Below are 61,577 nucleotides of genomic sequence, written 5' to 3' on the forward strand. Positions count from 1 at the left end.
AAGGGCGCCAGTATCTGCCAGATGACGTCACCTTGATTTGGTCTATTGTAAACCACAAGCTCCATTAAAGGAAAACGGACATCCCAATCTGTTTTAAAGAATGTGTAAAATATAGAGATTTTCAACATAAATTGATATTTTTTAGGCTTAATCGAAAGTTACTCGTATTGTAAGTGACATCGGTTGCGTTTTTAGCGATACCAGTTTAAAATAATTCGTGGAAGAAAACTACTCAAGTACTAACTGGCCCACTAATGGTTAATTTACCCTATTTCCCCTTAAACGATCTTAGCTATCAATCACTTTCGCTCACACCGGTAGTCTAAATTTAGGCGCGCAGTTTGATCCTCAGTGATCGCAACCTCCGAGCTTTCGCCTCAAGCAGCGTAAGCTTACTTAACAGCTGAGCTGCCAAGGGTAATGCCAAAGTGTACGCGACGTACGATGCGATGGGACTTTATTGGTTGTAGGCTGTCGCCTTGTCGACTTGTAGCCTAACGTTAGGCAAAGAAGTGTTGCATATTTCAGTTCAGATGTATTATCTACTGAAGTCTAGATTTGCATGATTAGATTATTAGCAATGGCCATTTTCATAAAAGAAAGTATTAGTATGTACGTGCGTAGATTTTAAAACTATTTATTAAACCCGTCAAAATTCGTTCCATAAACAATTTGAGCTTTATTCGGTGCTAACACAGTTTTCCACTGCTTGCTGTTTTCCTGCAGCTTTGTTCGATATTGTAGTTGCAGTGTCATACATCATCACCACCTTCAAGGAAACATTGCAACGAACAGGATGATGTATAATTAGCATACATTTTTATTCTATTAGCCATCTTAACAAGCTTTTCATTCTGAAGTTTAAATTAGAACGACTAGGGAAACCCAACGGCTTTTCGACATCTGGCTTCGCTCAGCAGTAGGATTGCCCCGTGGTGTCACTTTCCTCATCAAGCAACGATATGTTTGCTTTGTTACAGCTTAATTAGAGACTTAGTTGAAGCATAAGCCCCTCCAGGCGGCGTTCCCTTCCGTTATTGTGGGTGGGGGCGTGCGTAAACCAGCCAGCTGCTGCTACGCGGACGCCGTTCAAGTCCGCCGATGTTTACCCACCAAGAGTAATTGAATTTCAATATCTCCTCCTCCGGCAACGATGCACGACTGTAGGTACGTGTATGTTGGCAGGTAAATGTGGGAGGTTCGGGTGGATGGACGTGCTTTCTGGCCACTGCTGCTCCGCTGCGCTGGAAATTCGAAACCCATCTCTGCCACGTAATTACGGACACTGCCGCTGAAAGTCTAATAGACGATGAAGATGGGAAACAGATCGGTGTAAGTACTGTGGAGAAAAGGCCCTCCTGGCTAGGCTTTGTCGTAGCATTAGTGGAGTCGTAGAGAATCAAAACCGGTAATTATGTTAATGTAAATCACTTGATTGTCGGTTTGTACTGATTGTTGCGAGAAATGTTTCGCGATGATGATGATCATGATGATGGTGGTGGTGGTGGGATACACCACGATGCCAGACAGGATTCGACCAGGCATGACGGTTTTGCTTGGTTTTCGTAACAATTCATACAAACAAAGCAATTTGTAAGTATGATTGCGCTTGATATCTTGCCGAAAATACTTTGTCTTAATCAAAAAGTTTGATACAGGAAAGTATGGCTTTCATTGTAAATTTGGCACAAATTTCAGAAATAATTTTATTTGGCTTGATTAAAAATTTAACTCAAAATTCATGTTGATTCATTTAACAAAAATAATCAATGATTGAAAGGTAACAGATAATGTCAGCAGTACTAGCAGAATACATAAAACTTTAATTTTCGATCACAATCAGGTTCGCGATGTGGATGTTCAAAGTCCCCAATTTCAATCTTTGCTAATATGCAATTGACAACTCGCTGTCTGATTCAAGAAACCGAATGACAGTTACTGGCACACCCGAATGACAATTACTGCACAACAGAAAACGATCGGCCATATTAGGTCGAGCATTCCCGGCGAATAACCCACTTGCTCGGAATGCTCCTGCCAAGCCAATCGCAATGGCAGCGGGCCAATGCGAACGGCATGCCACGACGGCAATCCAATTCCTCGCTTTCACTCGATTACTGCTGGCTTTCCGCTTGATTGACCAAAATGCCGATATAGCCGCTTTTCCATTCATTTTTAATTTCCGTTTTATAATTAGTTTTCCACTTCGAAGCTCCGGCACCGGGAAAGTTCGGCAAACAGTTAGGCCAACAGAGACTACTGGCTCATCCTTTGATCAAATCCCTTCATTCGACGTGACACGGAATTCCAACCGCCCGGTGCCGGGACTCTTTGTCCTCACACAGTTGCCGCAACCGCGGAAAACAACCACAGAAGTGTCTCGTTTCGGTTGTGCAGTTAATGGTTTCGGCGTTATTTTGAGACACTTAATGAAGAAAGTCAGTTTTATGGCTTCCCTGCTCGATCCGTGAGTGAAACACTAAGCGTTTCTTCAAATTATTCAAATAGTTTCAAGCATTACCATCACCACAGCTGCCGATTGCATTCAGCAAAGCAGATCGAATCTCAAAATGTAATACCTATCGTCCTGCGGTTTGTGCTTTCCAAGCACATTGGATTCCGTTCACGTCCGAAACATTCCCCCTAATGACCCCCAAGGACGAGACGCGCTCTGCATGCTGCTCGCTCAGCTTATCAGGTGAATTATTCAACTATCTGTACTCCATCGGCGGCTAATTGTGCCTTCGTCGATGAAGAAAGTAAGCACCAAGCACCGGATATTCCTACCCACCATCCTTGGCTTGGTTCCATTTTTTGCTCTCTCTAGTTGGTAAACTGAAACTCAGGATGGGCTTGCCAATTTCTAATCCACATTCCGAAACGAGTGCGAAGCTTCTTCTATTAGTGAGAAAAAAAAACTTTGGCTGATCCACTTAACAGTAGGGTGATTTTCAGTTTTCAAGGAATTGTTCTTCAAGCGATTAAAATCGATCGAAGTAATGTGAATTGTACAACTAACCGAATGAATAACAACTATTCGATGGCTTACCCGGGATAATTGATCAGTTTCCTTGTTTCTTTCTTTCTTTCTTGTGTATGGCTCTATACGTATATGTATGGTGCGACAGTCTCAACGACAAGAAAACAAACAATAAGTTTATGATAAACTGTAATAACCGGAGGATTTGATACACGAAAACAAAATGGAACCGAAATACTAGCTTCTTTTCGTTTCCTTTTTGCGGAACACAAGATTTTAACGCTTTCAAATATCATAAAAGAAAAAAAAACAAGAAACAAACCCTCATAGTGACAAAACAATGTCTTACAGTCTGTCAGCATTCGCTTTCCTTTTGTGCCACAAAACTAAACTTTATTTTTCCTACCTCAAGAACCTTCGTCATCGCTAGATCAATCGAAAAACAAAGACTTTACTTTAAAAAATACATCGAAGGTAAAAATTGGCAGGATCGCCAATGTAATATCTTGCGTTTTGGTCTTATTTCCTGTGAGTTGTCATCCGCTAGGAGCTAAATCATAGCAACTGGTTACTGGCTACAGTGCAACAAATCGTTAGAATTGATTTCACATATACAGCTTTCGGTTTGCTTGACAGAGCATTGTTGCACTCGGATTGATTTTAAATAATTTTGAGCCGACGCTTCGAAGGAGTAACTGTTCATATTCCAGACAGCCTAGAATTACGGAAATTTTGAATAAGATTATTGGTATTTAACAACGTTTGCAATGAAATACAAACAAACTATTCAAAAAGTTTTCATAATATTATATACGATTCGAAACAAACAAGTGAGCGTCTTTTGTCCCAGAGCCTAAAAACCTTAATGAATCGACCTTGCTTGTAATTATCGTTTCAATCTACGATGTTTCGAAATTTAACTTTTATGACGGACACTGTGAAATACCCGTGACAAAAGCAAAACTGTTCACTAAGAAGAATAAAATAGTCATCAAAATAAAGCAGAGTAATAGGCCGATTGTTTAAATCTTTTACTGAATTTTTATTCTGCACCAAATACGCAATAACTTTAGCATTTTCCGTGTTCTCCTAAAAACTTTATAACTTTACTTACCACCACAGTGGTGATCTTACAACAAATTATATGTTTTCTTTGGCTTCAAATATATATATATATATATATATATATATATATATATATATATATATATATATATATATATATATATATATATATATATATATATATATATATATATATATATATATATATATATATTTTGAAGTGAATGCTAATAATCGTAATTTAAGCTAATTTTAACTAATTTTAAGCAGTACTTCAAAGCAAACCGCATTAAAAATTGATAGACAATTAGACAAGGATTGTATACAGCGTTGTATATATTTAAACTCCACAAAAGATAAGACACCAACAGGCAACTAAAACTATTTATTCTTCCTTCATCTGCTTTTGTTTGATAAACTCTTTAACTTAAAATTGAAGTAACCTCAAACCGTTATTTTCACCCATTTTCAAAACATTTCTTAACCGGAGAAAGATGCAACCACCATTCACGGCTCGGTGTGCATTGTGGCCCACACCAGCAGCTAGTTGACATTAAATGCAACGATCTTTTTGCAAAACTAGGACCGGCGTGGAGCGGCCGCCTCCTCTTTAATGCAGCCATAAAATGCACTCTCCGTCCTTCACACAACCAGCCAGCATGCCGCAGCAGCGCAGCGCAGCGGCGGGCACGGATGGTGGAGGTCGTTCATGAGTTTTACTTTTTTTTCCGGGAATGGAAATAGTCGTTACCTGTGCTAGTAGGAACAAATATTATTGTTTTTCTTTTAGGGGAAATTGACGGTTCGTAAGCACCTTGAAAAGTTTTTTTTTCTTTCCTCCTCAATAGCGTACCGGGTTTAGAATGGTTGATTCATTGCGATGCCAGGAATTAAACGATTGCTGTGCAAAAATAACAATCACAGGACCAATTGTTTTACCCTATTTCAGAATGTTTTGTTTATTTCCTAAGAGAATCCGTTCAAGCTACTGGTATGAGTTCATCTCGTTATCGATTCTGTTTATGTATAAACTTCATCTCTATACGTGTCTATTATAGAGCTGGTCGCGTATTACTAGAAGGAATCATTAAAATCGCTTCCCGTGTTTCTGGGCCAAGGACGCAACCGCAGCTTGTGATTCCGTAATACCCGGATAGTATAGTATAGTGACGGATACGGAGCTGCAAGAAAGTACATCCTGCTTTGGAAATATTATCATTATTATAACAATAAACAAGAGTCAATATCACCCTTTGCGAGCGTCGTAGGTTCAGAGAAAGAAGCAGAGGGAAAACCCTCCAGTGATGGGAAATTCTCTGTGAAAAGCTGGTCGAGTACGGAAGCGAGCAGATGTTGAAATCGATTGCTATAGCTGGAATGCATTTGCATCATGGTACAACGATGACAGAATTGAATCGTTTGTCGTTGTTATAAGTACATAGTACACACTGGCGTATCTAGGCTGAGGCACACAGGGCTACACCCAGCAAACATTTTCGTACGTATATCAAAGTAACAAATATGATATATGTACCGATATGTATCTAGAAAAATCGCATTCGATGCACGAAACCAGCATATGCGTACTGTTTTGGAGCCGATATACGTACTTCAAATTATATGAAAACATTTCATATTCATAAGTATTTGTATACGATGAAATCCGACTCAACATGATTATTTCCATAATGCTATACAATTCTGTGACGACAATCGTATGTGTATCAGTTACTATCATTTTGTACGAATAAATGTAAACTAGGGTGCGCTTTATTAAGCTTTATGTACGATTTCGAGTTTGTTTAGCGATGTTTTAGATGATTTCCACACATTATTATACGATTTGTGGTTTGCTGGGCATAGCTCACCTTCTGTTTAAAGGTTTGATGTCGTAGGGGGAAATCCTCCATGTGTTCGGCCATGGCTGGGATTTCTCAGAAACAAAAATTGACAAAAATATTCGGAAAGCATGGAACAATAGTAAATTGCAATATTCCATGGCGTCCCAATTATGATGTCTTTGTTTCAAAAGGTAAACAAATGAGAACTGTTGAACGGTTCAACCATTAAAACAAAGAGAATCGAGTAAATTTCATAAAAGTGCGGTTGCAAATGTTTGTATTAAATTCATGAAGATCTTGCTACATGTTTCTTTACATTACAACTTTCAGATACATAAAAATGTGTATCTTGTTATCCGAGCATTTATTTTTCGCTTTTGTATATATTATTTTCAATGACTAGGACTACTCAGAATAGTTAATATTTCGGAATTAATTGGCCCGTTCCCCAATCGATTAACTTTTCCGAGAGTCCACTGTACCAAGAAATATTGCCAAAGACACCATATGCGAAAAATTTAGCGTTTCGGCGTAATCTCAGACGATCACGTATTTCGCTGTTTGGATCACTGACATATAAAGGGTTAAAACGCCTGAAATACTCATTTGGCTGTTCATATGACCTTAAATAAATCATTAAATAACTTCAAAGGAACAAACAAGAGTGTAAAATAAAAAATAAAAATTCGTGAAAGTGGAACCGCAAAAGAAATAGCAGAACGCAATTGGATTCCAAAAAGATAAACAATTATACTCATACTACTCTCAAAGATAAAAAATTATACAAAAAAAGCATAAAATACAAAAATTACAGAAAAACCATAAAAATCATAAAAGCAAAAAAGAGCAAAATAAAACTGATACAGAAAAAATTAAAATTGACAGGTAAATGAGTCGAAGCCGGCCTCCAAAAAAATCAATACAATATTAAAATTTAAGTCACTTTTAATATGATACAAAATTAAAACAATAATGAAACCAAAAAAAGCATAGCAAACTAACATAGAAATAAAAAGAACTGTGATGGTAAAGATTCAAAAATGGTTCCAAAATAATATGAAAATGATAAAAAACAACAGTTTAATGCAAAACCAAATCATACGACAAAAACGTACAAAAAAGATTAAAAAGTATTCAAAAATACAATATACAAAATACGACAAAACATAAATAAAAAGATAGGGGAGTGTCGTCGTGGTTGGGCCACGTTTTGGAGTTCGCCCATAACTTTCGTTTCAAAAGGAATTTTGGAAATCTAAATACATCGTTACACAGGTCTAAGAATAAGGTATATTTTCGGAAAGTTTTGAACTGAAGACAAAAAATGTTGTCATAGTCGGGCCATGTTGTACAGGTTGGGCCAGCGCAGAAAATCTAAGACATACGTATTGAAATTCTTTATAAAGACATAAAAAGTATGAATTCCGTAAACAACGGCTCATATAGGTACTAATACCCTATTTTTATTTGCATTTTTGCGAAATTTTGGCGATCTTGTAAAATTAATATTGCTACATCTACGCCTTTTCCAAAGTGTACATCTACAATGAAAAAAACAACAAAAATCTAGGTTTTTATCGTATTAATTTGGCTTTATTTCATCACATTTTACGTGACTGACATTCTCTAGCGATTATTGCGTGTCTGCGCTTAAAATTATGGTGGCCCAACCATGACTACTCAAGTGGCCCGACCTTTACAAATAGCGCTTTTCTAATATTTCACCTTAGCCTTCGCAAACACCTTACTGAGGGGGATTTTTCTATAGTCTTCGTGTGCAGCACAACACACGTAATATATTTTTAAAATTTATCTCGATAATTGCATTTCATGAATCATTTCTTGGAGAAAAGTTCTTTGCGCCTGGAAAACTTTTTTTGTAAGATTTAGTCACTGAATTTAGTACGGGTGTTTTAAATACACGATTGAAACTCACAATATTGCGAAAAATTTGCTATCTCAATAAGAAGTTTTACAATGGTTGTATCATAGATATCATGAGTTACTAAAACTGTAAAATCGTGATGGCCGACCATAACAGTGGCCCGACGATAACGGCAATGCCCTACCATAAATTAAAATTAAAGGCCCAACAACAACAACAAAAAACCGCAATACAGGGATGCCTCGTTACAACATATCTGATGTATTATTTCAAAAAGATGTTTTATATCGAAATTGTCTTATATCGAAACATGATTTTTCAAGATATTTTTGCACTAGCGATCGCCAATTAGATCTGTGTTGTGTGTTTACGTTTTTTGAATCATTTATCATTGTTTGAGCTATTAGTTTTTTACAATTTATAGAATCACTAGCTGACCCGACAAACTTCGTATTGCCACAAATTAAACTGTGTTGTGCATAAATCGTGAATCTCGGATGACCTTTGTCATAATCTTGAGTTTTGCAAGTTTCTGGGGAGTTCATGGGTGTTTTAATGTACAAATTTTTCTCACAGTAAAGTAGAAAACAACTCCCCCCATTGCTTAGCCTGATAAAATAAAGCGGATAGCATTTAAATATTCGCCATCATTATAAACCATTTCGCCGAATACCATTTTGCGGAACACCAATTCTCGGTTGACCATAACGCAGAATATAGAATTTCGCGGAATACCATTTCGCGAAAAACCTTACGCGGGATGTACCATTTCACGGAAAATCTTTTCGTAGAAAGTATCATTTCGCAGGAGTGACCCAACTGAAGGAAAGTAATAGAGGTCAGTAGATCTAGGAAAAGAAATAAACCTAGATAGAGGCAGCCACGCAGCCAGAGGTGGGGGCCAGGAGCCCTATCTTGGCTCCTAATACATTATATGCATATCTTACTGCTTATAAATATAATACATTACAATACATTTAATGTATTGTAGTGCTAAACGAAAAAATATGCATATAAAACAGTTAAAATCAAAATTGGGCCCCCTGGCCCCCCCTTCTGACTACGTGGCTGGATAGAGGTGATCTCTACGGGGGGCTGCTCCCCGCAGTGGCCGGCGCTTCCGGCTGCAGGTCGCCGGCTTGTGGCCGTCTCGCGCTAAATTATCTAATGTTTCTATTGATGGTTTTTGATGGTCTTGTAATTGATTAATGTTTTATGAAAGAGCCTATAATTTCTCGAATTCGATTAGTTTTTGAGTTACGCAAAAATTTCTGTTTTATTTGTATGAGAGTCCTTATCGCCCTACCACAAAGGTGAGGGGTCTCAAGCCATCATTAAAAAAATTCCTGCTACCAAAACCCCCCACATGCCAAATTTGGTTCCATTGGCTTGATTACTTCTCGAGTTATGAGGAAATTCGAATTTCATTTGTATGGGAGCCCCCCCTCCTAAAGTAGGGAAAGGTCTCAATTCACTAAAGAAAAATTCTTGTCTTCAAAAACACCCACATGTCAAATTTGGTTCCATTTGCTTGATTAGTTCTCGAGTTATGAGGAAATTTGTATTTCATTTGTATGGGAGCCCCCCCCCTCCTAAAAAGGTAAGGGGTCCTAATTCATCATAGAAAAAATTAATGCCTCCAAAAACACCCACATGCCAAATAAGGTTCCATTTGATTAATTAGTTTTCGAGTTATGAGGAAATTTGTATTTCATTTGTATAGGAGCCCCCCCTCTTAAAGTGGGGAGGGGTCTCAATTCATCATAGAAAAAATTCTTGTCTCCAAAAACACACACATGTAAGATTTTGTTACATTTGCTTGATTAATTCTCTAGTTATGCAGAAATTTGTGTTTCATTTGTATGGGAGCCCCCCCTCTTAGGGAGGAGGGGTCTCTAACCAACATAAGAACCTTCCCTGGTCCCAAAAACCCCTATATGAAAATTTTCACGCCGATCGGTTCAGTAGTTTTCGATTCTATATGGAACATTCGGGCAGACAGACAGAAATTCATTTTTATAGGTATAGGTTGGTATGGGAACCCCCCCCCTCTTTGTGGGGGGAGGGATCTCTAACCATCATAAGAACCTTCCCTGGTACCAAAAACCCCTACATGCAAATTTTCACTCCGTTCGGTTCAATAGTTTTCGATTCTATAAGGAACATAGAGCAGACAGAAATCCATTTTATAGGCATAGATTTGTATGGGAACCCCCCCCCCCCCTCTTAGCGGGGGAAGGGGTCTTTTGCCATCGAGAGAACCTTCCGTAGCCTCAAAAACCCCTACATGCAAATTTTCACGCCGATCGGTTCAGTAGTTTTCGATTCTAAAAGGAACATGGGGACAAACAGACTGACAGACAGGCAGACAGACAGAAATCCTTTTTTATAGGTATAGATTTAAATAGGGTAGACGCACCATTAGTGCTGGTAGTACCAGTAGTGGTGGAAACTTGAATTATTCCATTATTTTTGCATATTTTGGTACAAGTTTGATAAGTATCGAACTACCAGTAACAGTATTATTTGATAAGTATCTAACTTGTACCAAAATCTGCAAAAATAATGGAATAATTCGAGTTTCCACCACTACTGGTACTACCACCACTAATGGTGCGTTTACCCTAATGAACACCTTCATGGCGCTTTTCTTGGAATGCAAAATTAGCTCTGGTGTCGTTACCAACTATGTCAAAGAAATTTGTCTTATGTCGAGATAAAAATTGTCTTATATCAAATTGCCTTATATCAAATTGTCTTATATCGAGATTGTTTTATAACGATGTTGTCTTATACCGAGGTATCCCTGTGATGAAAATGGATGGAAAAGAAAGAAAAATTAAGTCACAAAAAGAGTCCGGTAAAGACATAAACATAACACAATATATTAAGAAATGAAAAATTATACCCGAAAATTCCAAAATGATACAAATGATAAATGAAGACCAGAAAAAGACCCAAGAAAAGAAAACAGACACCTTGATAATAAAAAAATAAAGGCAAAAACGTAATTTTATGATCGAAATGACACAGCAACGGCACCGACTAAAAAATGACTCCAAAATGACATAAATATGACAATAATATGATACTAAAATTAGACAAAATTAAATGTGACACAAAAATGACACAGGAAATACACAGAACGAACAGATGAAAAACACAAACATATACCCAAGTGACAAAATATAAACATGTATGACACAAATATTGAGCAAAATGTGAGTTTTAGAGGAAAATTGAATGAGGTAAATTCTGCCATAGAAATTAATTATATAAAAGTGAACGTGTGCATGTTTGTTGTAAAACAGCTGCATAAGTGGCTACATCAACCGCCAGTTTCGAGGTACGATGCTGGTCTAACAAGCTAGTCGTTGTATGTTTGAATCTCGGCTAGGCGGTGTAGGATTTTGGCACTAGCCCCGTAACTGTCCTGTACTCTAACAGCCGGCCGTAAAGTCTGATGATAAAGAAGGGTCAAGTCTTAGCAAGACGTTAATTAGTCCAAGGTTGATTAAGTAGCTACATGACGGAAGGAAAGAGCTGACTCGGTGGAACCAACAGGGGGGACGAGAAACGTGAGTATGCATATATGTTCTGCCAAAACTCCGGAACGCCTGGACGGTTCTTCGTCAAGCTTAGCACTTTGACATACAAGAATCAGTGCAGAGGGGTTGACAAAAGAGGATGATCTCTAGCATGGCGGAGGGGTTTCAAATGATTGAAGGGGATGCGTCTCTCATGAGCCTCTCAGTTAGCTTCGAGGTATGATGCTGGCCTAATAAGCCAGTCATCGTATGTTTGAATCTTGACAGGGAGAGGCTGTTAGAGTCAGTAGGATCGTAGTAACTGGCCCTGCAATTGTCCTGTACTCTAACAGCTGGCTATGAAATCTGTCGTATAAAAACAGAAGGTCAAATTTCGATAACAGAATGTAGCACCTAGGCTTTGCTATGCTTTTTTTACTCGGGGCCCCTTTATCTCTCAGCCACTACATCTGTTATAGTACCGAAAATTCTCATAGCAAGAAACAAAACCCTTTTTGTTCATTTGAATGTATTTACTGCCTTTGTCAGTTGCCCTCCTGTTCTCCCAGCCTTACAAATCTGTCTTCTTTTCGGTGATCCCTATAAAGTGAGAAAAAGTTCTCAGTGCTGATTCCCTGTCAAGGAACTTGCTTACCAAGTTTGATAGAAAACGGTCTAGGCGTTCTGGAGTCTAGGCGGAACATACAAATATACAAACATACAAACTCACATTCATTTTTTTATGTATAGATTGTATCCAGTAGAGAGAGCTCAAGAAAATAAATTGAGTTAAATAGTCAAAAAAGTAAACGATATCATGACGATTGAGTAAACCAAATAAAAAAAAACACTTGAGAATATGTTTAAGTACATTAATCTAGGATAACCAACTTATTCTGGACCCCACGTACAGCTGTACATAATTTGGACAATTTCTTTTGATTTCATACAGTAAACACCCGAGCGATATCACAATAGATCAACAATACTGGTCGCAGTGATGAGGCCACACATGGGAAAAAAGGTCCAAAATAAGTTCGTCACCCGAAGTCCAAATTAAAGCTTGCCATATTAAATGTTACAATTAGCAAAACCGGAATTCCGGACTGCATATTGCAAAAGTTTGGTACCCCACCTTCTACCAGGGTCTCGGCACGCTAGTGATAGTACGTAGTATCAAAGTATCGACGGCAGATCTGTGGAAGGCTTGCGGCTCAGCCTTTCCCAGCACCACCGACCGCAGCCGGAACCAGGCCTGCCGGATTACAGCAGCACGTGAAACCGGGATTGGGCAAGACGTAAAGAGCGTTTGTGAGTTCTGACATGTACTTCAAACTGTCTGCTGTAAGTGGAATAGATGATGAGTTTGCCGTCTTTGTATTTATTGAATTGAAACCCACCTGCAGGATGCAATGAACCTGAGTGGGGTTATCAATCAGATTGAAACCTACTACTGTCGAATACTGCTGTAATAAAGTATGGCAGAGTAAGTATAGTAAGTGTAGTGTTTGGATTTCGATACTCAAGTGCTGCCAGGGGCAGCAGGTGTATTCTCAAGCAGGAGTACTATGCGTGTTGCTTAAATACTGTTGTTTGTTTGCTGTTAATTTACATAGGTACTGTGAAGAGTTTGTTTTGAAATTTTCAACGCTTCTTCAAGCGGTAATTAATTCGAAATGTTTGATTAAGCTCTTCATGGCAGTATCAATTTTGCGAGGTGAAGAAACACGCAAACCTTCATTTTAGTTGCTCGTCTTTTGCGCTTGTGACACACATTGATAAAAATATTGTTCCGCATATATTTCAGCAGCCTTATTTTTCATTTGTGCTTAAGTTTTGTTATAACCTTATTCTTGATTCATCTACAGTTTATTGCAGAACTTCTTTAAATCGATAGATATTTTTTTGGACTAACATTGCACTCAAAACATTTTGTTGATTCAATATTTTCTTACTATTATTTTTTGAAATTTCTTTAAGGTTTTTTTGTTAAAAAAAAGTCTTCTTAACCGCAGCTTGTAAATAGATCGATTTGCAAGCCTGTCAACAGTTCCGCTTATTGATGATATCCGGGACAGTTCGCCTTCCTGCTCTTCAAGCAGCGAGAACGTATTGGAACAATGGATCGTGAATCCATTAGTATGTTTTTGTTTATGTTAGAAAAGGCTAGCTGTTTATTCTGATAGTTGTAAACGACTCCAGAACAAATCGCAAATCATTACCTACTGACACTGAGACTGAGAGTTCACAAGTTAAACATTGCCAGCTTCCGATTTGCATGACCAGTTCGCAGTAAATATCGTCATCGCGTGAATATCGACATCGAGGATGTCAACAAAATAGCCAAACACCTACATTTGTTTTAGGTATGAAGGCATCTTTGGTATGGTCATGTTTCAAACCAAACAAGTCTTGCCTCACTGTATACATTTGGTTAATTAAAAAAAACTGTCTGCTTTACGTCTGGCCATCTCATGAAAGCTTTTTGTAATTTTTCTGTTGACAAGAGAAACTGAATTATTCCTCTCAGAAAATATATATATCGGAAAAAATTATGGCAAGACAATCGCTTCGGCATCACTAGTCGTAGGATGTTGGCATTGTTTAATCACAACTGTAAAATACCTTTGATTCTATGAATAATAGTTTAATTTATTTGCTCCTTGATCAAGTTGATTATCTATAGAACCAATGGAGGTCATTAAATAGTTTGGAATTCAATTGAAATTCCACCGACTCATTGTATTTAGTTTAGAATGATATCAATATTTTCCTAACTTTACTATCATTAACAATTGTGAAATAAATATGACTTCTAATAATTTAGAATTTCCCCAGTATAACTACCATTTCCATGGCGATCCCATTGCGGTATTTGATGGGATCAATGTCCACGTGCGAGCGGTCTTGGCTGAGGCGTCAGTAAAATTGACCGCACCCGAGCATTACCCCGGTGGAATAAATAATGGTTTCAAACGAGGCGCGCGGCGCGGCTGGTTCGGCATCATTTTTACTCCCACAACAGGCACAGGACACAGTGGTTTGCAGCTTGGTAGGCGAATGTAACAGGTAACAGGACTAAGCGGTTGGTAGTCAGCCAGCGGCATCAATTGAATTTGTTTGTAATTAGTGGCATGCATTTGGAATTTTCCCAGCAACGACGAAATTGACTTCACGGCAGGTTAATGGTATGACATTGGAAATAATGAGTTCGGTTGGTTTAAAGGGATTGCTTGACCACCATCGCACTGACAAATTTTGGTTCCACCACTAGGGCAAATGTATTTGAAATGCAATTAAATACAGTCGATATTTGTATAACGCGGGTAATTGGGACCGCGTTATAAGAAGCGCGTTATACAAGTACACGTAGCATATGGAAATTGAGTTAATTGGGGCTATACCTGAATTTTATGAAATTTTGAATCAACACGACCATGGTTCCTTTGGGAAAGTTGTCAAGTATATATTTTTAAATCTTACAGATGCTTGGTGAGACAGAAAAAATCGCCTCTTGGTCTTCCAGAGCTTCCGGAACATCCGGTAAATTTTCATTTCTGTGAAGTCTTCTCATAGCTTCCAAATCCTTTTTAAAGTCCCTATGGCTTATTATTTGGCGTAAAATAAGTAAAGTAAACAATCCGTGCTATTGAGAAGCCAACATACGATTCTCCGACAAATACGGAACATCCGTAAAAGTGGTCAACGAGCGATAATTGTTCTTTGAGTTCAGAATTATGGTCATTCAACCACGAACAATGAACAATGACCATTGAAACCATTGAACAATGTGAAATAGGAATATAAATTCAGCGGTTTGTGACTCAACCTGGCCATTATGAAATGCATCAAAAGATCCGATATTAAATGATTAAATTTCATGATCAAGGGCATCGAACTGCTTATCGCGTTGACGAAAGCAACAAAGTTTTCGGTGCCTGTACGCTCTTACAAGAAGCCCCATTCTGAATTGTCCAGGAAAAGATGAAAACAAAAGCAATAACACTTCTCTCTCACTTTTTCTCAAACAAAACCCATAAAAATATTAGATACCGTCAACGCGGATTTCGGAATGGCCACGGCTAACTACGATGGTTAGATTTATGTTAAAATTTTCCCAGAAGAGCACAATACCTGGTGAAGAGCTTATACAAAATTGATATATTTGCCATTAGATTTGTAAGTATAGTAAATGTTACCGGTAGTTCAGTTTACTATACCACATCTATCAAATTACACTAGCAAAATTGGTAATTTCAACAAACTTGCGAAATAACCTTGTTTATTTGTCAGCGAACATTTGCAGTATTTGCATCATTTCTGTTTCTAAATCCGAAATGGTTTATATCAAACCTTTATCAAATTGTAACGCGGACTTCAACATGAATTTTCACTTATTGTTCACTTTGACGACAAATCCTAATTTTCCAGTGAACGTTTTGGCGGCCATGTCGGGTTGTGAGCGGCCTATTTAGTTGAGGATTGCTGATATTCCGTTTCATTTTGATATGTTACAAATTAAAAACATTTGCATTTCCAGTGACCAATTTCAGGTAAGCTTTGAATTTTCTCCCAGTAAACCATCCAATGACCAAATTGAATCACAAATAGTCGAAATATACTTCTAGTGTAGTCAAATTACACTCAAAATATTCACGATATGTTCCGAATTTTCCGGAGGACCACCTTATGGCTTTCTAAGGTCGTTTATTTATTACTTTTTTTTTAATTCGTATCAATTACCCGACTTTAGTTACTTCAAAAATATTTCACCAATTTTAACCAACTTTACCAATACGAAAATTTTGACGAATATTCCGGAACCTCCAGCAGGCCAACCCGTAACTTTGTGGTTTCCGTATATCACTTAGAGAATCAACTGTTATGTGTCCTACAACTTCTTAAAAGACACCACGGTCATATCATGGTACCCGCGCTATAGAAATCCGCGTTCTACAAATCCGCGTTATACAAATCTCTACTGTACTATCGAGTTGCAAAACGCGTTAGGTATTATTATGCAATGAACACAGCGGTAATTAGAGTGTGTGATTATCTTAAACATAAATTGCAATTTTTATTGGAAGCTCTGCTAGTTTATGCTCAATGTTCCATGAATTTTGAAGCCGAGGCTTATCCATGGGATCGGCGATGGAATAATCGGAATTAGTTTTGCACACAATGCTCAAATGTGTAACCGACACTTTCAAACTAACCCGCGGCAGATAGTGCTGGTATACTGGTTTGATCTAAAATCTAAGATATCACAAATAGTTCTAAATCCGAGTTATCTGATATGTGCTTTTCATATTAAATATCAAATGAATAGAAGGATCAATACAGCGTAGGGATTAAATCTGAAGCCAAGCTGGAAGTTGCCTATCTGAATCGCTGAAGGACACTAACCAGTCAAATCGGAGGGCAATAATATCAAAGAGTTACAGAAGAGTTTGTTCTTAAACGATCTTATTCCATATGTGAAATCAATACTCTAAATGACCGATTTAGTCCTCTCCTGTAGCTTCATTCTGTAAAAGTTAAAATCAACAATTCTGCATGTAAATAGGATGTTTAAGCAAAGCTTGCACATGCTGATATAACGATGAAATCAAAACCTTGATGATAATAATAAGGAAAAATCTTTTTCGATTATTAAACGAATTTTGTTTCTCAATATGTTAAACTAGCGTCGTATCTCGAGACTAACTGAGCCTCCCAGTCTGATTTATAGACAGTCGCATAGCTCTGTGGAAAGGGTGGTTTTCGAGAAAATTCAGCTTACTAACCTCTAGCAGCATGGAGCCAGGGTGGCTCTTGCCGCATCAAGAATTCCTCACAGCTGTACTTGACCATGGGCTACTAGTTGCCGATTAATTGAGCGTCTCGACACACGCAAATGGGCTTCAACCGTTTCGAGATATCCAGCACGTTGGGTCTCTCGATTCCTGGTGTCTTGAAGAGAACGGATTTCACTACACAGTCGTCCGGCGACATTGCGACGTGGTCGACCCACCGTAGTCTCTCAACTTTCACCAGGTGTATGATGGAAATCTCCCTAAGTAGGGCCTGCAAATCGTGGTTCATATGCCTACGCCACTCTCCGCTATCCGTTTGTACCCGCCAAAAATAGTCAGCAACATTTTTCGCTCAAATACGGAAAATGAACGTATATCTTCCGTAGGCAAAGTCGCTGTCTCAAGTCCGTAGAGAACTACAGGTCTGATTAGCATTTTGTATATCGTCAGTTTTGTGCGACAGCGTATGCTCCTTGCGGAGTGATCGATTTCCAGGTTGAATCTCTTTATTCGTATTACTGTCGGTGGTGACCAGAGATCCCAAATCTACCAACTCATCAACCACTTGCAGTTCATCGCCGTCAATAGTAATTGTCCGCGGGAGGCAAACGTTGTTTTCTCCGGAGCTTTTTCCTACCATATGTTTGGTTTTCGACGCATAGAGCCAATGCTCTTAGCCTCTATTTTTAGTCTGGTGCAGATTACCTCCGTCTTCCCAAGGTGTCTAGTGATGATGTAGAGCCTGTGAAGGTTAGGAGTTGGCTACTCTTGCTGAGGATCGTTCCTCTCGTTTCGATGTCCGCTCATCGGATCACACCTTCTATAGCGATATTGAATAACGTATAAGACGGACTATCCCCCTGCCGCAACCCTTTCTCGATTCGAAAGGACTCGAGAGTGTCCCCGAAACGCACACGTGGCACATCACTCGCTCCAGGGTAGCTTTAATCAGCCATGTCAGTTTGTCTGGAACACCATACTCGTGCATTATCTGCCATAACTGTTTGCGTTCAACTGTATCGTATGCTGCTCTGAAATCCACGAAAATATGATGTATGGGGACGTTTCTGTAGGTTTTGTAGGAGAGTAAAATTATTATCCGTAGTAGCACGGGTGCCCATAAAGCCTGCCTGATGCTGCCCTACGAATTCTCTTGCTATTGGGGATAGATGACGCAACAAAATCTGGGAAAACACCTTGTTGACTAACGTTGACCAACGTGATGCCGCGGTAATTACAGCAATCTAGCCGGTCGCCCTTTTTGTAGATGGGACAAACCACACCTTCCATCCACTCTTCCGGTAATTTCTCCCCCTCCCAAATTCTAGAAATTATCTTAAGAGGTGCGGTTGCTAGCGGTTCTAGGCCATTTTTGTAGATTTCTACTGAGAGTCGGTCCTTTCCGGCGATTCTGTTATTCTTCAGTTGACGAATTTCTCGCCGGATTTCTTTGAGATCTAAAGCCGGCACGCTATTGTCTTTTGTAGGCACTTCGGGGTTGACTTCCGTTGCGTCTCCTTCTGCTATATCGCCGTTGAGGAGCTCATCGAAGTACTGCTTCCACCTGTCGACCACCTTGCGCTCGTTTGTGATTAGATTCCCTCCCTCGTTCCTGTACACATCAGGTTCAGGTGTGCAGCCCTTACGAGTTTGGTTCACTTTCTCGTAAAACTTGCACGTGTCATTAGCCCGAAATAGTTGTTCCAGTTCTTTATGATCTCTGTCCTCCTTCTGGCGCTTTTTCCTCCTCAGGATCGTGGTCAACTCATTCCGCGCTCATCGATACTTGTCCAAAATCTCCCTCGTAGCAATGCTTAAGATTGTGTTTCCAAGCTTTTACGCTCTCCATTGTTTGTTGGCATTCCCAGTCAAACCAATCATTTCGTGGACGCGAGATTTCTGCACCTATCTCCGCGGTTATGGCCTCATTGAGGCCGAGCGTATCCTCCTCCACCCATCTTCGTGGATCGAAGCACCTTGCTCCACAGAGGAAAGTAGAGCTTCATCCAGTACGCGAGTTCTCGGCAACTCGCCGATTGTCCAATTGCCGAATGTTTACTCAAGTAGCACACTTTTGTCATTTCTGGTTGCTGCAACCAGAATTGACATCTCTGATCCAAGCCATTATGTCCAAGTAAAGAATAAAAGCATACAAAAACTCACTAACAACACTAACACCAACAACAGCAGAACTAAAGAGAGTGGCAGTAAAATACGACAAAAACATAACACGTTTACACCAGCCGAAACAACTAGCTCAAAAGTAAGTTTGGATCAACTAAAGATCCGATTAAGGTAAAATTAGTGATCATTAAGATATCATCATTTTATATTTGTATTGTTTTGCGAATAGAATAGAAGCTGTAAGCGACAAATAACCAAACGCATGGTGTGTGTACATGCAGTTTGACGAGCAATGTTATTAAAAAACGGAAGTATTGTATACCGCATGATGAACATTTCAGCTAAAGTCACGCGAGAGCATAACATAAAATTCGCTGGTATTCTTTACCCAACGTAACGTTGCCATATCTTCCGTTAGATTTCTTTATTACATGACGAAAAAGCCACAAACTTAGTATTTTGTCTGGCACCACTGGCTTACTACGAGCAAGAAATAAAAGAAAGAATACGAGAATTCCCCTGCCGCATGAAATAGATGCACTCTGAAAAATCGATGCGTTCATTTACCGGAATAACTTTGGAAACATCTGGTTTGCAGTCGGCATGCATTTCATCTTATGTTTAAGAATAATGTAAATAAAACTCGCAAAATTTTTAGATGGAATGGCTTATATGAGTAAAAGTCGCTGAAACGCAAATTTTAAGTGAAAAGTTCGGTGGATGAAAACTGCGCAAGTTTTTACGCCATTTGTACATACATATTTTTCATAATGCATCCAGAGTGTCTTTTGCATGCGCAAATGTCACAAATGTAGATTAGGTGCAATGTGATATATACAGGTGTGACAATGTTGGTTAAGTGGTGTTAGTGCAATGAAGAAATTTCATCATGGTGTGGGTGGAATCGGAAGCGGACCAATCACGATCAAGCGTGACGTCAAACTCCAAAAACAAACCCCATTGTCCGACGCGGTTTGTTTTTGTAGTTTGACGTCGTTTTCTGATTTTTCGCTACTAATACCATCAAATGTCTTCATCTGCCACACCTTTTTAAACCTCATTGGATTAGGTGCTCGTGTGCTTTCATATTTTGTAAATTTCTACCAACTGCGAAGATATATTGACGGAAAGTGAGCCAGATATTGATGTGCTACAATTAAATGTTTCTAACTACTGCATTTCAAGTAAAGTGAAGGGCCGGTTTTGTTTAAAATAATCAGGTAAAATGCGATACGCGATGAGGTTAGTATTGTGTGTGCGTGCTTTATGCTTTATGTTTTATGCTGATATGATTTTGAAGTACATGTGCTCATAAGTAGTTTTCTCGTTAGAAAAACATCTTTGTCGATGGAACTGAGTTGCATATTGAAGATTACCTATATTGTAAGACAAATAAACATTTACCCTAGCGAATCTACTGTCCTACATTTAAAAAAATGCAACTAAAGAGCCATTAAAACCGATTTACTAACACACTCAAAGCAAAGGGCTAATTTCGCGTTAAAGAACATAGAAAATCAGGGATCTACGAAATCAGCACAGATAACACAACATCGTATTAGAAAGTGCACATTGAGTCGTATGTTTATCAATTTGACATTGGAGTTGCATAATGATTAGAGTATGTCAAAACAGTAATTTTTTTGACGTAGGACTACGTCTTTGTTTACTATACTAGAACTGGGTAGCACTTTATGAAAACGAAAATAGAAGTGTAACGTTTAAATGAAAGATTTCAAATGCTAATAACTACTAAACTACTGAACGAAACTGAACAATTTATATGTCGTTGGATAGATAAAATGACCAGCAATTTTATAGGGGGGTAAGAGAGCAATTTTAAGGAGGGCGTAAGAGGGGGGTTCCTATACAAATGAAACACAAATTTCATCAAAACACGAGAGCTCAAGAACAAGCAAATGGGACCAAATTTGGCATGTGGGGGTTTCAGAAGGCAGGATTTTTTTCTACGGTGTACTGAGACCTCTTCCCATTCTAAGAGGGGGGGGGGGCTCCCATACAAATGAAATACAAATTTCCTCAAAATTCTAGAACTAATCAAGCAAATGGAACCAAATTTGGCATGTGGGGGTTTTAGAACGCAGGATTTTTTATTAAGGTATAATGAGATCTATCTGTCATTTAACAGGGAGGAGGGGATTTTTTTCTATGGTGAATTAGAACTTTGGTTTCTTTAAGAAGGGGAGACCCCATACAAATGAAATTGGTTTCAAAGTCACCATTGCATTAAATGAAGAATTGAATCTGAATATTTCGCTCTTCTCTCTTAAACATTCACTTAAACAATGGCACTCACAGATTATTATAAACATACATATGCCAGAAATGCAGTTTACATTAGTTTTTGATCTGATGATCTGATATAGTCCTACGTCACCCTTTCGTACAAACCTTAGGGCTGTATACCTTGTAGTTTTTTACAGTCGTGCATGTTCTCATATACAATATATGGTGATGAATTATAAGCGTACAAGCGATTGCAATATTTATTTATATCTAAATCGTACATAGAGGAGTATTAAGTTACGTCTTCTAAAAACCGATATGTGGAGTGCAAAACAGAATTACAATTGTCCGTCAAAATTGTTGCACGTATTTTGCTCTCCTTTGGTACTTATATGTTCGTATGTGGTGTGGAATATAACTTTTTCGTGTGGTTTAGGAAAGGTTTACAATCTTTAAGATTATTTTGAACCAATGAAAATCTTTAAGTTACCACTTTGGAAGCTGGTGTCGTTGTCAACTATGTCTAGGAAACATATCTTACATCAAAGTAACAATTGTTTAATATCGAGTTGTTTTATGTCGAGGTTGTCTTATGTCGAGGTATCCCTGTATGTAATGAATAGTGAAAATCTATATATATAAAAGTGAGCGTGAGTATGTTTGTATGTTTGTATGTTTGTAAGTTTGTATGTTTGTATGTTCCACCATAACTCCAGAACACCTTGACCGATCTCCACCATACTTGGCACACATGTTCCTTGATATAAAAGAATCAGCACTGGGGTTTGACAAAAGAGGGGGAGTCCCTAATAGGAATGGGGGGAGCCCTAAACTCCGAAATGCCTTGACCGTTCTTCATCAAACTTGCCACACATGTTCCTTGACATAAGAGAATCAGAACTGGGGGGTCAACAAAAAAAGAGGGTGGTACCTAATAGGTGGGGGAGGGTCTCTAATAAGGGGGAGGCCATAACTCCGAAACGGCTTTACCGTTTTTCATCAAACTTGGCACACATGTTCCTCGACATAAGAGAATTAGCACTGCGGAGTCAACAAAAAAGAGGGGAGGTTCCCTAATAGGTGGGGGAGGGTTCTTAATAGGACTGGTGAGGCCATAACTCCGAAACGCATTGACCGTTCTTCATCAAACTTGGCACACATGTTCCAAGGAGATGTCAAGTCATAAGAGAATCAGCACTGGTGGATCAACAAAAAGGAGGATGAGGTTCCCTAATAGGGGGAGGGTTTCTAATAAGGGGGAGGCCATACCTCCGAAACGGCTCGACCGTTCATCATCAAACTTGGCACATATGTTCCTTGACATAAGGGAATCAGAACTGAAGGGGTTGACAACAGGGGGACCGAAATGTTTGGACTGTTCTCCCATAAGTGACGGTAGGACAAAAGGAGGAACTGATGACCAGAGGTTGCTGACGAGAGGGGAGGAGCAACGCCCATATGACTGTAACAATTATCCGTACAACAGAAAAAATCAGAATACGAAACACTAAACTGCAATGCTCGCAGCTGTAGATTTGTCAAGTGTCATTAGGCCATTACAAATATTTTATAAAGTTTTTGTCCTTTCGGTGTTCGGCCACTGAAGGGGGGTGGCGAAAAAAAAACAAAGTAAATTTTTTAACCGAGCAAAAAAAACATGGATTTTAAGAATTTTTATTTAAGGTTTAAACGTGAAGATCTATTCTTGCTTATAATATATACGTTATTATTTTCTATGCAAAAATATACGAAAAAAGACAAAAACGAAGGAAATTTTTTTTTGGACGATTTTCGAAAATTCCATTGTTCGAATTTCTATTTCTGTTTCGTGCTAGAAGCGTTAATTCAACTCGGAGACTCATTTTTTGAGTTTTTCAGACTGTAGAGCCCACAGACAATTGATTTTATAAAACGAAATTTGACTCATATCCTACAAATTATTTTTTTGCCCCCCGATTTTTCAAGCCAATTTCCAAGGGGGGGGGGGGAGGGTGACAAAAACTTTAAATATGATTTGCAATGGCCTTATGCACCAAATCAAAGTGTTGTTGGCCGACTCTGTTTGAGTCATAGGGGCAATCATTCAAACAGCGTGGAGTTCATCTGAGAACACCATGTTTTTTCCCATGGTAAACTTTATGTGGTATGCTCCAGAGTGGACTCAGCCAATAATTTGTGCATACTTTCTCCTGGTGGTGACACTAAAAACATTGTTTACAAACAAGTTCTGTCTTGAAGTGAGATGAAAGGAATGACAGATTTGTTGTATCCATGGAAGACACACTGTTGCACCTTCAACTTTTTTTGTTAGGATAGCATGTAATACCAAACTAATAAATAAATAAAAAACTGTGTTTAGAAAAGTATAATAACAAAACTATTTTTTTTCCTATGGGTGGGATGGCCATTGTTAAAAGCGGAAGGTGCAAATAGGAAAAATGGCTTTGTTTTTCTTTCTTTATAGGGTTTTATAGGGATTCCCGTAAAGAAAACAGATGTGCAGATGGCCGGGTAGATAAAAGAGGGGGAGCTGACAAATGGGGAGGAACGTCCGAAAGAGGAACAAGCGTTGCATTTTTGCATTACAAGCATTTCGGTTACAATAATCGATGTACAAGTGGCTGTGAGACAAAGGCTCCCCGAGTAAGATCGGGCACTCAGCTAGTTAAGTTATAAAGCAAGAGTATAGATAGATAACCATTGTTGTATTGAAAGGAAGGAAAAGAACATGAATATTTCCTACGTATAAAGAACACACTTGACTGGCAACTGAAAATTGTGAGTTTAACTACCATCATAAAATTTATATTTTTCGAGATTTACTGTGCTATATTTTCCAGCTCATTCTGTTTTTAATTTTTTTAAATTACACCCACTCTTCTGAAAATTAGATATTGTAGATAATGTTTTTTTTATCGAGAAACAATCCATCAGAGACCATCTTCATATTTTCTTTCCTCATTAATAAATACTACAGTTACAGAATTTAAATTTATTTACTTATCCGCTATATAATACAATTAACAAACTAACGGTTGGCTGTAACTTAATCGCTACACCAAAATTGTAGCGTGAAATTATGTTAAAATACTATTGCGAAACTCGCTTCAGGCTGGCTCAGAGCCCACTGCTCTTCTACCCCATTCATTTGCACCGTACACACCTTTTGACCTTTTTCCTATACACACTAATTGGACAATCGTCACTGCTGCGTCCCCAACGGTTGTGAATGGAACGCTAGGCGGTGTCAACAGTTTCGGCAAACATTACCTACCATTACTTTACCTAACCTACATTAGAAATACGCTGTCAAGTAATACAAAAACTCGTCACCTTGGTCCATATGGCGAAGTGCCGATTTGTTGAGTACTCTTGCTTTCGGCCGTATACGAGCGATTGCGCAATGTATGTATTCTACTTTTTCCCAAGGTTACCCGACCATGGAACTTTTTTTTTCGTATGTGACCAACAGAAACGGACCGTTTGCATAGCACACCGCATAAAAGAAAAAATAACTTAAAGCTAATGGACAGTCGTTGAGAGTTATGTGGAGCTGGTGATGGAATGGCATATCTTCACAGACATCATAATGCAATTGTTAGCTGTGCATAGCGCGGTCGTCCTTCATCTTCGACCGCAGCGCCGGCTAGCAGAATCATTACCTCTATCCTTTTGATGATGTGTACTTGAATTTTTCAGTCATTATGCACACCACACTTCAATCTCTACAATGATTTTTCCTTCACCTGCGCCGCGAGCCAATGGCCAAAAATGAAGTTGAAGAAATGCCGCATGGCATAGAAGACAAGGGCAAGCACCGCAACGCTGGCAGCCAACAGTGTGGCCACCACATCATAGTAGTGGTACTGCCAGAGCGGCATCTGAGCGGCCTTGTAGCGGTAGTGAGATGCACCCTGATGACGGATGACATATTCCGTCCACCAAACTGCTTTCTCAACCGGGCGCATCGGTTGATCGCGCACCAATTTGCCGAGTCGTTCAATGTTTCGTTTGTATCTGTTGGCATGAATGGGATAAAATTGATAGATAGATGAGGGGCTATAAAAATTTCGAAGAAAATATGGCTCACTTCTTATTGCTGATGACTTCCAGGATCGTGTCCCGAAGCTTCTCGGTCGTCAGCCGTTCCATCCAGATCGTCTTGCCGATTCCACGTTCGACCACTTTGTCTCCGTTACCAAATTGGTCGAAGTTGAACGGGATTACCACCATCGGCACGTGTCGATCTACAGCTTCTTCCATCGATTGCTGGCCGCCCTGGGTCACGAACAATTTCACGTTCGGGTGGGCTGCGAAGGAAATGCGAGAGAAAATGAAAACGATTAAATTGATTTCCAATTTAGTTTTGAATCTGTTTGAATCTAGCTAACAACACCGGCAAATGTGTTGATGATAGTACCCTTTAAACGCCGAAACGTGCAAGACCGGGTCAAGGTAAAAGCTCACTTAAGTGCTATTCGAGTCAATTGTAAATACAATGGAGATTTAAAAGCTTGGACCCAAACGCACATGGATGGGGGTGATGTTTGGCGGTTTGTCTACCGTACGCAAAGCCGGTTGAACGGTAACGTAGCGGAACAGTTACGGTACCCTACAGGTACACATTGCCACAGGTTAATAAATCTAACATGTGCTATGGGCAAAACTGAGACATAAAATCGAATAAAATTAATGTCAATTTATATTATAAATGCATTAGATGTAATGGTATGAGGGTCAATCGAAAACGGTTGACTTGGCGGGCAGGTCAAACATTAAATTGATTTTATTATTTTTTTGAGTTCAAGTTCGGAAAAACTGTCCTTCATTCAGGACAACATTCTTCTAACATTAGTTACAAGATTATTTTAAGCTTTTCTACAAATAAAAGAGCTACTTTTAGTTATTTATACCGGAAAATCGACTGTTTTGAAGAATACGACACATCCTCACACGAATCAAAACACTCCGAGGAACGTGTCTTTGGCCATCAGTCTGAAGTTGGTCACGCTTGGCAGGTAATGCCCATCCTTTAACGGCGGTAAAATTCACCTCCAACTTGCAGCCGCAGCCCTCGGAGAGAAAACCAAACACAAAAAAAACACACAAACAAACAACAGCTCTATGACTCTAAGCGTTAGACCTCGTCCCCGCACCACCGACCATACCAAATGCAATTCGCTGCAATTGAATTTTGATGACTTTGGCCGTCTAATCTCCATTGCTCCCAGGTCGAATCGCATCGTTTACGTAATTGGTCGACGTTAACTAGTCCACCCTAATTGCAAAGTAGCGAGCAGCTTAGGGTGTCTAGCAGAGCGGCACATATGTGGCAACAACTTTGGGTTTTACATCGCTGTTATGTTCGATCACACAGTTTTCCAATGCTAGTGAAACCAAATAGGTTCCATTGCCTGTTAGTTTGCCACACTGTTTGTCTGCTTCCTGTCAGATTTTTAATCGAAACGCGTGAAATTTGGTGCATCCTCAACTCTCGCATGATGGAGTAAGATTCAACTTAATTGAATGAAGGTGAAAAGTATTTCTTCAAAGTCAGCCAGAGAATTAATTGGATTTATTAAGGATATGAACCGTTTAGAAAAAGTTTGCTTAATCAGTTAAGCTTCTCGTTATTTTCGTGAATTTGTTGTTTTCAACATTTTATGTGCCCTATTTGGACTTAGATTACTCTTTCAATATTTCGATTTTCCTCACCACAGACGTTTCGCTTATATCCATAAATTTTATATCCCCGGACGATGACGATTTTTTTCACAAATCAACTCCCATTGAAAAATAAAAAAATCGAATCATAGGTCTCTCTGGGGTAAACCGCCCGCCAGTTCTTTTGGAAACCAGTTTAAACTAAAATGTAAACTAACAAACCAGTTTGATGTTTATCACATATGGCAACAAAAACAAATTGCCACTCTCGCCAAAACAAAACAACAAAACAAAGCGCGAAAACAACAATGTCATCTACGCCGGATGCAGTTTAATCAACTGGTGATTATAATATATAATTAAGAGAGCCACGGAAACCGTGTATCGCGAACATCTATTAATTCCGGAGCATTGCCAGTCGGAACTAAGGGTTCAATGTCGTTTAAGGGCCGTTTGGAAATTTCATTCCGAAATGAATCACTTCTGGCTTCTAATGCAGGTTGTGAAGCCGGCCAATAGCCTCTAATTAATATTCAAATTCACAACATTAATCTCTAAACTCAGCCGCGGATTATTTGAAAACATTATGAATGGTATCATTGATTGATCCGTGCTAAGCTTATGATGCATAAATAAATAATAAAACTGATAGGTAGCAGGCAATAAAATATTTAATTAGCCGACCGGTCCATGATCCAATCGAGAGGTACTCGACTGATATCATAAATCAACTATTTTAAGAGTGGGCAGAGAACATAATAGGCATATTTTTGTTTTAGGATTTAATGCTGATTCAACCATAATTCGTACTAAAACTCATTAACAGTAATTACCAAAAAAACGGCGTCGCTTCCTGAAAGCTTCCTGAATTCTTGAGTTTTCTCAATGAGATCGAAATGTATCTTTGAGACTCATTTCCATTTTTGACGTCACGGACATGAGTGCTGCTATCGCGCCCTTTTGGAGTTTCTAACAATATAAATGTCATAAACTTGGCAAGTCATGCTCTTCTGTTGAGTAAATTCTTACTGAAACAACCCTTTGGATATTATCCAATTAAGATCTACTTCATTATTGTACTTCCTAAGAGGAAACTGAACAACATCCTGGACCACACGTTGACTTGATATTTCCTGTAGCAGATGTCTGGCTTCTTAATTTCCATATTACTTTACACAAAATATGATACGTCATAACTCCACACACCGTTTTTTTTTAAATCTAGATTTCAACTTCGTTTGAGCAACTTCAACAAATTGAAAATTTTGCCTGTTTGTGAGAAAATACTGCAAAATATCGATCAACATATAAGTGAAACTTTCGTTGGATCTTTCGCTCATGCAAACAGAAAAATGTTTAGAACTGCATTTATTTAGCGCATTTTGAAATTTGAAACTTGAACCTTTTATTTTTTGTCAAAATGTTACGTCCACTCTGTTGCTCCGTACAGATGGTTATTTAAATAGTAGGGATCAGATGTCAGATTTTTTTATTTGTTTTCTTTTTCACATACCGCAAATTAAAAAATCCTGTTTTGTCAGTCATTGTAATTGGAATGTAGACTAGAATGGATCGTTTGCACAAGCACGCGTTAGTTTTTTTTTATCATGAAATGAAGATATCAAAAACAAGTTTAATCACGCTTTATTCAAATGTTAATATATTCAAAAGCATGAATATATTTTTAAAACTTTAGATTATCATAATAGTAACACGCCTTGCTAAGAGAGGGTGCCAAAGTAACCCTAGCATAAAGTTTTCATTATATGTTGTCTTGTTTTCAAAGATTGATTACTTTGATTTTGTATAACTGTCCGACTTTTGCGTATTACGTATGAACACAACAACAAATCTGAAAACTGCTAGAGCTGTGATAAACGGCTAGAGCTCAGGAGGTTCGTTTTGCAATATCGATTTTTTGGCAATAACGTAGGGGACGGTAGAAGAAGGTAATGAAACAAAGATGTTGATAGGATCCAACAGTGTAGGACCAGGCGTGAAGGGGAAAGAGCGAAAAACTACGTAAGATTAGGTACTTCAATGTCCCTTCCTTACCTAATTTTCCGCTCTTTTCCCTTCACGCCTAGTCCCATTCTGTTGGATCCTATCAACATCTTTGTTTCAATACTTTCTTCTACCGTCACCTACGTTAATTGTAAAAATACTTCCGTTATAAAAAAATAGTTAATTATAGCTTTTAGTGTAAACCTAAGACAAATCTATACCTATAAAAATGGACTTCTGTCTGTTTGTCTGTCGGGATGTTCCTTATAGAATCGAAAACTACTGAACCAATCGGCGGGAAAATTTGCATGTAGCGATTTTTGGGGCCAGGGAAGGTTCTTATGATGGTTAGAGACCCCTCCCCCCACTACGAAGGGGGGCTCCCATACAAATGAAACACAAATTTCTGCATAACTCGAGAACTAATCAAGCAAGTGGAACAAAATATGGCATGTGGGTGTTTTTGGAGACAAAATTTTTTTCTATGGTGAATTGAGACCCCTCCCCTCTTTAGAAGAGGAATTATGACTCCTCTCCCTTTTAAGAGGGGGGCTTCCATACAAATGAAATACAAATTTCCTCATAACTCGAGAACTAATCAAGTAAATTTCTATTGTGTTTCTATTGTGTTCTTGATTCTTGCCTCCAAAAACCCTTACATGCCAAATTTGGTTCCATTTGCTGGATTAGTTCTAGAGTTGTGAGGAAACTTGCATGTCATTGGAATGGGAGCCCCCTTCTCTTAGAAGGCGAAGGGATCTCAGTACACCATGAAAAAAAATCTTGCCTTCTGAAACCCCCACATGCCAAATTTGGTTCCATTTGCTTGATTAGTTCTCGACTTTTGAGGAAATTTGTGTTCCTTTTGTATTGGAGCCCCCCGCCCTCCTCTTACGCCCTCCTTAAAATTGCCTTACCCCCAGAAAATTGCTGTTCATTTTATCTGTCCAATGACATATAAATTGTTCAGTTTCGTTCAGTAGTTTAGTACTTATTACCATTTGAAATCTTTCATTCAAACGTTACACTTCTATTTTCGTTTTCACAAAGTGCTACTCAGTCCCAGTATAGTAAACAAAGACGTAGTCCTACGTCAAAACAGAGGGTCAAGTTTCGATAACGAAACTTTTGCTTTTCTTCGCTTTTATAGAATGAAAAATTGCGAAAAGTGAGTTAAGTTTTTGCTCGGAGTGTTCCGAAGTAAGAAATTCCTTCTCTCAATGCTTTGACCGCATTATAAAGCAAGAAAAAAAATCCCGAAGTTTCTTCCTCTTCTTTAAAAATAATCCCACGTTGCTTATTAGTGCTGGAGATAATGTCGTGCATACGAAAGGATAGTGCGCTATCAAGAACATGAATATGATAAACATATTGTAAAAAATGTCACACCATGTCGTAGCTAAAAGTGATAGGTCTATTTTTGGGTACTGAAGAAAAGCATGTTGCTGGAGCACCAATCTTTAAATTTGTCCATTAGGCGTTGCAATTCATTGCAGTCGGAGTCAATTCAAATTATTTAAAAAAAATCATCGTTATCGGGCATATAGCCCCTCATCCGAGTGGCAAGAAAGCTAACGGTTCAATTAAACAAGAGAAAAGAGCAGTGGTCCAAGGCGGTTCCCCTGTGGCATGTCTGGGATAAATACATCGGAAAACTCGAACCCGATCTTCTAACTCACCCTATAGTGTGGTAGGTACGAGTGTAGTCACCTACAGAACGGAGAGGAAACTCCAAGTTACTCAAATCTTGTCAAGAAGATATCGTGATTAACCCGAGCAAACGCTGCTTTCAGATTTGTTGATATTGCATCTGTTTGCACTCGTTCATTCATATTTTGTAGGCAGCAAGAGATGAAATCAACGAGATGTGTATAGACTGAGACCTTTGGGAAAAACCTTATGCCTGATCTGAAAAGATCAATCGACCTGCGCTAATGCTGTGGCTTAGCCATGAAAATCTGTTCTATGGAACTTTTTCGAATACGACAACTTGTTAGCATTTTCATATCTACAGGGTGCGTAACAAATTTTTGCAGTAAATTTCAAATAGCAATTTATCATGCTTGCGAATTTTATTCTGATTAACAATATTCAGATATATCTGGCAGCACTGAATAGCTTATACTGTTGGGTGTCAGATGTAAACAAACAGTGTTGAGTAAACTGAAAGATGTCGAAACAAGAAAATAATCGGTCAACCGTCGTCATTTTATTGCGTACCGGAGCAATTGTAAAGTAGATATACTCAAGTCGCTTTTTACGCGAAGGATACGTCCCGCGTAAATCAAAACCGCGTAAATTACGAAATTCGCGTAAAAAACCCGCGTAATCTCCGAAATTCGCGTAAAAAACCGCGTAAATTCCGAAATTCGCGTAAAAAAACCGCGTAAATTCCGAAATTCGCGTAAAAACAACCGCGTAAATTCCGAAATTCGCGTAAAAAAACCGCGTGAATTCCAAAATTCGCGTAAAAAAAAACAAAATTTCGCGTAAAAAAAACTTTGTAGATTTCAACACTACGCGAAAAAATAAACGTTTTGAGCACATCCGCATAAATTCCGAAAATCGCGTTAAAAGACCGCGTAAATTCCGAAATTCGCGTAAAAAAACCGCGTAAATTTCAAAATTCGCGCAAAAAAAAAACGAAATTTCGCGTAAAAAAAACTTTGTGGATTTCAACACTACGCGAAAAAATAGACGTTTTGAGCACATCCGCATAAATTCCGAAAATCGCGTAAAAAAACCTGTAAATTCCGAAAATCGCGTAAAAAACCGCGTGAATTCCGAAAATCGCGTAAAAACCCGCGTGAATTGCGAAATTCGCGTAAAAACCGCGTAAATTCCGAAATTCGCGTAAAAAAACTACGCGGAAAAATAGACGTTTTGAGCACATCCGCATAAATTCCTAAAATCGCGTAAAAAAACCGCGTAAATTCCGAAATTCGCGTAAAAAACCGCGTAAATTCCGAAATTCGCGTAAAAAAACCCGCGTAAATTGCGAAATTTGTGTAAAAAAACCGCGTAAATTCCGAAAATCGCGTTAAAAAACCGCGTAAATTCCGAAATTCGCGTAAAAATAGTCGCGTAAAAAACCGCGTAAAAGCGACTTCAGTGTAGTTCGGTCGGTAAAAGTGTGCTATACAGGGTGTTATGTAGTTTAGTGCAGATATTTCAGGGGGTGATAGAGGATCATATTTGACGAAAAAAATCCTTCTGCGCATATGGCCAAATCTTAATCGTTACAGAGTTATCGAACATTTTTAGTTTTCGGTTCTTTTTACCTTAAATTAGTTCTGGTACAAAACCTATGCTTTGCTAGCGCAATTCTGATACTTTCATTCGAAATCTGAGAAAATTTTGGATTGAAAATTGGTCTTAAACTTACTGCTTCATGAGATTTAGTAACTTTTTAGAAGCAAAAAGCATTGAAATAAGTGTTTCTCAAGGCATTTTTATCGAATTTCTCCTAAAAATGTGTGATAAAACTGATCACTGTTATAGGGTAAATGATTTTGAAATGGACCTAGTCGAATTCTGATCTTGAATGGACCTATTTTTAAATAAGAATTTTAGGATATAATTATCAAGTCTTTGTACTGTATTTAGCTTTTATGTTTATCTTTAATCATTTCTGAACGTAAATATACTAAAATTAAATTAAAATTATAGCCAAAACCACTTTATTGCCGCGTATTTAAAAGTAGCTGTTTTTCAGCGTTTTGGCAGTCACCATAGAGTATTTTCAAACTGTTACTACCCGGAACCCTTCTGGTTTGAAATAAAACAATACTCTTAAAATGATGCTAAAATATGTGTAATTTCAATTTAGGTATTTAAAAGTTCAGTAAAACCAGTAAAATCTTCAAATTCCTTAAAAATGTTAACCCCCTTTTTTGATCTTGAATGGACCTAGTATTGATTTTAGAATGGACCTAGTTTTGCGCTCCGAGACATCACTGGCGGTAGCTATCATTGCCTACCACTAACGAACACGCCGTTGTATATTCCATAAAACTGCTTGTTGTCACTATAATATCTCCGTTTATAATTAATCTATAAGCGCGGGATATTGAAAGTAGGCTTGATTTATAGCCTAAATAAAAACTTAATTATATTGATAAAACTAACTATCACTCATCCTTTTTCGTAGTTGCTTCATAGTGTTTGTACATTGTAGCCTCTAGTTTTGAAACTAAAAAGTCTTCCTAATTAGTTAGCTAACATATGTCATTTTATGCTTAAAACAATATAAACTTAATTTATTCTCAGTATTGTACAAAATTTTTAACCATCATTGATTAAAAGATAAGATGGATCAAAAGATAAGATGGATACTAACTGCCTTCTGTTAAGGGGGCAACCTAAATTTTTTTATTGATTATTTCGAAAGATTAACATTTTGACCATATGTGCTTGAAGTCGTTTGCATGAATTCCAAATATTGACAAAGTTACAGCTATTTGTACCGCGCATGTCTGGAGCGATTAAACAACGAGTAAAAACTTCAACGTCGTTTTTCTCGAAACCAGGTTTTGAAAGTCGGTACCATAAGTATCTCAAGAACGGCTCAAGCAATTCTTATGATTCTTTTTTTGTTTGAAAGCCAACAAAATTATCTAGTGTTTGACCCATCCTTTTCTTGATAGTGTAATTTTTGAATTTTTTAGAAATGTTTAAAGTCAATTTTTTCGCTTAAAAACCATACTTTTATGTTTCAATGTCCGCCATTCTGTTATGTGTTCGAATTCTAAAAAAGAATGGATCAAACACGAGATAATTTAATGTTCTTTCATGTCGTTTTGGAATTTTTCAATTCGGATAAGCCCCCCAGCGCCAATCCATGGTACCGCAATTCATGGTTTTTTTGAACGACTATCTTCAAGGAGCCGTAGGGGCAAGGGGAAGAGGTTCCCTTATGAAAACAAAATTGCAAATATTAGTATAAAATGGAATTCGGAAACTCCGAATTCGAATTTCCATTTCTGTTTCGTGCTAGAAGTGTTAAGTACACTCATTTTTCGAGTTTTTCAGGCTGTAGAGCCCACGGACAATTGATTTTATACTCATATCCTACAAATTTTTTTTAGCCCCCCGAATTTTCAAACCAATTTCCAAAGGGGGGGGGGGGGGGGGTTTGACAAAAACTTAAAAAATATTTTGCAAAGGCCTTATATTCCGCCGATAAGTAAGCAGGTTGACTTCACATCACCTTTTGGTCGATTGACAGATAGATTAAAAAAGTAAAATATTCAAAATCATGCAACCGGACTAACGTTGTACTACGTCAACCGTGGTCGTATCTTATACACAACCCCTCTGATTTTTTTCTTGGGGGATGTAAAGTTTTCTTTAAGCACCTCTTCCCTCTGACTTGTGACAAAATTAATACCTCCTTGTCCACCGAAATTGAGTGACTCTGAGATCTAAAATATTCATTTTTGAATCTTCCTATTTTCTATCTGGTACAGTTCTTCATCGACTATCATTTAAAATTAAAACCTAGTATCTAAGCTTACCTTTAAACCTAGTAGAATTACCAAGTCTAATTTTTTCAAGCACCATTTACAGTATGATTTCGAATTTGACGACAAATGCGTGTCGCCTATGTTGCCAAAATCGAAACCTTGGCAAAATCTAGACCATTTTTCAACTGAAAAAAATTGCATATAAATGTGTCAAAAATTGAATAATTACCACTAATTAACGAATTTTTCACGATTGCAACGGTTTTATATTCAAAATGTTCGACAGGGGCTGTCGCAAACCTTTAGATGCATTGCAGTAAGACGTAGTCCTACGTCAGTAAAAGTCTGACCTTTCGAAATATGTAGTCACTAAATAAAAACTCGAACCCAGCTGTACTTGATAAACTACGTTTAATACAAGTTATATTACATATTTTTAATGAATGGTTTAAATTTTTGAAACTAATAGGCGACATAATTTTTTTATGACGTGGAAATCGTTTCAACCATATCTGAACAACAGGTAATAATAAATTCCCAATATACAAATGCCACACACAGATACATACACAACGCATATCAAGTCACTGAAACATCGTTCAATTGTTGGGCTGACATAAAAACAAGACCCTCGGTGACTGTGACCGATTTCAAATTTTTCAACCGACTTTCATACCTTTCTAACAGAGTATAAGAAAGGTAAAAGCTGTTCAACCTTGTGTCCTATTAATAAATAACAGTAGTATAGTTGTACTATTAAAAAAAAAATCTTTGTTATTATTTTGTTCATTTACATGGAAGAAACTATGACGATCCTAATTTAGGTCCATTTCAAAATCAAAAATAGGTCCAATTCAAGATCATGTTGAGTCCATTCAAGATCAAAAAAAGGCTTTGGCAAAAAACGATATATTTAATAAAAGTTTCATCAATTATACATTTTTAAAGTACTGATAATGTAGAAAAAAGGTGGTACTTTCCAACAAATAGTAACATCACCACATATTATTTATAAATGACGAGTAAATTGAGCAGGAGTGCGAGTGGTGGTGTTAAAAAGCGCTAAATAGGTCCATTCAAGATCAATTACCCTACACTAATTTAAAGCTCTAGTAGGGTATTGTCGTTATCGTTGAGCCACTGTTGCGCTATCTGTAAAGGTCGGACAACTTGAGTTGTCATGGTTGGGGCACCATAATTTTAAGCGCAGAAGCGCAATAATCGCTAGAGAATGTCAGTCACGTAAAATTTGATAAAATAAAGCAAAATTAATACGATAAAAACCTAGATTTTTGTTGTTTTTTTCATCGTAGTTGTACACTTCGGAAAAGGCGATTGTAGCAATATCGATTTTACCAGATCGCCAAAATTTCGCAAAAATGCAATTAAAAATATAGTATTTGTACCTATATGAGCCGTTGTTCACGGAATTCATTCTTTTCATGTGTCTATATAAAATTTGAATACGTATGTCTTAGATTTTCTGCGGTGGCCCAACCTGTACAACATGGCCCGACTAAGACAACATTTTTTGTCTTCACGTAAATGGCTATAAGTTTTTTATTTGTCAAGCAATCAGTTCAAAACTTTCCGGAAATATACCTTATTCTTAGACCTTTGCAACGATGTATTTATATTTCCAAAATTCCTTTTGAAACGAAAGTTTGGGACATTTCCAAAACGTGGCCCAACCACGACGACACTCCCGTACCATTCTATAATTCGTTCTTCTTCTTCTCTTTTAGTTTCGTTACAATTTCATTTTAAACGTATGGTTTTGGGTGTTGAGTTAGTATCTGAAAACTGCAAGAATTCAAACATCACGCATAGCACACTAGATTACCGCGTGCGATGAACACATTCTGACACGTATGAAAAAAACTTCAATTTTTTTTATTATTTCTATATTTGAGAACACAAGGGACTGTGCCGCAATTTACCTTGTGCTTGTCTTGAAATCATTTCCCACGATTCGCAAAATTTTTTGGTGAATCGCTGACGCCACTTGCTGATGAGGCTGAGTCTTCTCTCCAGGCCTCGTTGAAAACAACCTTCCTTATCGGAAGTGACGGTGCGTTGTCATAGACGTCCCTGAATTAAAATGTTTGTGCAACAAAACGAACACTTCTGGATTTGTGTTCACTTACTTGCATTAGGAAGCTGACGATCAGAAAATCTACAATCATACTCCTGCTGGGCTGTCGTTGCTACACAATTAGCGAAGCCTTAACAAAGGTGAATGTCCACGAGTCCTTCCGGAGAATACAATTCAATGCAGCAATCGTTTTCAGAAACGTCCCAGAGAGCACCGAGAAGTCAGTTTCGAAACTGTTTTCCATATGCGTTTATTCGTGTCCGTCGCACGCGTCGATCTAATGTGCTATGCGTGATGTATGAATTCTTGAAGTTTTCAGATACTAATTTAACACCCAAAACCATACGTTTAAAATGATATTGCAACGAAACTAAAAAAGATAGAGTTTTACGAACTCGAACGAATTGTAGAACGGTACTAGAGCTTTAAAATGGTGAATAACAGTAATCAGTTTTATCACACATTTTTAGGAGAAATTCGATAAAAATGCCTTGAGAAACATTTATTTCAAAGCTTTTTCCTTCTAAAAAGTTATTAAAGCTCAAGAAGTGGAGGTTTAGGACCAATTTTCAGCATAAAATTTTCTCAGCTTTCGAATAAAAGTAACAGAATTGAGCTAGCAAGTATAGGTTTTTGTACCAGAGCCAATTTAAGGTAAGCAGAACTGAAAACTAAAAAAGGTTAATAATAACTCTGTAACGATTGAGATTTGGCCAAATGCGTAGAAGGATTTTTTTCGTCAAATATGATCCTCTATCACTCCCTGAAACATCTGCACTAAGCTACCTAACATCCTGTATAAAGAAAGTTTGCGAGAGTGATAAGCTAGCCTACACACCTACCCGGAAGGCATATAAGTTCCGTTCCATTACCGCTGAAGTGAACACGGTCAAAAAAGTGGAAAGAATGATTAAAAAAAAATCCAGCAAGGTAAATGAGTTCCATGGCTCGGGAAATCGGGTGTTCTCAATCCGGCGAGTATGAACCTAATGGCCAAAAACCTTGGTAATAAGTCGTGTGCGCAGAGGTCACTTTATGAATACTGCGACTAACTCACGACGACTGGAGAAAGCTTAATAATTCTGTCACCTCCTTCTCTAATGAAAAAAACTTTGAAAATCAGCATCAGTGAATCGAAAGAATGTCCGGTGGTTTGCAGTCAGGTTTTCTATCGTCATGTCAACAAAGTGTCCGACCCATCTGATGGTTCTAGCTATAGTCTTTGGCGAGGGGAATGTAATGCCTCCGTATTTCTTTGAACAAGAGCTAAAGGCAACAGCCGATCCCAAGCAACAATGTTAGTTTTATTGTACTATTATGGCGGTTTTCATAACCAATTTTGGTCTTAAATGCCATCATAAGAGTGTAATAAAACCCAAATTGTTACTTGGGAATTATTACTGTATCGTGTGCTGCCTTGAAATCCACGAAAATATGATGCTCCGACACTCGGATTGAATTTGTCGGAGAATAAGAATGTAGTAGCACGGGCCCCCATACAAGCCGTCTAGTACTGCCATACGAATTCTCTCGCTATTAGGGACAGACAACGTAACAAAATCTGGGAAAGCACTTTGTAGGCGGTGCTGACCAGCGTAGAGATTGTATATCAGGAATATTAGTAAGTATCATCGTTAGCAAGCGCTGTTGAACACCAGTTTAATTTGTGCCAAGTCGTAGAAATAGAAACCGTCCAAAATCGCGCTACAAGTCGTGAAAGCGTGTGGCGTCGATAATCGATACTGTGGCAACCGTCTGCAGGAACTTTCCAGACTTCCAAATATTTGTTATAGGTAAATCTTATTGTCAAGCAAAGTTTCTGTTAAAAACAATTATATCGAAGTTCGACTCTGTTATAGCAATAAAAAAGTCATCGATTTTGCTTTGAAGTCCGTGCACGTTCTGATATTAAGTCAGCAGCGGATTGGAGGAGTTCAGTTGCGGATCAGGCGCAGAACTGGAAAAGCAAGTCAGTACGAGGACTAGGGAAAACTTAGTATACTTAGAGCTTAGAGCTTAGTATACTTAGAAAAACGAATAAATCATTAGTTCTGCGGGGATCTGGATGAAAAATAATTTTCAAAATTGAAGCAAAAGTCATAAAAAAATTGACTGAAAATATAAACCAAATTAAAAGAAACCAAAGCTAATTTAATGCTCCATTTCATTTCAGTTTTCTCACAATAACTATTTTGATTTTCTTTTCGGGAAGGTTAAATGTTTAATGCGACAAATCAAAAATAAGATAAATTTAAAATCTCAAAATTAAATTTTATGTATCATTTTGAACAAATTTTCTCATTTCAACTTTTTTCTTAAACCCAGTCGTTCTCAATGGCATATTATAAAGATCTAAAAATTATGTAAGTGATTCGTGACGAAAATATATGTGTAGAGGATGTGGACATAGGTAGAGTCCGTTTGGTTTAAATCTGATTATAATCCGGTCCAAGCATGTAGATAGCCTAGTTTGACGAAATGTAACGTACTACAAACCTAAAATTGTTCTTCATATGACCCCTGCTATTATCTTCATACCTTTTCTGAGCACCTTTTTCTATCATTTCATTCAACTATTGTAAAAAGACTATCGGTATAAAAAATACCCGACTTCATTAACAAGTCAAGACAAATACACGGTATTTAGTCCACAGATTAATGTTCTTTACAGAATCTCATTGTAATCAGCATTTAATGTATATGATTTTCCACTTTGCCAAATTTGTTTGTATTTAGTACAACCCATTCATGCATCGTAATGATTCTTTCGTTAACTTTCAGCTCAGAGTTAAGAAGAATGTTTACTTTCAAGATTTTTTGAGTAAGTCGTTGCTTGTTGACACCTTGTTCAGCTTACAGCTCTGATCTAGCTGTCCAACGTTGTTATATATTTGTGAAAAGTTGACTGACTTATTCCAGCGATTAATGAAACCGTCTCAACTCATAGCTAAAATTATAACGACACTCAGCGCATCTATTGGTAGGTTAAAAAAAATCAATTATGTTTTTCTAAGAATGTTTCTACTTCGGTTAATTTTACCGAGTGGGTTTTCACAGAAAAAAAAATCAAAGAATAGGCCAGTGCTTCACTTCAAGTGAGTTCTTCAGCTGTATTGTTTCTCCTTCCTGGTTATATCTATCTCAAACCTTTGTTTTTGCTATTACTGAGAAGTATTTCAGTTTTCCACTGGGTTTTTATGTGCATAGTTTCAACTAACTGCTAATAGGCTTGTTTGCACAAGATATTGCAGTATTGACATCGCTACTGGTACAAGTACACAGTTTATCACATCTCCCGTGCTCACAACAACGTGACAACACCAGACAAAACGCTACGTGTGCATTATGTTGATTTGCGTCAATCATACGGAGTTTTCCCATTTTTGTCTCGACACTGAAGTAAATAATTTACACATCCTTCATAGTTTTGTAACGACCGATGATAGATACGTGGCACTCGATAGACTTGGCAAGTCACGCTCTTAATACCTACCGAGCAAATCCTGCTGAGGCAGCCATTGTGCTATTCGTATATTGCTGGTACCATTAAGATCCACTTCACTGTCACATTTCCAGAGCACATCATATTTGAGCGATTTAAAGGTATCAACAAATATCTTCAAGTTTCGGGCATTGATTGAGTTGCTTCGGATCAATGTTCCCAAGCTAAAATAAATCACTCCATGTTGCGATTGATCCAGAAACCGCTTCAGCTCCGTTGGTAGCGGCTTGGGCGGTTCGATATGGAGAAAACCCAGCTGGATCGCTTGTGGCACGTTCGGTCGCACAAATCCGAGCGCTGGTTCAACGTTGCTCATAAGGAAGTCAATGCGATGCATTAATTCTCGTGATTTCGTCATATTAGTGCCGAAATGTCGCTCGATCACTTTATCGTACTTTTCAAATTCACGTGGCATTAAATAGTTATCAATAAAAACTTTGGTTATGACAGCTTCCAACCGTTGCATAAAGTTTGGCTCAGAGGAAAACTTGTGATTCATTTCGGGGTGGGCCACTACATTCATGACGTTTCCTACGATTTGGTGCGCCATTGCAATGGAATCAATCGAGGTGATTCCAATCATGGGCACGTTAAATAAATCGGCAAACGCATGAAACGGTGTCATTTGAAAGTATTCCACTATTAACACATCGAAATGCTCTTCACCCGCACTTTCGATCAGCTGTTGCACTTCTGGATGCTCTAATTCAGCTTCTATAAACTTTTTCGTCACTTGTAACAACTGTGTTGCAATATCCAACGATGTACAGTCCTGTTGTCTCATTTGAGCAACATCAAAATTTTCTTCCACAATTTTATGTGCATAGCTCCAGTTAATTTGCGTGATGTTGGGATTGGTCGTTTCGAACGGATCCGTGGTCATCATCGTGACGTGATGACCTCGCTCCAGAAGCCCTTTAATAAATGCTCGAAAAACTATCTGATGACTTTTGGCGGGCGATGGAAAGATGGCCAATATCCTTGCACTTTCACTTGCACTTATAACCGAACACAACACAATTGTAGCCAACAGGCTAAATGTCCGTAATCGCACACCCATTGTAACAACAAATTATCGATCCTATCTGAAGGGATACCCCTCAACCTAACATTGACACTAACCGTTTGAATGCGTAATCGTCGCACACCGCGTGGCAACCGTCGTTAGACTAAGAGATGCGTACACTACGAGATGGAGTTTTATACGAGCAATGAAAACATTGCTTCGCGCCCATCATGCATTGTCGAGCGCGCGGGCCGGTCGGTTGGGGTTTTCGCCTCACAAGATCGGTGGTTGGCGGGCTCACGAAAAAAAAAGCGTTTGTTGTTGTATAGTTTACAGTGTGCACACCAAAAATTTGTCAGGGCGCGCAGAGCCTTATGCAGCTCCTACCATTTATAGTCTAGGTTTAAGTTTCTTGAGCCATGAGAGCATTAGAGACATGCGAAATTTCGCTCTGAATGGAATTCACTGACTGCTTGGGCATTGGATGCCTAACCCTTGACACTGATCGAAGATAAAGTTTACGATTCCTAACAACGTGATGGTCGTAACCTTGGATTTTCAGTTGAATGCAACTTCAGTTCATTTTAGTTCAATGCAATTTGAACTAAAATTCAAAATTTCTCCATTAGACCATTAGACTAAATTTATTATTAAAACGCTACCCTAGTTGAAAGAAAAAATTGTGTTAAATTAATGCACATTTAAAGAATGGCAAACAACGACTCAAAATACAATGTTGTTTAGCTGTCCAAATATATTCAAAACTATAAACCGTCAACGATTTGCTGTATTTATTGCATAATTGGAGATTTGCTAAGACAGAACTGAGGGATATAGATTAAATAACATGCCGATCAGGCCATTGCAAATCAATTTCAAAGTTTTTGTCACCCCCCCCCCCTCCCCCCTTGAAAATTGGCTTGAAAAATCGGGGGGCAAAAAAATAATTTGTAGGATACGAGTTAAATTTTTTTTATAAAATCAATTGCCGGTGGGCTCTACAGCTTAAAAAACTCGAAAAATGAGTGTACGAGTTGAGTTAACGCTTCTGTCACGAAATAGAAATGGAAGTTCAAACAGTGGAATTTCCGGAACTCGGCCAAAAAAATTTTCTTTCATTTTTGTCTTTTTGTTCGTGGATTTTTGCATGAAAAATAACAACGTATTTATTAAAAGCAAGAATAGATTTGGTTTTCACGTTTAAACTTTAAATAAAAATGCCTAAAATCCATATTTTTTTTTGCTCGATTAAAAACTTCTCTTTGTTTTTTCTTCGCCCCCCCCCCCCCCCCCTTCAGTGGCCCAACACCTGAGGGACAAAAACTTTTTTAAATATTTGTAATGGCCTAATTTGTTTTTTGTGCAAGAGAAAATAAAATAATCCGTATTTTTATCGTATTTTCGCTTGATTTTTTTTATATGTTTATTTAGTTTTTAATAATAATATAAGGAACATAAAATAAGGAATTTAAACCAGCTAATAAACATAACATCACGAAATATGATCTTCATATAATCAACATAAAGCAGAACTAACATCGAATTGTTCGATTTTCGATTTTAAAAATAATTCATAACTCTATAACCAACCCTTATTAATATTTTTTTGAAACGATGATTCTACAATTGATGAAGGGGCGGTAAGGGATAGTAATGAAGAAGGATTTTTTTTCGGGAATGAAGGGGAAGGGTGTTGTGGGCTCAAATCCGGTTATAATCTCTGATTACAGCTTGGTTCGACCCATGCACCTTCCAGCATTGGACAAAAGATAGGAGTCACAACGACAACTTGTTAAGCATAGCTACCTATTACCCCTCCCCCCCTTCCTTACCACCCTTCCCCTTCATTCCCGAAAAAAAAATCCTTCTTCATTACTTTCCCTTACCGCCCCTTCATCAATTGTAGGATCATCGTTTCAAAAAAATATTAATATATGCCTGACCGCATTTCAAGGTCATGACTAAAGTCACGAGTTTGGTCAACCCTTATTACAGAAATTTCATCTGAAAAAAAGTTTTCTACATAATTTTACACGGCGGTAAGAATCTCTAAAGAAAAGTCAGAAAAAAACATATTCTATCAGATGAAAAATTTTCAAAATATTTTTCAATTCATCTTTGATCATCTTTTAGCGATAATAATTCTACGATAGCGTTCCTTGAACGTTTACGTGCTTCCAAAATTCATATCTTAAACTATTCTTCCACGTTAAAAACAAAAATCTAAAAATGCATCAATGCAGATTTGATGGGCGATGATGACAATTTTATAAATCGTAGAAACTGTTAATCGAATACCACTAATAATGATAACCACCACCAGCTCTTAATCCGTATTTTAGTAAGAATGGTCACAATATATAAATGTTACTTTCTAAATTACAAAAAAAGCAATGAACCTTGCCAACAAAATTTGAATTCAATAGAAAGAACTCAAACCCAGAAAAAGTTCCTCAAGGCTCTCGTTTAGAGCCTTTTTCTTTTACAATGTGCGCAAAAGATATTTTTCACATTTTCAAGAAATTGAAAGAGCAAAATTCGCTCTCTAAGCTATTTTTAAGTGCTACATTCCAGCTCCTGCACGGAAAAGGCGAAATATTTTCGTTTCTATTTCTTTTTGCATTTTGCCAGTTGCCTTATAGAGTAAGGAGGGGTAAAAGTACGATGCGGGTAAAAGTGCGATTCAATGATTTATCAGTGCGGATTCCGAGTAAATTGACTACATTGGCATGGATGGGTGAGTACTTTGACAGCTTAAATCCATCATAAACATTTGTTGTTTACGAATCATAGTTGCTGAGTTATGGGTAAAAGTTATTTTAGAACGGTTTTGATGTAATATTTCGTTGTACGGCAAATACGATATCAACAGGAGGATATTACTTATTCACAAATTGTAGCAGCGTTTTACATCACTCAGATATCTCTCTTGAAATTGTGGTGAGAAGAATTTGCAAAATATATGTTGCTTTTCCATAATTTAATCAAACCCCGTCAAGCGCCTAGCGGGGCAAAAGTTCGATTTATTGACGGGACGACGACACTATGCAAGTCCTTGCGACTTGCAAGGTACTGCGGGCGACGCTGTACGTCCGTCAGCGTTATAGCCGCGATTCTCAACGGGGTTGTTCGGGGAAAGGAGTTCTAGTTCTATCACGGAGCGAAAAAATTCGTTTGTTTCAAACGAAATTTTTATAACAACCTAAAAATATTTTTGTTTCGAAACGAAATTCTATTTGAATCAAGAAAATAACAGTTTCGCTTTTCCATAATTTAATCAAACCCCGTCAAGCGCCTAGCGGAGTAAAGGTGCGATTCACAGACGGGGCAAAAATGTATAGCTTATATACAGCTTTTGGCACTATATTACAGATAGTAGAAATGGAAGATCTGCAGAAAACTGTGCTCTACAGATGTTGGTCGAAGAAAAACAATGTTTTTCCGCTGATGAAACATAAAACAAACGTTTGGGAAAGTTTCGATCTGTCGGAGACTGCAATACACCAGCGGAAAATAGGAAAGGTGTAAATTGAGAATATTCCTTACCGAACCATACCGCAGATTGACGATAATATGGTTTTGTTAGCTACTGCTGTGCTAATTTCATGGATTCGAGCTTCGCACTTTTGCCCCGCGGTAATCGAACTTTTACCCCGCTAGTGGGGTAAAAGTGCGAATCGGCACTTGTTCAGAAGAATGAAGAATTTATTTTCAATAACACTATTATTCCAGATGATTTATAGTTGAATGTAAAGACATTGAGTAGCTGCATCACTATAAAATATATTTTGTTGTTGTTCTTCTTTATATCTCGCGAAAATTGATGACAACTTCAAACATCGCACTTATGCCCCGCCCTACTCTATGGGTTTTGTAGTGCGAATGAACATCAAAATTCTTTTCTACTGTTAAGTGAAGTAGGTTGTTCTGGAATCATGCCCTGCCAAGATAATTGTCCTATTTGCAATAACTAGATTGATTCTTCTAACGCGATACTTAAAAGCTGAAGAACATTTAAGCCTTCAGAAAACACAACAAAAAAGTGGAAAAAGGATGACTAAAATAAGAAGAAAAGACAACGAAGAGACTGGGAAAGGACGGTATAAAGACAACGAAAAAGCGGAAAAAATGACGGTAAAAAGGGAATATAAGATTGTGAAAATACGATGGAAAGTTAACAAAAAGACAACGAAAGACAACAAAAACATGCCGGAAATATAATAAAAATACGATGAAAAGACGAGACCAAAACGATGATAAAAACAAACACAGAAAATGGCAAACAGATGTTTTCAAAGCACCAAAAAGCGACGAAGTAAGCCAAAAATACAAAAAAACCTGATTTAATCCACCCAGTGGTGAAAGGAACCTTTGTTATACAGTCTTACTTGCAATTACTTGCAGACAGAAAACGACACGTTTGGTTTACATGAAATTTTTGGAAATTGAATAAGTTTACAAAATTTGAACCACTTATAAATTTTGATAGTTTCTTTTCTCATGAAATTGCTGAGTAAGTTGTTACTAATGAGGGTAAGTGCAAGTAAAAGTAAGTTGTAAGATGAAATATTATTCTTTAACATATACATTGCGTAGTAAAGGTCTAGTTAATAGATTTTTGAACCATGCATAATTTCCTGTAACGCTATTCTATTTGATTCACAACAATAAAGTTTTCTTGAATAAATTTCATCAATTTTTATGAACCTTCGGTTACTCACGTTGTTGTACGTTGTTGTAACTTGTTATGAGCAAAATGTCAGAATTATTCAATGCATTAATACTTTAAATTGTTAGGAAAATAGATTAGCAAAATCCGACATCACAGAAACGAAGCAAGCAGCATGTGAGGTGTACCGCAATTGGCCCCAACTGGAATTTTCTTTCGTTTCTTCATATGGAAAAATGGTGTCTGTGTGCAGCAAAACTACCAGCAAATGTAAAATGTTTAAAATGTATCCATCTGTTGGTAGTCGAGTAATTCGGGGTTAAAATCAGGGTATTTTTTATAATCAAAGTTCTACAGTTCGTAAACAAGCAAACATAGAGGTATACTATATTCAGCAAAGTTGTGTATTTTTATTATTTATACAACTTTATAATACATGAAAAAGTCATTCAACAATTACAAAAAGAGCTAAAATAGAAAAACTGATTTTTCAAATTCATATACAATAAATATGATCTCTTCGTTGAAGAGATAGAAGGTTACTGTCTTCAGCAAAATTTCTTATAATAATATGCTCTAAAACTTTGCAGAACACATCAAGGTGTTATATTGAAACTGAAGGAAAATAATTTTTTTATTTCACTTTTAGGGGGATTAATCAAAATTCAAATTCTACCAGACGATAGAGCTTTCAATTTTAAGAAACTCTTCCAAAGGTTCGATAAACTTAAAACCAAGTTTTCCTAGTCAAAACTCTAGTGCGCACGTTTTCTTTGGTTTTGGGCTATTGTGCGCGCGAGTAACTATGTTATAAAAGTTGGCGCGAGTGTTCGAGGGTTAATATCTTTTGACCGGTAAAACCAATTGTTATAAAATTTTGCATATATATTCGTAGTGTGAAAACCTCTCGTTTGATATTAAAATAATTGAAATTAGGTTATTTTTCTTGGTTAAAATCATTATAAATTATTATTAATTTTGGTGTGGTGTATTGAATTACTCATAACTTTCAAATTAAGGATCCAATCAAAAAACCATTCAATAGTGATCTATCCGGCTATATTACCTGCCAAATGAAACTAATAGCACGTAAATCGGTTTGGCCATCTCTGAGAAACAGGCGATCATTTGAACCTTGTCAAAACTGGTTGTTTAAGCATAACTTTTAAACCACTTGTTTGTTTTCAATAAAAATTGGCGTGAAGTTTAGCAATAGTAAGAGCTTTTATTTGGCACTAAGATCGATGAAATCGGTTATGTGGTCCCGGAGAAAACCGTGTCACGTAATTTTCACATTTTTGCTTATAACTTTTAAACTAAAAGTCAGACCACGAAACCATTTAATAGTAATACTAGGTAAAAATACCTTTCAAATAAAAGTTATAGCAGACGAATCGGTTCAGCCATCTCCGAGAAATAGGCGATTGAAAATTGAAGCGCACACACATACACACATACACACACACACACACACACACACACAGACATTGCTCATTCGTCGAATCTGATCGATTGGTATATGTGACACGGCCCTCCGGGTCTCAGATCGACTTCGTGTTTTTCGACCAATTCCTAAACCTTTGTTATATAGTATAACAAAGGTAAAAACATGTGACAAGTACCGACAGACAGGAGGACAAAAGTACAACGAAAAGGTGGTAACAAAACAACAAACAGAGCGTTGAAGGAATTGTAAAGAGGTGATAAATAGACGTTAAAAACAAACGGCAGAGAGACGCCAAAACAGCGAATGGCAAAAATGACAAAAATGCTTCGAAAAAGCAAAGCGACTAAAATGCCAAATACAAAGGTCATGAAATGATCAAAACGCGATGAAAAAAAGATTGCAAAGAGACTATTAAAAACGACGAAAATACGATAAGACATTAATAAGATTACGAAAAGTCGACAAACGATCGACGAAGAGACAGCAAATACACGACTAAAGTAAAGTTAGCAGAATAAACGAAGTTGAATCCTTTGTAGTCAAACGAACTGTCAAAATGTGTATCTAAAGAGCATCATTATGTCCTATGCGACTCTTGAGAATTTTACAGTATTGCTGAAATGTCATTTTAGTTTCTTTTTGTTTTTTTCGCCAGTTTTGCAAAAAGTTGCATCCGCTGATCTATGTTTATTGCATGTTGGCTTAAAAACCATCCATCCATGAGAATTGACATAGGGTATGTTGCTGTTTCATCGTGATTGCCTATTCCCGTCCTTTCCAACACAAATTATTAAAAATATCAGCATTTTTATGACACACTGATTTATGACAATGCAAAGCTAGTTATTCCCTAATATTTTAGTTTGTTGTCTATCATACGCGATCAATCAAAGTGAGCTGAGATCTATTTAAATGCTTTTTATAGAAGTCCTACCAGCCAAATTTCCTATGTTTTTTCGTGCAACGAAGAAGAAAATGTCGACTAATTTCCGTCATTCATAAATGCAAATAACTCACGCAAGGCATTGTCGTTGTTCTACAGCCAGGAAAACTTGCCTGACCTGCAGAAATTTTGCAGAATAACATTTGTCATGCCGTCCTATATATATACAGCTTCGTAAACATTGTTGTGATTTTTAGTTCGGACGATGAAAAATTTTGATGGATGGATTTTAAACCGGTACGATGAATTTAAGAAATAAAATCAGTTGTGTAATTTCAATCTTTAATAGTCGCTTTTCAGTGATTTCAAAGTTCACGGATCGGAAGGTAAGTGTGTTTTAGTCAAATCAGCACAAGAACTTTTGGAGTATTCATTAAATCCATCCAACAAATGATGAAAATTAGAATGGCTTTACTTACTACGGCGGGAATTAGAAATAAACCCTAGCTAATGCTAGTTCAAAATCTTTAATTTTTCTTGCCACTGGCATTGTACTCTACTAGATATAGATTAAAAACGCCAAAAAATTATGACAAATAGGCAAAAATACGATAGAAAAGAAACGAAAGATGACAGAAATATAATGAAAAGAAGCAGAAAGTACGCCAAAGAATTTTCTTTTTCTTTCTCAAAAGAGACAATAAAAACGGCAGAAGTACTATAAAGCAAGGCCTTGAGTACAAACGCCTTTGACCCTTCTTTATCGACAGACTTTGCAGCCGGTTATTAGAGTACAGGACAATTGCAGTGCCAGTGCACAACGATCCTGCTGGCTTCAGTAACGTTCAACTGAAAAACTATTAATTGATACTGCGAAAACGATGAAAAGAAGATAACAAGACAGCAAAACAGCGCAAAGAAATGTCAAAAAAGACTACATATTATGACAAAACAATATTAGCAATCATAAAAAAACAACCAGAAAACAAGTAAAATGCCACAAAAGACGACAAAAACTGACGTACCTTTCCGTCATACGTAAACACAATCCATAGTTTATTGCGAGTATTTAAGCGAATTAATCCACAAATACTCAAGTTTTATATAGAATTCAGGCAGAAAAAATATTTCGGAACTTACATTTCCCAGTGGAACAATTTTTCACGATCCAGCGGGAGTTCGTCATACGAAAACTGCACTTCGTCATATACAAGATATCTTTCGTCTAACACGGACAGACAGTTTACATTGTTTACAAAAATCTATGTATGTATGTATGTATGTATTCTTTGAGTCGTACGCAAGAGCTACCCAATTCCCACAAAATAATAATGTGGAAATAGTTTGAATCACAGTTCAACTCTTCAAGTGCTTATTCCTAGTGATTCTCTTCGTCATATTCAAAGCAGGTAAGGAAACCATTAATACTTTTTTTTTAATTATTGAAAATAGTGGTTTTCTTCCAGTATCTTTTCATCGATAATGACGAGGCATTCCATTAATATTGAGTCTAAGTAATAGTTTGAATATAATTCGCATCAAAGTTGGTTCTAACGCTGGTTTTTCGTCTTTAAGTCGGGAAAGTAGCTAAAGACCCGTCATAGTCAAACTCATCCAGCACCCTCATGGTTGAATAAAAATGCTTTTGTTAAGGGTTGACTTAAAAGCAAAATTGTCTATTGTTTCTAGATTATCCTTTCAAGAATTTTTTTTGTCATCTTCAAAGCAAAACAATTTTAAATTTGTTCTTGGCAAAATGGATCATGAGACAGAACACCATAGCACAATCCTTCAGAAGTTGGTCATCTGAGCAGCAAGTAAATCTGTTTCTTTACAGCTATCGTTCTAATTACCAGTTCCTATTCGCGTTTTATCTCAAAATTTTAATCTCCTAATCAAGACGCAATGAAACATAGATTAACACCAAACCAGATATAATTTTATTCAAACCGGACAAGCAATTATGCCTACCTCTATTCTCTCCAAGGACCCCGCAGGCAACGAAAACAGACGCGCCCAGCATGCGAGGTGAATTGATCGGGTCGAAGTGGACTTGTAACTGTCCAAAATTGGTGACAAGCAGCTCGATCGAGAACGCTGCACGCGTAAAGACGAGTACGTGACACGATGCGAGTCACCACGGTTCTATGCTAGCAGAACAAGGTGAAGGTTCTTTGACATAATTTAGAACAACGACCGGTTAGTCGACATATTTTATGTCAACTACTATACGACTGCAATAACCATGTGTTAATGGTTCAAAATTAGTTATATAATTCTGGAAGGACACGCTATTTAAATAGAACACAAACTGTATTCAAAAGACATTAAAAACATCTTACATATACAGAAGACAGCAATGTTTTCAAATTGCTTGGGAACGAACAGAGTGGTTAAACATTTAAAATAAAAAGGTGTCAATCACCCAATGGCGGCATCTGTCGGGCACCATTAGATTGATTGATTCGCTCAACCTTGACCCAATGAAAGCTATCCGGAGATTTCTTTTTACACGACGAATTTGCTCTGCAAGCATGCACGGAGGTATCAATCGGTAGACAAGTGCCGGCCACCTGAGCGGCTCGTTTGCGCAATAATGGAACAAGCCAGACGCCGAATTTCGCTTTTTCGTCGTTATTTACAAATCAGTCAAAATCAGCAGCGTCTTAATGCTTATTTGCAATAAGGCATTCATTGGTTGTGTCAAATTTTGTAGTTTGCAGTCTCCAAAATGTGTGACTAATACTTTTATTCCAATGAGTGCCAATAAGTAATTGAAAAAGTGGCAATTACGTTGTAGATTTCGTGCCAAACAGTACAACTTGAGATGGAATAAAAAAGAACAAAACGAAAAATACAATTTTAAAAACTGCGTAAAAAGATAGCAGTGTATGTCTATGTCATTACCAGATGAAATGAATTCCTCTATACTGACATATTATATGCATACAGTTCTGCTCCGCACAGTGAAATGTAAAGCAGTGACCGAAGAGACCATTCATGTCTTCATCATCTCTCTACAATCACAGCAGCGATTGTCGTCGTCGTCGTCCTCTTCGTTGTCATTCTTCTATAATTTTACATGACACGTGCTGATTATCCAATCGGCGCGCCGGTGGCGGTGACTATTTTACAACGCAACGTAATGACTTCTGTGGCCGAGCTGAATGGTGGTAGCATCGAGTTCGAGATGTGATAGCTGTTAGTCAATTGTCGCACCTTTGCGATGAACTTGACGGAATTGGGTTATCCAATGCTGCAAAGTGAACTAAGCTCTCTTTAGCGTGGTTTGGGGGTTTTACAACCGCTTCTATTGTGGAACTAGAAAGAGGTGAAGTGCCGGAAGTATCCGTATTTATTGCTACTATCATCCGTATTTGATTAGGAACTATACAATAAGGAAGTTCGTTAATTTTTTATAATTTTTAATCCGGCTTTAACCAATATTTAAATCTGATGAATTCTTAGAAAAAATATGAGATTTTGACGATATGATAGATTTTTGATATGCACAATGGGCGAACCTGAGCTCGTAATCCAAATTATTTGGAAGCCGCTAGTTTAGAATCCTACAAGATACCTATTCCTATGTAAAACAGTGGAAGAAATTAATTGGTGGTAGTCCTATATTGTGCAGACCTTGGAAAGTGGTCAATTTAACGTTAATATCACAAAAAATCCCTCGTCTCCGTCGATTACCACACTATCACTGCTAACAGATATTGGGTTTTGAACGTATTCACCACTAATCCAACCTTTGCTGCTTCACGTTTCATTTTGTTATACTCCTCAGTAACCACCTGAAACGTCCTTCCGACAGTGTCAACGTCGTCAACGAAACAGATAAATTGGTTATATTTGTTGAAGGTCGTGCCCCGCATGTTAAAACCTTCACGTTTCATAACACCTTTTAGCGCAATCTTGAACAGGAGAAAGGAAATACCATCGCCTTGTCGAAGTCCCCTGCATGCTTCAAACGGGTTTAATAAAGTGCCCGAGGTATTCACACAGCCCCGGACTCCATCCATCGTGGCCTTAATCAGTCTTTTTAGATTCCCGGGAACGCTGTTTCCGTATTGGGCATATAACTCGCTTCTTCCACTCCTCCGATAGCTGTTCTGTTTCCCAGAACCTGACTATCAGCCGGTGTAGATAGGTAGCCACCGTATCCGGGCCTATCTTGATAAGCTCCGCTGCGATGCCATCCTTGTCTGCTGCCTTGTTGTCCTTGAGCTGCTTGAGGGCTTCGATCACTTCACCTATCGTGGGGTCGGCACATTACCATCATCCGCCGTACGTATGTAGTCATTCTTCCTGCTGTCTTGGTATTCCGTCTCCGCACCATTCAGGTGCTCAATGTAGTCCTGCTTCCACCTATCGATCACCTCACGTTCATCCGACAAGATCCCTCCGTCTTTATCTAGACATGGTTCGGCTCGCGCCACGAAGCCTTTGCGAGACACGTTCAGTTTCTTATAGAATTTACACGTTTCCTGAGAGCGATACAGCTGTTCCATGTCCTCGCACTCCATTTTTTTCAAGCGGCACTTCTTATCCCGGAAAAAGTGGGTTTGCTGTCTTCGTTTCTGTCTATATCATTCCACGTTTTGACGGGTCCCCTGTGGCAGCTTCGACGCCCGTGCTGCATTCTTCTCATCTGACAACCTCTGGCATGCCACGTCGAACCAGTCGTTACGTCGACTAGTCTCAGCGAACCCAATGGCACCTTCCGCTGCGCCGTTGATGACTGCTTTAACGCTATCCCAGCAGTCCTCGAGAGGGCACGGATCAAATTCAACGTAGTCGAAGGTTTTTAGCCTTCCTTCACGTTGACGGCCATCAGCATCAAAATGAGTAGTTTCGATTGCGATGGATGCAATCACTGTTTCCTTTACCTATCGCTTGTCTCGCTATTTGTTTACTGTTTGACGGTTCACTCGTTCTGAACCTGTTCCGATTTGATACTAATTAGCCCAAATATTTAGCAATTTCATTGGCTTTTTTGCTTACGACTTTCACCGACTAAATCGATTAATTGATGTTTTTTTTCTATTTCCAGGTAAGCCAACAAGCATTTTCGTAGGACCGAACTTGTCGTGGCAGAAGGACCTTAAATTAAGGTAAATTGTAATACACTAAAGTCGCTTTTACGCGATTATTTTTACTCAATTTTTTACGTTAATTTCCGAGTTTACACGGTTATTTTTACGCGAATTTAGGAATCTACATTTTTCTACGCGAATGCTGGAATTTATGCGTTTTTAAGCAGATTTAGGAGTTTATCCGGTTTTACGTCAATTTTGTAATTATCGCGGGTGTCTTACGCGAAGTTTAAGCGTTGTTGGCAGTATACCAACATGCGTTGTCGGCGGTAATCAGGCCACAATAACACGAAACAATCGTGTTGCTTCAGGAAAGCAGTGTTGCGAAGCCCACACTTGTGTGGTCTAATTTTCTCACACATGCGTACTCATCCTAACGAACACGCCGGCATAAGCATTACTTTAAAACTTCCGCTCTTATTTCTTCATGCGACGAGACTGCGACGAGTCTTTGCGACTGTGTGTTTAGCTAACAGCTACAATCGTCGCTCGTCATTCATCGTTGCAACCCGATCTGCTGATACCGATTACTCACGACGACTCGTACTCCTGCCCGTGTGTAGAATCGAGGGCGAAGAGGAAGAAGAAAAAGTAATGAAATTTTTTTATCTGGGCAGCTGATTCCCGACGAATTTTTCGACTCGGGAATAAGCTATGCAGGATGACGTTCTGAGGATGCGCGTGCGTGAGTGTGTGGTTAGCAGAATGTCTGCATACAGCACCGGCGGCTGTTTCTTTTACGCCTGCGTATGCGGCGGAAGCCTTGAATGCTTTGTTTCTCATACTCTTTCTCGTGTGAGTAGGCATGGTTGACTTCTCGCTCGATTCGCAAAATTACAAGAAAGTAGCAAACGTTTTTCCTGACGCTCGTTCATTTAAATATCCTGGCTGTCGATCTCAGCTGCAATAAAAATGACACTTTTTTGAAAATAACACTGTCCACAACCAAACATTTTTTGATAAATTTGGACAGCTTCATATGCTTGAAAATGTCTATTACGCCATCCCTTCCAGTTGCCGTATAGAACTCCTGTTAAAACTCCAGGAAGCTGTTTGAAAACTGTAATGCATGCTATCTTCTACAGATACCAGCAAACTGGCGATAGAGAAAGCCTTTTTTCTAGGAAACTTACGAACGCACACGGAAGCATACGACAGTAACCGAGCGTTCTGGTCAAACTGCCGTTGAGTAATTCTCACTGAAACGGGGCCGTCAGTAGTGTATTCAAATAGTGTCTTCAAATATTGGAACTTTTGCACTTGATTGGTTGAAAATGGCCAGGTTCTGTAAAGAAGAAGAACAGGGCTTTCAAATAGAGTAAAAATTTTTTTGGCGGCCATTTTGGATTTGGTCACCATATTAAATTTTATCAAAAAATCGCCGTTTTCATCATGAGTCCCCCAACCGATTTTCATTTTAAGACCAACATTGGAAAACTGGGAAAAAGTTCTGTAAGAAATATACATAAAATTAGGTATGCAAAGGTATTAACTGAATAAAACAACCAGTTATTTGTAGCAAGGTTCAAAATTTTCTTATAATTTATTGTGATATTTCTAAAATTTGCAATGAAACAAACTACACACGACACGGTTTTGTAAAGAGGAGAGATAGGGCTTATACACGAAGTGAAAAAAAATTGGCGGTCATCTTGTATTTAACCGCCATGTTGAATTTTATCAAAAAATCGGCGTTTTCGCCATGATCCACCCAACCAATTGTAATTTCAAGACCACCATCGGAAAGCTGAGAAAAAATGCTGCCCGAAACAATCATCAAGTTAGATGTGGAATGGCATTAACTAAATAAAACAATTAATTTTCTGTAGCAAGATATTCCGTTATATGAGAGTTCCCAAGTAACAATTTGGGTTTTATTACACTCTTATGATGGCATTTAAGACCAAAATTGGTGTTGAAGACCACCATAAGAGTACAATGAAACTCACATTGCTGCTTGGGTTGTAAACCTTGATACAGATAATTAATTGTTTCGTTTATTTATTGCCACTGCACATGTAATTTGATGAATGTTCATTACAGCATTTTTTCTCAGCTTTTCGATGGTGGTCTTAGTAATCGGTTGTGCGATTTTTTGATAAAATCCAATATGGCAATCAAATCCAAAATGGCCGCCAACAAATTTTTTACTCCATTTGAAAGATCTGTTCTTCTTCTTTACAGAACCGGGCCATTTGTTAGTTTTTTCATGGCAAATTAATGTAATATCACATGATATAGATCTCAAGGTTTGCTCAAAATTCAACTTTTTTGTAGCTGTTAGGCCCCTTGGTGAACTAGGGGTCCACTATTTCGATGTATTAAAAGTGTAATTTTTATTTCTAACCATTTTCAACCAATTAAGTGCAGTGATGGTAAAAACTCAAAATTTCAAAACTCATCAAAATCAACTGTGAATCATGCCAGCTTGATCCTATGCAGAAAAAAAATCACGCGTGAGTTTTTCTGTTTTCAAAGCAAGAAGCACAAAACTCACAAATATTTTTTCCCGCTTGATCCCATTCTGCTTTGCTTCAACTGCTACCCGGAGCTATGCACATATACATACAAATTCCTTGTTGAACAGCATAGGTATTCTGTCGTGCGATACGTAGCTGTGAGTGAGCGTGAGGAAATAAATCTCTAAATAAATCGCAAACTTAACCTAAAACGCACATTCAAAGTACATGTTTATCTAATTCTTATTAGGCTTGTTACTTTCTACTTAAGAAAATTTCGATTCCCGCGAAGGAAAAATATAAATTCCGCCAATATGTTCACGAATCTTAGTTCACGAATGTGTGTGCAGCATTTTTCGCAGCTGATGTTTCTCTAACGGTAAATTCTCTTTTGCTCTCTGGTTCGTTGTATGAAATACCAGCTGTCGAAGAAAGCAAAATGCTCACAGCTGAATTTGGTTCACATCGCATGGCAACAGAGACATCGCGAGAAAAATGTGTTCATATGTGAGTTTCGCGCTTGTGATTAAGTTTGAAATTTCATGTGCTTGAAAGCTCATTGAGTTTTTTGCTGCTATGAATTTTTCAACATTGCTTAAGTGCAAAAGTTCTAATTTTGGAAGACCTCGTGTCAGTAGTGGCCCCGTTTCAGCGAGCATTACTCCGTTATACTTTTCTAAGCAAGCCCCTTCCAAATGAAAGACAAACACGCTTTAGACTCTGTCACCACTTTTTTATCGTCGCATTGTTCGAACTTTCCTGAACAATGAGAACGTGAAATAGTTACAATACTTACCACTGGCCGTACCATTTCTTTTTGCTGAGTAGGTATTAACCATATTTGGCACAGTTTCTCTTAAAAGTGTGTTGTTTACACCCTGTGAATTTCGTAGTTGTGCTTTTTGTTTCGACCAAGATGGAAGAATTTTAAACGTTCCTAAAAAATCTAGAGCTATGCCATCGTGATTTAGAAAAAAGCTGAAGAGCTGTAATTGTAGTTCAGCCATCTCAAGAGTGTTCGGAAGGTTCAAGAATCGATTGACATCAGAACACATACTAAAAGCTGGAAGAAAACCAGGAGCTGCTTGCAGGAAGACGAAGGGAAAGTCAAGGTTGGCGCGTTTCAGAAAGCTGAGGGGCCTGAGAATGAATCCATGCCAAAGTCAGTTTGACCTAGAATGCCCCGGTTCTACTAAGATTCAAACCCACGACCCTTCGCTTGTGACCCCATCAATGAAATTGTATTTAAATGATTGAATCATCAAACGAAATGAATTTCTGTGCTCAGTTGATATTATGAAGTGAAATCGAAATTAATAATATTATAGTTGTTAACAGTTGGGTCCCATCTTTTTATCAATTCTGTCTATTAATCAGTTTCATGTTGAATTAACCACCAATAGTGACCTTTTAACCCAATGCTCTTCTGGCTTACAAGAAAAAACCATCATTAATAAAAATTGCTGGACATTTTTTTTTCTACCCAACAGTGTGTTAATAACTGTTTTATAACATGCAAAGGCATAACATTACGTCACATAAATCACCAACTCGGCAACTAACGTCAACCTACGCATGATAACTGTTGCATGAAAGCAATATGCCGAAATGGGGTCATCTCAGAAGGTGTTAAGTGATAACTGCAGACCAATGGTTCCCATGTGTCGCATAAGCCCTATGCATCAAAATTATTCCAACTCTTTCAGTGTGAACATATGTTATGAAGATATCAAAGAGCATTTAATTCAATTTTAGCGGTTCACGTCGCAGTTGGCCTCGAGGTACGATGCTGGTCTAACAAGCTAGTCGTCGTATGTTCGAATCTCGACTGAGAAAGGCTGTTAGAGTCAACAGGATCATACCACTAGCCCCGTAATTGTCCTGTGCACTAACAGCTGGCTGCGTAGTAAAAAAACAGAACGTTAACTTCCATCGGACAGTAGCTCCAAAACTTTGCATTGCTTTGCCATTTAATTTTTTTTAATGCTGTCTCTCTCACGAATGCATCTAGGTACGGACCAATTCGCAGGCAGACTTTTGATGCAATATACCTAATTGTAACAAAAGTAAAATTTACCTAAAACATCCTGTTGGGGCAGCCACGACATCAGTCGCACATTTGGAGCTCCATCCAAATCAATCTCACTGTCACACTTCCACAAAACGTTATATTTTAGCGATTTGAATACACTGACAAATAGTTCTGTGTTTTTCTTAGTCAACGAAGCGGTTCGAATGAACGAACCTAAGCTGAAGTAAATCACTCCGTGGCGTGAGTTGTCCAAATATTGCTGCAGCTCTCCGCCTAGTGGCTGTGGCGGTTTAATATGCAGGCATCCCAGCTGAATCGATTGCGGCACTATAGGTCGAATGAAACCAAGCGCCGGTTCTGTATTAACCATCAGGAAATCCACACGGTTCATCAGTTGCTTCGATTTTGTCATATTAGAGCCAAAATGATATTCAATTAACTGGTCGTATTTTTCGAATTCCCGTGGGATTAGATAAAAATCAACGAAGAGCATGTTTAAAAAAGCAACCAATCGGTGGTAAAAATTTCGAGCAACAGAAAATTTAAGATGCACCTCCGGATGAGCAACGACATTGGCAACATTACCGACGGCGGCGTGTGCCATTGCGACGGTATCGATCGAGGTAATACCGATCAATGGAGCGTTGAACAATTCAGCAAACGCATAGAATGGTGTCATTTGAAAATACTCAACTATCACTGCATCAAAATGATTGCTTTGTCGATTCTCGATCAAGGCTTGCACCGCGGGATGACTTAACTGCGTTTCAGTGAACAACTGCACCACAAACAGCACTTGCTCTGCCACTCTGAGAGAGCTCCACTGTTCCTGCGTAGCACGCGCCACATCGGAATCCTGCTCGATCACTTTATACGCGATGCTCCAGTCGATTTGCGTAATATTCGGATTGCACGTTTCGATAGGGTTCGGTGTCATAACGGTCAACTGATGCCCATTCCGCAAAAGTTCTTCAACAAAAGCACGAAACACTATCTGATGACTTTTCAACGGGGTCGGGAAAATCGCCAGAATGCGTGCCGCATCCGTTGCACGCCACTCAAACGGAACAATAGTTGAAAAAACCAACAACCAAACGTACTTCATCTTTAGAACGACCGACGTTCACGGTCACGAGCCTGCCGATATCGGGGTGAGTTATTACTAAACCTAAATGTATGACGATATTTGATTTTATACTTCGGTTTTCATCAACGAGAGTCGGAAAAAAATTCATTCATGTTGTTAATACTAACGTATGAGCGAGAATTAAATATTCTCGAAAGAAAAACGAGAATGATACGGCTCGAGGGTTTTCTAGTGGATGACTGATTGTTTTTGATAGCGGAATGCCAGCAAGTACTTTAAAACTTTTGATCTGATCTTCACAGAAGGATCCTTCGAGTCTGAAGAACATGTTTTTTTTTCATTCCAATCTTTCTCACGGCATTACAAAAAATTACGCATTTACGTACTTACATCTAGGCCTGATCCTACTTATTAAACTTTTTTAATTTTTTTTCTTAAAATTAGTGTTTACATTCCAGTCGATTTAAACAAACGTGAAATTAATATGCTGCATCGTCACCACTATGGTTTGTTATTATTAGAGAAATGTATAGAATGGCTAAAGAAGTTAGTTCGACATATCGTAAATGTATATGTCGAACTAATTTTCGCATCGATCAATGAATAATATTGGCGATTACGAGCGACATTTTTGGCTCTAAAACCGCATTGTAACTGACGAGGTATTGTCAAGTGGCGTGTGTATTTTCCAATGTTCCGGGAGGCGTTTTCTTGAAAAATCTTGCTCGTTTTACTCACCAAAGCAAAGCAAAGCCTAGGTGCTACATTCCGTTATCGAAACTTGACCTTCTGTTTTTATACGACAGACTTCGCAGCCAGCTGGTAGAGTGCAGGATAATTGCAGGGCCAGTTGCTACGATCCTATTGACTCTAACAGCCTCTCCCGCCTCAACATACGACGACTGGCTTATTAGGCTAGCGTCATACCTCGGAGCTAACTCGGAGGCTAATTGGGGCTTACTCACCACAGATGCATAATGTTGTCCAACATTAAAGGTGATGACCTTTTTGCAAGACGGAGGACCGAAAATCTGACAAAAAAAACTGGCACATTGCCAAATATCTTGAAGATTTTGAGTTTTGTCTCTTTGTCTGGAGCGCAATCAAAAATCTGGCAAAATGCAGATTTAGCTGGCATATGTACTGGCAACCGTGGTTGGGAGGCAGTTTTATAGCGGTCACCAGGAAGTTCTAGTGGAGCTCATAGTTTTATTTACGGTTTTGTAAAGTTGGTCATGAAAAGCACTAGTGAAACGTAATATAACATGGAATTGTTACTTGGGTATTCTTTTCTATCAAAGCTAGTTCAAATTTATGTCCTGAACAGGGATGGAAAAAAATCGCTTCTAGCGATCAAGATCATAGGAGCGATCAGATTCAGATTCATTGACATCACTACTTACAAGCGGCAAACACTTTGTCGCGATCCGCACAGATTATGACAAACCTCATGTCAGATCATGCTCATTGCATGATTGCGTTGAGAAATATAACAGATACAGACGATTGGTTGTGTGCATCGCATGAATCGCAATACAAACAATATATGTGACCTTTTTTCTTGCAGCTAGGTAAAATGTAGCACAATGATCGACTGCTGAGACTGTTTAGAGAATAAAATCTTGTGATCAACGCTAAAGATTCACTGTTTGTCATGATCTGTACGAATCGTGATCTGTGCGTGTGGCGATAACTCACAGATTTTATCAAAATCACTGATCTTCCATCCCTGGTCCTGAAAGTAAACGTTAATGAAAACTTTTATATCAATTTACTGCTATAATACACTCTAAATTGATGTCTTGTATGAAAACTGGGTTGACGAAGTACTCGTACATGTGACGTAGCGTAGTTCTCAAGGTGTAGAAGAATTAGCAGCTGTCTTAGATGAAAATAGGTCTGGGACGTTTAATTTTCTGCTCTACATAAGTTTGTTGCTTGCAATTTTTTACATAGCTCTTTAAGCCAGTTAACGCCCGTCAACCGCATACCAGTTTCATGCCAATTACGAATCCCGCAGAAATCTTCAAATTGTGATATCATCGCCAATCACCAGAATACGTGTGATTGTGTACTGATGGTGGTGGTGTACTCTTAGTGGAACTAAAAATTACCGAACTCGCTAAAATTTTGCCGAAATCTAAATGATTGAACATCCGATATTAATTCTGGAATCCACTAGAACTTGGAAGTTTGGATTGGGATTGGGATTGGGATTGGGATTGGGATTGGGATTGGGATTGGGATTGGGATTGGGATTGGGATTGGGATTGGGATTGGGATTGGGATTGGGATTGGGATTGGGATTGGGATTGGGATTGGGATTGGGATTGGGATTGGGATTGGGATTGGGATTGGGATTGGGATTGGGATTGGGATTGGGATTGGGATTGGGATTGGGATTGGGATTGGGATTGGGATTGGGATTGGGATTGGGATTGGGATTGGGATTGGGATTGGGATTGGGATTGGGATTGGGATTGGGATTGGGATTGGGATTGGGATTGGGATTGGGATTGGGATTGGGATTGGGATTGGGATTGGGATTGGGATTGGGATTGGGATTGGGATTGGGATTGGGATTGGGATTGGGATTGGGATTGGGATTGGGATTGGGATTGGGATTGGGATTGGGATTGGGATTGGGATTGGGATTGGGATTGGGATTGGGATTGGGATTGGGATTGGGATTGGGATT

General features: G+C 38.2%; 2 protein-coding genes across 2 annotated transcripts; both read right to left on the reverse strand.

Annotated features, from left to right (window-relative positions):
* Window positions 1-25,189: 25,189 nt before the first annotated feature.
* Window positions 25,190-41,254, reverse strand: LOC128740727 (UDP-glucosyltransferase 2-like). Its single transcript, XM_053836291.1, has 3 exons — window positions 40,186-41,254; window positions 25,555-25,774; window positions 25,190-25,481 (listed from the first exon to the last, which is right to left on the reverse strand). Exons 1-3 carry the CDS (start codon window positions 41,252-41,254, stop codon window positions 25,190-25,192), a joined length of 1,581 nt encoding a protein of 526 aa, XP_053692266.1.
* A 16,557-nt stretch (window positions 41,255-57,811) lies between these two features.
* On the reverse strand, window positions 57,812-58,897 carry LOC128740728 (UDP-glucosyltransferase 2-like). Its single transcript, XM_053836292.1, has one exon. The coding sequence runs from the start codon at window positions 58,895-58,897 to the stop codon at window positions 57,812-57,814; it is 1,086 nt and encodes a 361-aa protein (XP_053692267.1).
* Window positions 58,898-61,577: the final 2,680 nt, after the last annotated feature.

This window comes from Sabethes cyaneus, chromosome 3, assembly GCF_943734655.1.
Source record: "Sabethes cyaneus chromosome 3, idSabCyanKW18_F2, whole genome shotgun sequence".
NCBI lineage: Eukaryota > Metazoa > Arthropoda > Insecta > Diptera > Culicidae > Sabethes > Sabethes cyaneus.

Coding starts and splice junctions, on each gene's coding strand:
- LOC128740727 (XM_053836291.1), bottom strand. CDS start 41,254: ATGGGTGTGCGATTACGGACATTTAGCCTGTTGGCTACAATTGTGTTG. Junction 25,775..40,185: donor GCCTCAGCAGGATTTGCTCG/GTAGGTATTAAG, acceptor TTTCCTTCGCAG/CCCACCCGAACGTGAAATTG. Junction 25,482..25,554: donor GAAGTCATCAGCAATAAGAA/GTGAGCCATATT, acceptor TCATGCCAACAG/ATACAAACGAAACATTGAAC.
- LOC128740728 (XM_053836292.1), bottom strand. CDS start 58,897: ATGAAGTACGTTTGGTTGTTGGTTTTTTCAACTATTGTTCCGTTTGAG.